This window comes from Triticum urartu, chromosome 4A, assembly GCF_056163025.1.
Source record: "Triticum urartu cultivar PI428250 chromosome 4A, HENAU_Tu73, whole genome shotgun sequence".
Taxonomy (NCBI): Eukaryota; Viridiplantae; Streptophyta; class Magnoliopsida; order Poales; family Poaceae; genus Triticum; species Triticum urartu.
The window spans coordinates 27,619,723-27,691,811 of NC_141876.1; the positions used below are offsets into that span (position 1 = coordinate 27,619,723).

The 72,089-nt window shown below is 44.3% G+C and overlaps 1 protein-coding gene and 1 pseudogene across 1 annotated transcript; one reads left to right on the forward strand and one right to left on the reverse strand.

Annotated features, from left to right (window-relative positions):
• Positions 1-43,915: 43,915 nt before the first annotated feature.
• On the reverse strand, positions 43,916-45,592 carry LOC147974586 (uncharacterized). Its single transcript, XM_087520088.1, has one exon. It carries the CDS (start codon positions 45,590-45,592, stop codon positions 43,916-43,918), a length of 1,677 nt encoding a protein of 558 aa, XP_087376214.1.
• A 13-nt stretch (positions 45,593-45,605) lies between these two features.
• Positions 45,606-47,800, forward strand: LOC147974587 (uncharacterized; annotated as a pseudogene).
• Positions 47,801-72,089: the final 24,289 nt, after the last annotated feature.

Sequence of the window (72,089 nt, forward strand, 5' to 3'; positions counted from 1 at the left end):
TTATGCCACTCGGAGTATAGTTTCGGTCCGTAAGATAAAGTCGAATGAATATAACCGAAACATCAAAGTGGTTCCACTCGGCGATGTGAATCTTTTCATGCTGAAAACCCATTCACTCAATACCATCTTCATTGCAATCTGTATCTTGCCAAAATCAGGTGTCAACACATGCCCCCTTGTTTTTCGGCAAAGCTTGCACGCTGAAAAATAATATGCATAGTGTTTGTTCTAAGGACGATATCAACACTCCATCGGCCATTTATTTTCTCAGGGCGATAATTATGTATCGGCCATGTTTGTGCTAAGGGCGATAATCATATATCGGCCATTGCCTACTTAGGCTTCCTGCCACACACTCGGGTGGTACTTCTTCAAATATTTGCAATTGAGAGCTCGAGGTAACAATGCCCCTTGTATTGATTCCACCAAATATGAATTTCCGGGAACAACTCTTGTAATTCTAAAAGGACCTTCCCAACTTGGAGACCACTTCCCGAATTTTCTATCTCTTGAACCAATCGGCAGAATCACTTTCCAGACGAGATCACCAACTTGAAAATTCTTCAACTTAACTTTCTTATTGTAAGCTCTTGCAACCCTCAACTTGTCTCTCTCTATGAACTTCAAAGCAACCAAACGTTTATTGGCAACCTCATCAATATTGTCCATCATCAAGTTATAAAAATCTACTGCCGATAAATCATTTTGTTTGGCTATTCTCAAAGCATTCAAATTTACTTCCACTGGTAAAACGGCCTCTTGACCATATACTAGCTCATATGGGGTCACCTTCGTAGCACCATGCCTTGAAATTCTATGTGCCCATAAAGCTTCAGACAACAACTCATGCCATCTCCTTGGATTATCTTCAATCTTTTTCTTGATGAGTTTGATTAAAATTTTATTGCTAGACTCAGCTTGTCCATTAGCTTGGGCATAATATGGAGAGGAATTGAGCAACTTTATGTTATAAGATCCGGCAAACTCTCTGACTTGGTGTGACATGAAAGATGAACCTTGATCTGTTGTTAACGTTTGAGGAATACCGAATCTATGAATAATGTGCTCGGTTATGAATTGAATTACCTCTGTATGCGTCATGTTCTTGAGAGGTACTGCTTCAGACCATTTAGTGAAATAATCAGTTGCCACCAATATGAACCGATGCCCCTTTGAGGAAGATGGATGAATTTTCCCAATAAAGTCTAAACCCCATCCTCTGAAAGGCCACGACTTGATAACATGATGCAACATAGCAGCAGGAGCCAATTGAATATCACCAAAATTTTGACAAGCTTCGCACCCTTTATAATATCTGAAGCAATCATTAATCATAGTCGGCCAATAAAACCCAGCACGTCGCAATAACCATTTCATCTTGGGAGCCGACTGGTGAGTGCCACAAATGCCTTCATGTACCTCTCCCATAACAACTCTTGCCTGGTCCTCATCCAAACACTTTAGAAGAACATCATTGACTGTTCGGCGATAAAGACCATCATCTCTCATTGTATACTTGAAAGCCATACGCCGACCAGCCCTGTCCACCCTTTCACTTGGTTTGCACAAGTAATCAACAATGGGCTTCCTCCAGTCGGGACTGTCACCTGCACTAGATTTTTTGTTAATGATCGAATCAGTGGGTTCTGGTTTGGCCTCTTCTATACTGGTAAGACAAGACATCGGACTTTGAGAAATATGAAACATGCCATGATCAACATGGTATCCAGATGCTTGCTGTGCCAACTCATTTGCTCTCCAGTTGTCATGTCTAGATATATGTGCAATGCTAAAACAATCCAAAGTAGAGATTATATCTAGACATTTATCAATATAAACATTAAGTGATTCGCCCAAACACTGAAAGACTTTGGATATTTTCTGCACCACTAGTAACGAATCACCATAAGCCTCAATATGTGTAACACCTATAGCAAGTAACATCTCTAGGCCGAATAACAATGCTTCATATTCAGCTTGATTGTTTGTGCAAAAATATTCTAAGCGGCATGAGGCTTCAAAAACAGCACCATGAGGAGATATATAAACAATACCAACACCTTGGCCATTGCTACAAACTGAACCATCAAAGTATAATCTCCATGGTACTAATGAAACAAGGTTCATATCAACATCATGCTTGTTTTTAACCCGATGTTCAACAATGAAATTAGCAACAATTTGGCCTTACATGGATTTTAGAGATTCATAAGCCAAATCATATTCAATCAAAGCATAAGCCCACTTGCCAATTCTACCACTAAGAATTGGCCTATGCAACATGTATTTAATGACATCGGTTTGACAAGCTACTACACAAACACTCGGCACTAAATAATGTCTCAGTTTTGTGCAAGCATAATATAAGCATAGACATAATTTCTCAATAAATGTATACCTTGTCTCTGCGTCCAATAAGCGGCGGCTCAAATAAGTGATGGCATGCTCTTTTCCTTCGGTCTCTTGAGTTAGAACAGCACCAATAACTCCTTCCTCTGCTGCAATGTAAAGTCTGAAGGGTTCCCTATGCTTGGGTGCTCTCATCACCGGAGGAGTGCACAAATAATTCTTGATCATATCAAATGCTTCTTGCTGTTTTGCCCCCCAAGTGAAATCAGCATCATTCTTTAACCAAAGGACAGGAGTAAATGCATCAACTTTCCCTGATAGATTAGCTATGAACCTTCTCAAATAATTGACCTTGCCAAGGAACTTTTGCATATCTCTCTTGCATGTTGGAGCCTCCACTTTCTGTATAGCCTCTATCTTTTTGGGATCAATCTCTATACCATCTTCATGAATAACGAAACCCAAAAACTTTCCAGCTAACACGCCGAAAGCACACTTCAAAGGATTCATTTTCAGTCCATACTTTTTCATTCTTTCAAAAGCTAAACGCAAATCGGCCAAGTGAGATTCAAAAGCATCCGATTTGACAACAATATCATCAATATAAACTTCAAGTATGACAGCGAGTAAATCATGAAAAATCAAATTCATAGCCCTTTGATATGTGGCGCCAGCATTTTTTAATCCAAATGTCATCACTGTCCACTTGAATAAACCAAGGAAACCAGGGCATCGAAAAGCTATCTTGTACATGTCCTCTTCGGCCATAAAAATTTGGTTGTATCCGGCATTACCATCTAGAAAGCTAATAACCTTATGTCCAGAAGCATCATTAATAAGCATATCGGCTATTGGCATAGGATAATCATCTTTGGGTGTAGCCCTATTCAAATCTCTGAAGTCAATGCACACCCTCAACTTACCAGACCCTTTCTTCTCCACCGGGACAATGTTAGAAATCCACTCGGCATACCTGCAAGGTCGAATGAAATTAGCTTCAAGCAGTCGACCGATCTCTTCCTTGATCCGGTCATATGTTTTTGGATTAAATTTTCTGGCCGATTGTTTATATGGTCTAAAACCGGCCTTTATAGGCAACCGATGCTCCACTAGCTCTCGGCTTAACCCTGGCATCTCATGATATTCCCATGCAAAGCAACAAACATATTCTTTCAATAGCTCGATTAACGTAGCCTTACAATCGGCTTTCAATTTTTTTTATAAATGTCGGTCGAGTGACTGAACCATCTCCAATATCTACCTCTTCTAACGGATCGGCTGATGTAAAACCTTGTCCAAGTTTATCCATGTCATCCAACTCCTCTATAGACTCATACATATCGTTCTCACTGGACCGATACTTTACAAGACGTTTTTGTAACCACTCGGAATTAGGATCCATTTAAACATATCATACCTTGGAGCCGATTGCATTCAGTTGGTTTTAAAGAGACAGGCACAAAACCATTCTTGGTCGCGCTGAGAAAATCAAATTCTGATAAGTCACGTCCCGTCAAGCAAGTAGCATTGGGATGTTGCCAATCCACCGATGCATCGGCCAAAGCAACACAAGCCGAGTTATCCGCATGAATGACTTCCACTTCATCATCAACCCACTGAATCAAAAACTGGTGCATAGTGGATGGCACGCACTGGTTTGCATGAACCCAATCACGGCCTAGTATAACGTTGTAGTTACCTTGCACCTCAGCGACAAAGAATGCAGTAGCCAAAGTTTTGCTTCCGACTGTAAGCTCCACATACATTACACCTTTGGCTTCAGTTTTCTCTTTGCCTTCAAACCCGTTGAGCACCATATTGGTCTTGATCAATTCTTCATCAGGCAAACCCAATTTCTTGAAGACCGAATAGGGCATAAGATTTACCACAGCACCACCATCAACAAGCATCCGAGTGAGCGGCGGCCCATTGATATTACCTCTGAGATATAATGGTTTCAGATGCGTTACTGGTTCTTTTGGCTTCTCGAATATCGCGTTTTTAGGGCCAAAATCCAGCTGAGCCACCTCCCCTTCCTCATCTACAGCACGAAACTCAGCAGGTAAGTAATACACCATATTGATATCCATACCTTCATGAACCGGTGTAGACTCATAGTCCAACATATCAGCCTCCTCCTCAAGTGCATCCACCGATTCAGAAACTTGTCTGAGTGAAGAGGAAGCAATAGGTAACGTAGACGATGCAATGATTGTGTCGTCCTCTTTTGGTAGTGTAGGTGCTGATGTGATAGGTGTAGAAGCCACAACATCTTGTATTTGTTTGGGCCTCCACACTTGTTTTGTAGGTACCATAGGCCGAGTGTCATTGAACAACTTATCCCTTTGCTTCTCGGCCTCTTGTTCTGCCATCTCTTGACTCCTTAACCTTCGTAGTTTCCTCTTTTGTGTCTTTGTTAGCCCTGGAGGACACCACTTTGGCTGAGTGTATTTAGGATCTCTCGTTTTTACTCGGCTGGTGCTTGCTTCATGGTCATTAGCCGAGTGCTTTGGCGTGATAGAAAGTATCGGCTCAGTCGGATTGCTATGCACAATCGGCTGCTGTATGGCGAATGTTTCGGTGCCCAAGATAAGTGAGTCGGCATCCATTTTCTCCTTTCCTTTTCCCGACTCAACTGCTGCAACACTTGGTGATTTAACACGCCATTCCTTTCGACTTTCCAGATGCATGAAATTTCCACTCGGGCGCACCTTTTTACTCTGATGGAATCCACTCGAATGGATGTCACTCGGATGGAATTCAGTCGGATGGAATCTACTTGACCACATTTTTTCACTCGGATAACTTCCACCTGGGTGCATTCTTACACTCGAATAATTTCCATCCGGTCGCATGTTTTGACCAGCCGACTGATAGCCACCAATGTTCAGTCGGACTCTATATGAATAGCCAAGTCGATCCCAAATAGATTGCGTATGCTCTTCTGGAAACGGCACCCTTGGTCCACTCGGTTTCATATACTGACTGAACATATCAGCTGATGGTGACCTTGGTCGCTTCAGATGAGTTGGCCGATTAAAGCTAGAACCGGCCGACTGGTTGGTGTACTTGGACAGCAACATATCAAAAGTTGGCTTGATCCGCTTGCGCTGTACTTTAACTTCATTCCTTTTCCACTTGCCAATTTCTGGACTCTTGGGCTTGACAAATCTCACACGAGCATTTTCTTGCACTTGCAGTTGCCCCCCGAGTGTAGGATTCTTGATGGTGATTTTGATCACTTCCTTGCCATCGGGTTGCTTACCAAGCACAACCTGTCTCCCCAAGACCTTGTTGTCCTCCTTGTCTTTCCTGGGCTCACCAACAATGACATTAGCTTTATTAGCAGATTCGGCTACCTCCGGCCGAATGAGTAGCTTCTTCCCCTCCAAATCCATGGTATTCATTGGAAAGGACTATTTATCAACTTGCATCTCAGAAAAGTTCAATCGTCCGTCATTAATGGCCGATTGTATCTGTCATCGAAAAACATTGCAATCGTTAGTAGCATGAGAAAAAGAATTATGATACTTGCAATAAGCACGCCGTTTTAGCTCTTCAAACAGCGGTAAAGTATGAGATATTCTAATAATCTTAGCCTGCAGCAAAGCATCAAATATTCTATCACACTTAGCAATGTTAAAGGTAAACTTCATCTCTTCATCACGATTCTTATGAATCGGTTTCAGATCATTGCAAGTAAAGGGTTTGGCCTTAGATGGCCAAACAAATTCAGTCGCAAAAACATCACCCTCATCATCCGAGTGATCACTATCATATTCCACCATATTCATCTTTGGACGATCGGCTTTGTATCTATGCACTTCTTTGAGATCTTTGCTTCGGCTTTCCTGAGCCAAAGCCCTTTGTAAGACTTGGTTGATATTTAAGAACTCATAACCTTCTAGCTTTTCTCTAATGGGAGTTCTCAAACCACTCAGCACTAGGTCTGCCAAGTCTCTCTCGGTTATCACCAAACTAAAACACCGTTTTTTTGTTTCTCGGAATCTCTTGACGTAATCGGAGATCGATTAATCATGCTTCTGTTTAACCGATGTTAGATGTGATAACTTGAGTTCATTGTCACCGCTATAAAAGTGATCATGAAATTTCTGCTCTAGCTGCGACCAAACCCGAATGGAACCATGTGGTAAAGAAGAAAACCATGAAAATGCAGTACCAGTTAAAGATAAAGGAAACAAACACACTTTCAACCCATTTAGTGAGCCTGCTTCACCTAGTTGTGCTAAGTATTGACTAACATGCTCCCATGTGGTTTTTATGCCCTCTCCATTGAACTTAACAAAATCTGGAATCTTATATCCCGGAGGGCACTGGTTGGCATCAAAGTACTCGGGGTACGGCTTTTGGTAAATCCGATTCCGAGGTAACTCAACTCCAAAATTTTCTCGAAGCATCTTAGCCATCTCCTCTCTAAGATTAGCTAGACCATCATCCATAGTGGACGATGCAGCTTGTGGCAGTGGCATAGAAGGAGTAGGGTTGCTAGTTGTGGGTAGGAATTGTGGCATGTATGTCGACCCATAATTTGGTAGTGGTCGAGTGGTTGTAGCTGTAGGTAGAGTTTGGTTCGGCGTTGCCACCGAACCTGTCATGCTCATAATAGGATTAATGGGTGTAGCCACAATATGATTTGTTTGGGTAGGATAATAAGTCATCGGCACGGGAGGCGCCGATGCAATAGGTAAAGCCAGATTAGGGTTTTGCACACTAGCAGCTACACCATTATTACCACTAGACGATTGAGATATATTCTTCTGAGCATTAGTATTTTCTATAAAAGTTTGATAGACTAGATTGTTACCATCAGCAATATGACTTTCAATCTCAGCCCACTGCTCAGGAGAAAGGCAGTACTTACAGAGGGTTTAACATGTTCAGTTTGAAGAGAAGGGAACTTGATTTCTTCAATCGGAGTGATGTTGCCTTGGCGATCTTTCTTGAATTTTGCAAGGAACTCCTGCAGGTCCTTCTCCTCGCGCGCCTTCTTGTACTTCTCATAGACTTGGCGATGATCGGCCGATATCTCATCAAGACTGGGCTTAATGATGTTATCGGCGTCTACCTCAGATGGCTTGGGAAGATCGGACATGGTGGATGATGATGATTGATCTTCGATCCCCAGCGGAGTCACCAAAAAGTGTGTTGACACACGAACACGTCACATGTACACTCAACGCCGGGAGTGATGCACCGCAGCTCACGTCGAAGGAGACCCGACCGACAGCGCGATACGCAAGACAGTCGACGGGCGCTTTTGCAGACCCAAAAACCCCACACCCCCTGGAGGGACCCCGTCAGGGAGTGCGGCGGCTATGGGCTGCCCTAGGTCGATTCGCTCACCCCTAGAGCCTCGGAATTCGCAGCTCTCAAACACGAAGAACAGCGAAGAACGAGAGAGAAAAACGGTGGAGAGATAAAACGTAGATGAAAAAGTAGTATATTGATTTGTTCGATTGTGTGTTGTTCAATCGGCCGTCACCCCCAACATATATAAGAGGCGGCTGGACTTCCCGTACAAGTAAAGGATTCATCTAGGCTTTCCTTACAAGAAAAATTACATCAATTCACGTCCTAGAGTCCTAATTCTATTCCAACTCGGATTCAGTCTGAATCTGGCCCAAACTCTGTCTTCCTTCTTGCGCGGGCCGCCGGGCTTGCATATGATCTCCGATCGAGACGGCCCAAATATCAAACTTGTGCGCCTCAACGATACGAACAACTCTCATGTTGATCACTTTTTCAAATAAGGCCATCTTGAATACTTTTCGAGGTCATCTTTATCTTCCAGTCAGACTCGGTCTTGCAGTAGACTGGATTATCCGAGTCTCGTAGTGAATTTGTAGGCTATATATTATCTCTCATGATGATGACTCCAAAATCAAAGTTTACCGTCTTGATGATACGCACAACTTCTGTATTGAACACTTCTTCATCCAAGGTCATTTTGATAAACTTTCGAGCACATGTTCAATTTCACTCGGACTTGAGCTCATCCACTCGGATATTAGATACTTTCACTCGGATCGTCCGATTGGACTTTTTCACTCGGAAGACAATCTTCCACTCGGATGACTATATTTCCACTCGGATGACTATATTTCCACTCGGAAGGCACTATCTTATTCAATCGGCAAGTTTTCGTCCCGATGGTAATCTTTTCACTCGGAATATTTTCACCTGGACGACAATTTCACTCGGATGATCATATTTCCACTCGGATGACTATATTTATTCTTGGATAATTATAAGTTCATCCGGTCAGCAAACTTTCACTTGACCGGTAAATTTTCACTCGACCGTAAACTTTCACTCGGATGGTAAACTTTTCACTCGGATTTCCGACTGAAAACATAGCCCGATCTTGATTTGTCTCTCCAGGCCTCATACGACCTCGGATTAAGACGAGTTATATATGAAAATCGATCGGCTCGACGAGACGAAACTTTTCCGTGTTGAAGGTTTTTCGATTCAAGGCCGTCTTGATGGCCGAATTACTCGCGCAACCTATCAGACAAGTGTCTGGCACCTCGCGCTATATTTCCGTTGGGGTTCGGTCTGCAGTGTATTGCCTCTAACTTTTGCATATGAACTCGGATTGAGATGATTTATATATCAAAATCGATTGCCTCGACGATACGAAGACAATTACTTAAGAGTGCTCCTTCATCCGAGGTCATCTCGAAGACGTGATTGGCCAAAAACCACTCGGAACATTGAATTATGCCACTCGGAGTATAGTTTCGGTCCGTAAGATAAAGTCGAATGAATATAACCGAAACATCAAAGTGGTTCCACTCGGCGATGTGAATCTTTTCATGCTGAAAACCCGTTCACTCGAGACCATCTTCATTGCAATCTGTATCTTGCCAAAATCAGGTGTCAACAGCAAGCTTATTAACTTTCTCTTGTTTGACGCTTAAATCCTCCAGCACTTGTTGTTGCACCAGAAAGTATGCATCTGAATTCTGCAGGGACTTCCTCAGTCCTTCGGCTTCTTGTCGCATAACATCTGATCGATGTCTTTCAACTTAAAGTTGAGACTCAAGAAGCCGAACTGATTCAGGCAGCGAGTTCGAAGAGCTGGTGCCAGCAGTAGTAGCCAGTAACTCGAACACTACATCAAGACATGACTTTGGGGTTGTCTCAGTGTCTTCAATATAGTTTTTATCAGCTTTCTTGGAGACCAACAGGGATGTCTCACTATCTTGAACCGTATATGCATTAATTCCTTTACCATTGCATAACGGGGTTCTCTTCTCCAATATTTTATCCGCGTTCTAAAAGAGAAACAAACAAAGACATCACAGGTTTAAAATGTAGTATATGAAACTCATTTTGGTAAACCAGTTGAGTAGTAAGGTGGACAGGATAACAACATGAAACAAACATATATCTATGTAGTATGGTCACTATATGGTCTATATCATTCTAGTTTATGTTGCCAAATCAAGATATATACAATTCGAATCATATCTATTTAAAACAAAGCAGCATAGACAGAATATAAGTGTGGGAAACTACACAGCAATAACGACACTTGTAATATGCATGACATGAGAACATAACTGTTTATTCAATTGAAACTGAAATCAACATAGAGCAAGTTACAACAGCAAACACGTTAAAGAAACAAGTTTAAACATACCTGTTGTGCCATTGGAGTTTCAATTGCATCCTTCAAATTTAAAATTAGTTGGTATGAGTAAATACAGTGATGCAAGAGCAAAGTAGTATGAACCATAGCTACGGAACCTGACCTGAGAACAATTCTTCTTCTACTTTAAGCGTTGACTTGGGGTTCAAAGTGGTGGTCCTAGTGCTTTGGGCACTGCATTTGCCTTACTAACTGCTTGTGTTTGGGTGCTCTATGGTGGAGACGGTGCTGTGTCAACGGGAATTGGGTTACTATCTGCTGGGGTTGGGGTTAGAAGGGGTGTAGCTGGTTCGCTGTCCAACCGGGTAGGGGTACAATCTGCGTGAGTCTGGGTTATGTGTGGTGGGGCTGGTTCTTGGGCAAGTACAACCGTGGTTCTATTTCCATCGACAGGATCTTTTCTGAAGACCGTGTTTTTACTCCCACAGATACTGCCATCACCCCCTCCAATTGAAATGGCTGATAAACAAGAAAAGTAATTGAATGTACAGACATTGTAAGATAGACAGGTGCAATGGATAGTAGGGAAGAAAACAGGGCATGAAATAATTCACATTTGTGTGGTCTAACCAAACATAATAGCATGACATAATTTCACATATATGATGTCTAATTAAACATGATAGCATGACACAATTCACATGTATGATGGCTAACTAAAAAGGACAGAATGACATACTTCAAAATATGATGACTATGTAAACAAGATATCTGCTTCAGCAGGTAGCATTGTCTGCTTTGAAGACCTTGTTTTCACTCCAGATTTCTCCATCACCAATTCAAATGGCTGATGCATAGGAAGAACAGTTGAATATATAAACATTGTCGACAAAAGCAATGAGAAATACAAAAAAGGACGGCATGATATAATTCACATATATGACACTTGGCTAAACAGCATGGCATTGTATAATTCACATATATAATGCCTTACAACAAGATAGCATTGCATAATTCACATATATAATGTCTTGCAACAAGATGGCATTGCATAATTCACATATATGGTAATTAGACACTAAACAGGTGGCATTCACACAAAGCATGTCTAAACTAAGCAAATGACATAGCAATGCAAGATACCATATGCACGATATGAGCAACATAACCCGGCCAAGTTAGAGCATGCACCTCGGGGGGGGGGGGGATAGGACTGGTCACCTGTCTCTGAATCCTCCTTTGAGGAGCTATCTGTAACCAGCAAGACATGCGCTTCGTCAGATAGCATTGTCTTCTCTGAAGACCTTGTTTCCACTCCAGGTTTTTCCATGACCGTGCCGAATGGCTGATGCACAGGAAGAGTAATTGAATGTACTAAAATTGTTGACAAATTTAACACGTAATAAAAAAATGATGTCATGATATAATTCACATATAAGATGACTGGCTAACCAGGGTGGCATTGCAAAATTCAAATATATGATGCCTGGCTAAACAAGATGGCATTGCATGATTCACATATATGATAAAGAAACTAAACAGATGGCATTGACACAAAGCATGTCTAAACTAAGCAGATGACATCTTTGATGTATAAAGTAAGCAATGCAAGGCACCATATGCATGATATTACCAACATCAGCATGCCAAGTTAGAGCGAAGACCTCATGGGGTAAATAGGAGTGGTCTTCTACTTCTGAATCCCCCTCAGAACAGTTATCTTCCTCTTGATTATGATCCGAAATGGTTGGAGGGGGGCTGCCTTTGCGCCCACCATGGAGTGACGTCCGCATGAAATTTTATTGCCACGCAAGGCTCGTCTCTTTTGCTCTACATGTTCAGCTCCATTGTGTACAATAACTGACATGCATAGGAATAAAACATAGTGAGATTATGTAAGGAGTGCATGCACAAATCCAGAGTGATGGTAGCAAACTGTGGATAGACCCAAAACCAATGATAGCAGGTAGATAATAGCTTTAGTTAAAAAATACAGATAATGGCTCATTTAATGTTTGTTTGCACCCAACATGAAACTCATAGTAAACACCCGAGATTTACTAGATAGTAGACAAATAGTACTGATTGCTGCCCCAATATGTACCCCACAACCATTTAAAAACTCAAGTTTCAGCATAAGTTTGGACCTGACCCAGAGTCTAATAGGTGAACACGACGATAAAGTAGCATGTCATCATATTAAGCGATGCATAACGTAAGCAGACATGGAAGAGTGCGACCTCTCTTGCGGACCCGTGTAGTCCTCAAGGTCATCTGCTCAGTTGATGATGGTAATGAAGTTGTCGTGGCTGCCGGTGGAGGGGAAGAAGATCTGAGGCGGCGAAAGACAGTCTGGAGAGTGGATCCCTGCTGTGGTGAACCCTTCCGTCGTTGGAGTAGCTGATCTGGGGTGGAACATAGCACTGCAGGAGCATGACAAACCACAAGGTTTTCTTTGACACATATCCGTAACAGAAGTAATTGTGTATGGGTGTGTTTGAATTTGAGGATTCTAACAATGCAGGGAAAGGAAATAGACAGGAATAGGATAGGAATGCACGTGCAAAACAGAGAATTTAAAAACACAGAATTTCTGCCAATCTGGGTGTTTGGTTCACAAGAATTGGAAGAATACATGATGCAAAGAAGCATGGTGATATTAAGTCAAACCACAAGAAAATGTACGGTTATAATGCTATTATGCTACTATCTCTTAGACTTGTGCTTCATGAATAGGAATTTGAAAAGGAGGACAAGTGGAAATTAGAATTCATACGGTTTTTCTTTCAAGGAGACACTAAAGGAACAAATCCTACAGTTTTCCTTTGCTCCATTCCTTTGCACCAAATTCATGAAAAGTAGTACCATAGGAAAATTTCCAATTCCTATGTTTTTCATTCACTTTTCTTTTCAAGCACCGGCGATTCTAGTAGGCGGGCTTGAGCAAGGAAAAGTCTACACTAAAAATGTTTTTGTGCTACTTCTATTACTTTGGACCCAGGCCACTGCCCTACTAGCTCAGCTCCCAGGGCCATCGACAAATGCACAACTCAAACGCGCAGAGATAAATAATGATGGCATTCAAGAGAGTCCATCACGGATAACTAAGTTGCCTGGTACCTCACTGCTTGTCATATAGTAGGATAAAATAATCATATTTCCCGTTACTCCGTGTGCTCAGTGGACAATATATATAACATGTAGAGTAAAAACGAGATGCAACAAGTGTACAACCTCTTTGGCGAAGCCATGTCGATCTCAGCGTGATTGGGTTGGCCGGTGAGGATGCTCCGGCTGACTTGGCTGTCAGGAGAGGGGAAGAAGATCTTAGGCGTCTGGAGATGGAGCTTGAGGTACTGCTCCGCTGTGATGGAGGGTTTCGTCGTTGAAGCAGCTCCGGTGAGTTGTACGACGCCGAGGCTGAAGCAGGACAAGAGAGACAATGTTAACCTGAGTTGAATTCTAATAGCATCTCCATTGTATTGGGTGTGTTGGGGACACAAGAGACTCTTTGTTATTTGGTTGCAGGGTTGCTTGAGAGAGACCATCTTCATCCTACACCTCCTACGGATTGATAAACCTTAGGTCATCCACTTGAGGGAAATTTGCTACTGTCCTACAAACTTGTGCACTTACAGGCCCAACAACATCTACAAGAAGAAGGTTGTGTAGTTGGCATCAAGCTCTTTTCTGGCGCCGTTGCTGGGGAGGTTAGCGCTTGAAGGTATATCTTTAGATCTTGCAATCGAGTCTTTTAGTTTCTTGTTTTATCACTAGTTTAGTTTATAAAAGAAAACTACAAAAATATGGAATTGAGTTTGTCTCATACGCTTCATCTTTTTAATATCTTTCGTGAGTATGATGGAACGGATAATTGTGCTCAAGTGCTACGAGAAGAAATATATAAAATGTTTGGCACTAAATATTTGAATGATGATCATGATTGCAATGTTGTTAGTATGAATTCCTTGAATATCCATGATGCTAATGATATGCAAAGCCACAAGCTTGGGGAAGCTATGTTTGATGAAGATGATATTTTTTGTCCCCCGAGCTTTGATGAGCAAATTTACTATGATGAAAGCATGCCTCCTATCTATGATGATTATTGTGATGACACGTATGCTTTAAAGAATAATGATAACCATGAAACTTGTCATCTTGATCTTAATTTTCAATCACATGATAGTTACTTTGTTGAGTTTGCTCCCACTATTATTCATGAGAAGAATTTTGCTTGTGTGGAGAATAATAAAATTTCTATGCTTGCAGATCATGAAAAGAATGCTTTAGGTGTTGGTCATATTGTTGAATTCATTCATGATGCTACTGAAAATTATTATGAGGGAGGAACATATGCTTGTAGGAATTGCAGTAATACCAAGTTTCCTCTCTATGTGCTTAAAGTTTTGAAGTTATGCTTGTTTTACCATCCTATGCAAGTTGATTCTTGTTCCCACAAGTTGTTTTCTCACAAAATACCTATGCATAGGAAGTGGGTTAGACTTAAATGTGCTAGTCATATTCTTCATGATGCTCTCTTTATGTTACAATTCTTATCTTTTATGTGAGCATCGTTGAAATCATCATGCCTAACTAGGGGCATTAAACGATAGCGCTTGCTGGGAGGGAACCCAACTTTATTTTTGTTCCTTGTTTTTTGTTCCTGTTTAGTAATAAATAATTCATCTAGCCTCTATTTAGACGTGGTTTTATGTGTTTAATTAGTGTTTGTGCCAAGTAGAACCTTTGGGAAGACTTGGGGAAAGTCTTGTTGATCATGCTGTAAAAAACAGAAACTTTAGCGCTCATGAGAATTGCTGCCATTTTTATTTGGAGAGTTATATGTAGTTAATTCTTTTTGTAGATGATTAATAGATAAATTCCTCAGGTCCAGAAATTTATTTTAGAATTTTATGAGTTCCAGAAGTATACGTTTGATCCAGATTACTACAGACTGTTCTGTTTTTGACAGATTCTGTTTTTCATGTGTTGTTTGCTTATTTTGATGAATCTATGGCTAGTAAAATAGTTTATAAACCATAGAGAAGTTGGAATACAGTAGGTTTAACACCAATATAAATAAATAATGAGTTCATTACGGTACCTTGAAGTGGTGATTTATTTTCTTATACTAACGGAGCTTACGAGTTTTCTGTTAAGTTTTGTGTTGTGAAGTTTTCAAGTTTTGGGTAAGGATTCGATGGAATATGGAATAAGGAGTGGAAAGAGCCTAAGCTTGGGGATGCCCAAGGCACCCCAAGGTAATATTTAAGGACAACCAAAAGCCTAAGCTTGGGGATGCCCCGGAAGGCATCCCCTCTTTCGTCTTCGTTCATCGGTAACTTTACTTGGAGCTATATTTTTATTCACCATATGATATGTGTTTTGCTTGGAGCGTCAATTTATTTTGTTAGGATTTGCTTGCTGCTATTTACAACAATGTTTTGCATCTTTTATTTCAATAAAAGTGGCATTGATAGCATATACTATGCCTATGTTACAAGTATACATGTTGCTGTTTGAAAACAGAAAGTTTACCGCTGTTGCAATAATTCCCTAGAAAAGTCAGAATGTGATAAAATGTTGAAACCTTTTGCATATTAAGCTCTGATAAATTTACTACAGTGGGAATTTTCTTTCATAATATTTGTATCTAGGGAAGTATGGATGTTGCTACATTCTTTACAGACTATCCTGTTTAGGCAGATTGCTGTTATGTTTGCATTGTTTGCATATGTTTGCTTCTTTAATGATTCTATTTGAGGATAGTGTCGTGGAATTGTTACGGCAGATGTCCTCATGAAAGGACTTAGTCGCGAGGCCAACGCATCTATGTGGTAGCTTGAAGGGGTTGAGCGGAATTGAGAGACGCAACACACAAGACGAGGATTTAGACAGCTTCGGGCCCCAGGAAACATCATCCGGTAATAACCCTACATGCTGTTTGTGGCTAGGTCTCATTATGATCACGAGAGAGTCGCCGGTAAGCCGGCTCTTTGTGTCTAGCCCTAAATCTTGTTTCTTGTTTTCTGTCCCTCTCTGGGGAGCCCTGCCCCTCCTTATATAAGTTAGAGGGGCGGGTTACATGTGGAGTCCAAATAGGATTAGGACTAGCCTATCTTCTACTACAAGTCGGATACAAGTCCGGTTCTTGATTCCTTGTAAGGGAGATATTCCTCACGCCTTTCCTCTTAAGCCGGCCTACCATAACGTAAGCCGACCTTCTGGGCCTTGAGCCTCCTGGGCCCCCGGGTCTTGTCGCTCCTCTGATCCGCTTGCCAGGTCACCCATAAGTCGCCAGGATCGGGCGGGTCACTTAGTGTGTCGTCCAGTCAGGGTGGGTCATTAGTGAGTCGCCAAGTCCGGCTGGGTTATACATCCAGCCGGGTCATACCGCGGGGTATATCCCCGACATTAGCCCCCAAGTTTAATTTGGATTTATCCATGTTAAACTGATCTGCAACATAAACACAAGAACAAACTGACAGGTTGTACTCCGGGTTAAATATTCTTGTGAGCCGGCACCTGATCATTTTTAAATCCTTGTCATTTCCTTCTTGATACATGCCCATGTACTCATAGCAAATCTCCTTTAGTAGATATGTTCAAACTTTGTGAATGCAAAAAATCCAGATACTTCTTTTGAGAAATCCGAGTAAATAGGCCAGCTTCAGAGTCAATTTGCTGGCATTGGTCTCTTGTAGAGAAATATTGTAAGAAATAATCCACTTGAATTGGCTTCCAAAGCGCCGGCTTAAAACATATTGGTCTTGAAATACTCATCTGACTTTCAGCCGGCTTGAAGAGGTAAAATTTGCCGATTTATCATAACCAAAATTGCCGGCTTGTAAATATTGATAGCACCGGGTCATAACTGTAGCCGACGCCGGGTCATAATTATTGGTGACACCGGATCATGATTGTTGCAAACACTGGGTCAATCCGATCTGCTCAAAACTGAGAATTTGAACATATTTCTCCCTTATATCCATATTACCTGTAGCCCCCAAGGGCCGGTTTAATCAGCATGAATAAGTCGGGACTTATCATCATGACTTTAAATAAAATCCAGCTGTGTAGCCCCCATGAGTCGGCTATGGTCCTAGTAGTGTAGCCGGGTCATCCTAGAATTGTCTTCAGCAAAGAGCAATATGCATTAGCCCCCAAGTGTCGGGTCATTATGTAATAATGAGCAGGGACTTCGTAAATATGATGATGTAAATTTGAGCAGTAACGTGTAGCCCCCAAGGGCCAGCTTAGTAAGATAATACTGAGCTGGGACTTTTCATTGAAAATAATATCATATGATGTTACCCCCATCCTGGGGCTTGAACCCACGTCCACAAGTGTTAAGAGCTTTGTGCTTTACCAACTGAGCAGTGGATCCTTCAATATATAATGGAATAAGGCTTGTGTATCTTGAATTTTAACCGGAGCAATTGGTAGCCCCCAAGGGCCGGCTCATTACAATGGGATGAGTCGGGTCTTCAATAAGGCTAATAAAAATGACTTTGCATTAGCCCCCAAGTGTCATGGTGCATGCTTGCAGCGACATGAGACTTGCATATTTGATGTAACCTCAACTTGAATAATGTAGCCCCCAAGTGCCGGGTCGTAAGCCTGCAGCGACTCGGGACTATTTCCTCCATTGTAAAATAAATCATGCCCATTGATAAAGATAATAGCTGTTGCACTAAAGCGACTTTGAAAACCTCAATCATAATACTGGTTATTGATAATCATAATAGAAATCGAGCCAAGTTTGGCTATTTAAAGATTTGAAATACCTTATCTGTTGACAAGTAAATCTGGAGTTTAAATACCCGACGGCTCTTGGCCTATGGCGATTCAATACGCCTTCATTGTAAACCGGAATTTTCATGACCCGACGGCTTATAGCCTTTTGAGAAAAAACCCAGAACGGATAACCATTTTGAAGCATCAACTTTGGTAATGAGCTTGAACTTAATCATTTACATGTCATATTTCTGCAAATCCTGCAGAAAGTTTAAACAACATATTCCCTGGCGACTTAGCGTCAAAACCAGGGCGGGTCATAATATCTCACATATAACTACTATGATATTGAATTTGTACTGCCGGCTTACATAACCTGTGCAGTAAGGGTGATAACCCAATCCTTAGAAGCCAATGCTTCCACATAGATGATGATTGTCATAAACTGGCGACTTATAGTCAAAAGTCAAGCCGGGTTAAGCATAAAACACTTATATATATTTGAGATATAATCAAAAAGGTCTCAAGTTAAGTAATTGTGGCTGCAATAAACTTTACCAGAGACTGAATAAAACTTTTTGAGGCTTCTGATTCGGATACGATCAGTAAACCGTTCCAAAGGGGTTAAGCTAAGATTCGAATACGATCATATAGCCCCCAGTGGCTTTGGCAATGCCGATCAAGAGGGTATCGACAGCTATGTTCTCTTTGGTTCGAATACGACCTATGTTTGAACAGGAAGCCCCCAAATGACCTTGAGAGTTGTTTAACGACGCTGATTCGAATACGATCCATGTCGATTCCCAAAGGGATTGAGCTATGATTCGGATACGATTAAGAAGCCCCCAAGTAGGTTCGGTAGTTTGCCAATCAAAAGGGTATCAACAGCTATGTTCTCTTTGGTTCGAATACGACCTATGTTTGAACAGGAAGCCTCCAAGTGACCATATAAATTTTGGCATTGCGCCGATCAAGAGCGTATTGATAGCTATGCTCGATGAGTAGGAAGCCCCCAAGTGATCATAATAAGATAAGCCGTAAGGCAGGATATCCAAGTTTGAACCGCGCATCATGGCAGCAAGTTCTTTTGGCAACCTTTAATTTTTCTGAGAACTCGAACTTGCGAGAGATTTAAATCTTTTTGAATCGGAACTTTAAACCGGATTTGAGAGCTTCAAGCTTTGTGGGAAACAGGTTTACCTTGAACCGAATTTTGAACCGGAATCCTTCCTTTTAAGCCGGAAATTTCCTGACGGCCTTTAAATATTCGTCAAAAATACAGTAGCCTCTGGGGCCGGGCTATATTTTTTTCCAATGGCCCGGAGTTCTTGAATTTGCCTTTAAACTGGCAATCATTATATGAGTCCTGTCATCATAGCCCCCGAGTCTCGAGGCGACTCGAGGAGTTGTCTTGAGATTCTCCATATTTGACCGTGATGTAACCCGGTATGAGTCATTCAACAACTCAGTGATATAACTTGCCCTGCATTGAAGAACTTGCAAGCCAGAGCAATTGCTCTTTTTAAGAAAAAGCAATATATAATATAAAAATATACTGGATGGATTTCACCTGATGCGTCAGGTCAGCAATTATGACCGCAGAGTTGATGATCACCATGGTGAAACTGGAATCAATCACGGCCGAGTCGGCAGCGGGTGCTGACATTTAAACCGGTGTGGACGGGAGAGTTGATCGCGGCGTTGTAAACCGGTGCGGTTGCGAGAAACGGCCACGATGTTGTAAGCTGGTGCGGCCATGAGAGACGGCCACGACGTTGTAAGCCGGTGCGGCCGTGAGAGACGGCCATGACGTTGTAAGCCGGTGCGGGAGTCCGTTGAGTAACGACGACCACCTGTGCCAAAAGATGTTGGCGTGCCTCCATCTCCGCGGTATAATATCACTTTTGTCATAAATAATTGTCCTGTATAAATAATATTGCAGACCAAGGAAAAGATAAACTTGTTCTTTGACAAAAACAACATGCGCTAATAAATCTAACTTGGATGGATAACACCTGATTTGTTTGGACGACAGATGATCCGTTTATCGCGACAGAGGTGGCTCAGGCAGACCAGCGACTCATTATAGTTCCGGCGGCTCAAGCAGACCGGTCAACTTAATATAACCTCAGCGGCTCAAAGCGGCAAGGGCGGCTCAAGGCGGCTCCGACGAGTTGATGTAGATTACGCTGCACGGACGGCGACTTGCGCACACCTGTTCCATCAGTAAGCGGGCGCAGACGCCGGTGCGTGATGATGCTGACGTACACTTCATAGGCACAACATGGCACCACATTTGTTAGAGGGATGTAACCGGCCCCGCGCGGACAACAGATGAGTCGGTCGCGGTATTGTAAGCCGATACGGACGGAAAAAATCAGCGCGGAGTTGTAAGCCGGCACGGATGAAAGAGTCGGCCGCAGCGTTGGAAACGGCAAGGACGCGGGCGACGAGTCCGTTGCGTGTGTTGATATAGCGGGGGTGGCAACTTGCGCAGGACGAGCGCTAGTGCCAAAATAATATTTGCTCATACCCCTTTATGACACCTTTTTGTAAGAAATAATGGTCCTGCGAAAAAATACCACAGACCAGAGTAATTGTTCTGAAATAAAATTCGTATTGATAAAATACTTAGAAAAATAGCACCTGATGTTTGTCGGATGAACGCAGACTTTGATAATGTGCAGCATGGACAAATAATAGACGAAATTCAGTGTACTTTGCTTCTGGTCTTGGGATTTAATCCAGCATTTTGACCGCCATCAACCTGTTGTGAACATAATAGTAGTATTTGCCCACTGGGAGTCCTGCTCCATTATTATCGGCAGATTAGTCTTTGAATCATCATGCATGTATGCACTGCTCCACCCCCAACTTTGTTTTGGAATGGGCTACTGGCGAGTCAAGACCACACCAGCCGGGGCGCCTTGGCAACGCGGAGACGAGTCTTGGCAGAAAAAACAGCAGGAGCGGCCGCGCAGGGCATCTCAAGGTGGAAACCGGATCCGGCTCAGCGTGCTATAGCAGAGGACGGCCTGGGCGGCGGCGACTTGAATCTCGGGCAAGGCAAAAACGAATCCCTGGCGGCTCAAGGCAAGAAGTATGCGACGGCAACGGTGACTTGGCAGCGCGGCAGTGCGGCGATTCACCTGCTGCAGTTAAAACGAGCGGCGGTTCAGCACTGCTGTGGTTGCCGCAGCAGGGGAAGCCGGCCATGGCTACACGCGAAGGCAGACAGCGGCTCACGGCGGCGGAGTGACCCAGAGGCGCGCCAGCCACAGCGGCTCGATGCAACGGGGAAGACCGTGGTGATGGTGAGGCGGCGATGGCCGGTGAGGCCGCGCGCGCCTAAGCAGGCGACGGGGCGAGACGGGCGAGATCAAGTCCGTGTCTTCCCTCTGCGGGCGGAGTTTCTCGCGGTGGCTACGAGGCGAGGTCGAATCCGAGATGGCGACTAAGGCGAGGTGAGGCGACTAGGAGGCGAGGTCAACCCCGAGCCCGACTCGAAGAGGCGCTGGTAGAGGCGGGGCGCAGCGCAAACAGCCGGGCGACTCGAAGCAGAGGCCGGCCCCGCGCGGCTGTGTTGACGCAGGCGGCAGCGGTTCAAGGCGCAGCGACAGAGGATGCAGGAGCCGGCCGGCGCACCGGAGACGGCGAACGCGCGGGAGGCAACCGGTGGTGACGGAGGCGGCCCGATGCCCCGGATGCTGGTCGGAGGCGAACTTGCTCGACGGCGATTCAAAAGGCGAGGCTGCTCAGGGGCGACTCAGCGCGACCTTGGCGACGACTCAAAGCAGAGACAGGTGAGGCAGGGCGGCAAAGTGCATCTGAGCCGGCGGCGGGTTGGAGAACGTTGGCGCAGTAGGAGCCGGCCGGCCATGCAATATCGGAGACGCGCCCAGCCATAGTGGCTCAAAAACGAAAAGTCAATGGCCGAATCCAAATCCGTGGGCTCATCCACTTCCGTCGTCGGCCGTTCAGAGATCAAAATTGAATCCGTATTGACCAAGGCCTGTAAAACGTGTGGTCATAGCTTGCCTCTGATGGATCCTCCTTGTCCTCACCTGCGAGATGTGAACTTATGTAGCAGTTTTTTTCTTCTAGAATTCTTGAATTAACCTTCCCGCAGCTTTCTTTTTGATTGGATGCAAGACCTCCGCTGTTGCTTCTGTTTTTCACGCTGACGAGTAACAGCAACAGTACCGGTTGATGACCACGGGACTGTACGCAGAGGCAACAACTCGGCGATCCTGGTTTCAATGCATCACTAGGCCACGCGTGATGGCGTACACGACGCAACCCTAAATTTTCATGATCTTAAATCCTTAACTTCGCGCCGACTCTTATTTATCCGGCAATCGCGAGCTTCTCGATTCCTGAAGAACATCCCTTCAAGAACTCAACACCACCGTGCGCAAGCCCCACGGTGGGCGCCAACTGTCGTGGAATTGTCATGGCAGATGTCCTCATGAAAAGATTTAGTCGCGAAGCCAACGCATCTATGTGGTAGCTTGAAGGGGTTGAGCGGAATTGAGAGACGCAACACACAAGACGAGGATTTAGACAGCTTCGGGCCCCGGAAAATATCATCCGGTAATAACCCTACATACTGTTTGTGGCTAGGTCTCATTATGATCACGAGAGAGTCGCCGGTAAGCCGGCTCTTTGTGTCTAGCCCTAAATCTTGTTTCTTGTATTCTGCCCCTCTCTGGGGAGCCCTGCCCCTCCTTATATAAGTTAGAGGGGCGGGTTACATGTGAAGTCCAAATAGGATTAGGACTAGCCTATCTTCTACTACAAGTCGGATACAAGTCCGGTTCTTAATTCCTTGTAAGGGAGATATTCCTCATGCCTTTCCTCTTAAGCCGGCCTACCATAACGTAAGCCGACCTTCTGGGCCTTGAGCCTCTTGGGCCCCCGGGTCTTGTCGCTCCTCTGATCCGCTTGCCAGGTCACCCATAAGTCGCCAGGATCGGGCGGGTCACTTAGTGTGTCGTCCAGTCAGGGCGGGTCATTAGTGAGTCGCCAAGTCCGGCTGGGTTATACATCCAGCCGGGTCATATCGCGGGGTATATCCCCGACAGATAGGACTATTAAATATGCAGAGGCATTTAGTATGCAATGTTGAATAATAATTTTAGTGATTTGCTACAGTAGAGTATGATAAGGTTTTTGCAATGGTTTATACTAACTTATCTAAGTCCTTATTGAGTTTTGTGTGGATGAAGCTTTTGAGATTTAGGGAGACCGTGATATGAGAGGAATTAAGGAGACACAAAAGCTCAAGCTTGGGGATGCCCAAGGCACCACAAGATAATATTTCAAGAAGTCTCAAGCATCTAAGCTTGGGGATGCCCCGGTTGGCATCCCACCCTTCTTCTTCAATAATTATCGGTCAGTATCGGTTGATCCTAAGTTTTTGCTTCTTCACATGATGTTTGCTATTCTTAGATGTCATTTTATTTTGCTTGCTGTTTGAATAGAATACCAAGATCTAAAATTATTAAATGTTAGAGAGTCTTCACATAGTTGCATAATTATTCGACTACTCATTGATCTTCACTTATATCTTTCGGAGTAGTTTGTCATTTACTCTAGTGCTTCACTTATATCTTTTAGAGCACGGTGGAGGTTTTATTTTATAGAAATAGATGAACTCTCATGCTTCACTTATATTATTTTGATAGTCTTAAATAGCATGGTAATTTGCTTAAAATCCTAATATGCTAGGTATTCAAGAATAATAAAATTCTCTTATGAGTGTGTTGAATACTATGAGAAGTTTGATACTTGATAATTGTTTTGAGATATGGAGATGGTGATATTAGAGTCATGCTAGTTGAGTAGTTGTGAATTTGGGAAATACTTGTGTTGAAGTTTGTGATTCCCGTAGCATGCACGTATGGTGAACCGTTATGTGATGAAGTCGGAGCATGATTTATTTATTGATTGCCTTCCTTATGAGTGGCGGTCGGGGATGAGCGATGGTCTTTTCCTATCAATCTATCCCCCTAGGAGCATGCACGTAGTACTTTGTTTCGATAACTTCTAGATTTTTGCAATAAGTATATGAGTTCTTTATGACTAATGTTGAGTCCATGAATTATACGCACTCTCACCCTTCCACCATTGCTAGCCTCTCTAGTACCCCGCAACTTTCGCCGGTACCATAAACCCACCATATACCTTCCTCAAAACAGCCACCATACCTACCTATTATGGCATTTCCATAGCCATTCCGAGATATATTGCCATGCAACTTTCCACCGTTCCGTTATTATGACACGCTCCATCATTGTCATATTGCTTTGCATGATCATGTAGTTGACATCGTATTTGTGGCAAAGCCACCGTTCATAATTCTTTCATACATGTCACTCATGCATCATTGCACATCCCGGTACACTGCCGGAGGCATTCATATAGAGTCATACCTTGTTCTAGTATCGAGTTGTAATCATTGAGTTATAAATAAATAGAAGTGTGATGATCATCATTCAATAGAGCATTGTCCCAAATAAAAAAAAGAAAGGCCAAATAAAAAAAAAGAAAGGCCAAAAAAAAGAAAGGCCCCCCAAAAAAAGAAAATAAATAAAAAGGGGCAATGCTACTATCCTTTTTTCCACACTTGTGCTTCAAAGTAGCACCATGATATAGCGAGTCTCATATATTGTGATTCAAAGTAGCACCATGTTCTTCATATAGAGAGTCTCATATGTTGTCACTTTCATATACTAGTGGGAATTTTACGTTATAGAACTTGGCTTGTATATTCCAATGATGGGCTTCCTCAAATTGCCCTAGGTCTTCGTGAGCAAGCAAGTTGGATGCACACCCATTAGTTTCTTTTGTTGAGCTTTCATACATTTATAGCTCTAGTGCATCTGTTGCATGGCAATCCCTACTCACTCACATTGATATCTATTGATGGGCATCTCCATAGCCCGTTGATACGCCTAGTTGATGTGAGACTATCTTCTCCTTTTTGTCTTCTCCACAACCACCATTCTATTCCACCTATAGTGTTATGTCCATGGCTCACGCTCATGTATTGCGTGAAGATTGAAAAAGTTTGAGAACATCAAAAGTATGAAACAATTGCTTGGCTGGTCATCAGGGTTGTGCATGATTTAAATATGTTGTGTGGTGAAGATGGAGCATAGCCAGACTATATGATTTTGTAGGGATAGCTTTCTTTGGCCATGTTATTTTGAGAAGACATGATTGCTTTGTTAGTATGCTTGAAGTATTATTTTTTTTATGTCAATATGAACTTTTGTCTTGAATCTTTCGGATCTGAATATTCATACCACAATTAAGAAGAATTACATTAAAATTATGCCAAGTAGCACTCCGCATCAAAAATTCTGTTTTTATCATTTACCTACTCGAGGACGAGCAGGAATTAAGCTTGGGGATGCTTGATACGTCTCCAACGTATCTTTAATTTTTGATTGCTCCATGCTATATTATCTACTGTTTTGGGCAATATTGGGCTTTATTATCCACTTTTATATTACTTTTGGGACTAACCTATTAACCGGAGGCTCAGCCCAGATTTGCTGTTTTATGCCTATTTCAGTGTTTCGAAGAAAAGGAATATCAGACGAAGTCGAAACGGAACGAAATCAACTGGAGAAATTATTTTTGGAAGGAAACACACCTGATGAACTTGGACCCCATGTCAGGGGAGACACGAGGTCTCACGAGGGTGGGGGGCGCGCCCCCCTGTCTCGTGGGACCCCCGTGGCTCCTCCGACATCCTCCCTGCACCCATATATACCCACGTGACCTAAAACTTCCAGAACGAAGATTAGATCGGGAGTTCCGCCGCCAGAAGCCTCCGTAGCCACCGAAAACCAATCTAGACTCGTTCCGGCACCCTGCCGGAGGGGGCAATCCTTCTCCGGTGGCCATCTTCATCATCCTGGCGCTCTCCATGACGAGGAGGGAGTAGTTCTCCCTCGGGGCTGAGGGTATGTACCAGTAGCTATGTGTTTGATCTCTCTCTCTCTCGTGTTCTTGAGATGATACGATCTTGATGTATCGCGAGCTTTGCTATTATATTTGGATCCTATGATGTTTCTTCCCCCGTCTTCTCTCTTGTAATGAATCGAGTTTTCCCCTTGAAGTAATCTTATCGGATTGAGTCTTTAAAGACTTGAGAACACTTGATGTATGTCTTGCCGTGGATATCTGTGGTGACAATGGGATACCACGTGCCACTTGATGTATGTTTTGGTGACCAACTTGCGGGTTTCGTGACATTGGGAACCTATGCATAGGGGTTGGCACACGTTTTCGTCGTGATTCTCCGGTAGAAACTTTGGGGCACTCTTTGAGGTCCTTTGTGTTGGTTGAATAGATGAATCTGAGATTGTGTGATGCATATCGTATAATCATACCCATGGATACTTGAGGTGACATTTGAGTATCTAGGTGACATTAGGGTTTTGGTTGATTTGTGTCTTAAGGTGTTATTCTAGTACGAACTCTAGGGCTGTTTGTGACACTTATAGGAATAGCCCAACGGATTGATTGGAAAGAATAACTTTGAGGTGGTTTCGTATCCTACCATAATCTCTTCGTTCGTTCTCCGCTATTAGTGACTTGGGAGTGACTCTTTGTTGCATGTTGAGGGATAGTTATGTGATCCAATTATGTTAGTATTGTTGAGGGAACTTACACTAGCGAAAGTATGAACCCTAGGCCTTGTTTCCTATCATTGCAATACTGTTTACGCTCACTTTTATCACTTGCTACCTTGCTGTTTCTATTATTTCAGATTACAAAATGTATTATCTACTATCCATATTGCACTTGTATCACCATCTCTTCGCCGAACTAGTGCACCTATACAATTTACCATTGTATTGGGTGTGTTGGGGACACAAGAGACTCTTTGTTATTTGGTTGCAGGGTTGCTTGAGAGAGACCATCTTCATCCTACGCCTCCTACGGATTGATAAACGTTAGGTCATCCGCTTGAGGGAAATTTGCTACTGTCCTACAAACCTGTGCACTTGCAGGCCCAACAACGTCTACAAGAAGAAGGTTGTGTAGTAGGCATCAACGACGCTGTTTCTCCGTTCCGACCCAACCATGTACACGAGCCCTGGCCGTACGTATGCGCGAGTAGACATTCGAGACCCTGCCCGTATGTACACATACGTGGCCGTATTTTCTTTCTTGCACCCTGGCCGTTGTACGTACGTGTACATGCTACGTGCGCGCCTCTACTACGACATGTGCGTGCCTCTACTACGACACGTGCGTGCCTCTACATCGACCAGTATGTACGTACACGTTCACGAGCATAATGACAATGCTACGTACGCTTCGACCAGGTGGGTCCCGACTGTCACGCACTTCCTTGCCTGCGAAGATGTAGCTGGTGGGTCCCAGCAGTCAGGGGGGCGAATCATTTTTTTGCCCGAATGCACTTCCTTGCGTGCGAAGGTGTAGCTGCTGGGTCCCAGCAGTCAGGGGGGCGAATCGTTTTTTTTGCCCGGACGCACTTCCTTGCGTGCGAAGGTGTAGCTGGTGGGTCCCACTAGTCGGGGGGTGTCAGTGTCAAAACCGGCGGATCTTGGGTAGGGGGTCCCGAACTGTGCGTCTAAGGCGGATGGTAACAGGAGGCAGGGGACACAATGTTTACCCAGGTTTGGGCCCTCTTGATGGAGGTAATACCCTATGTCCTGCTTGATTGTTCTTGATAATATGAGTAATACAAGAGTTGATCTACCACGAGATCAGAGAGGCTAAACCCTAGAAGCTAGCCTATGGTATGGTTGTCTGTTGTTGGTCCTACAGACTAAACCCTCCGGTTTATATAGACACTGGAGGGGGCTAGGGTTACACAGAGTCGGTTACAAAGAAGGAGATCTACATATCCGTATTGCCAAGCTTGCCTTCCATGCTAAGGAGAGTCCCATCCGGACATGGGACGAAGTCTTCAATCTTGTATCTTCATAGTCCAACAGTCCGGCCAAAGGATATAGTCCGGCTGTCCGGATAACCCCTAATCTAGGACTCCCTCAGTAGCCCCTGAACTAGGCTTCAATGATGATGAGTCCGGTGCACAGATTGTCTTCGTCATTGCAAGGCGGGTTCCTCCTCTGAATACTTCATAGAAGATTTTGAACACGAGGATCGTGTCCGGCTCTGCAAAACAAGTTCCACATACCACCGTAGAGAGAATAATATTTCCATAAATCTAATCTGCTGACGTACCCCGTAGTGTGACATCACACCACAGCCAGGTCTTTATTTGAATCGTCTTTCATAACCAATCTCAGCGTGTTTCGTGAGGTGGTTTCCTTGGCACGTCTTGCCGAAGCAGAGATCGTGTCCCCTTTATTACGGGATTCTCATCAATACGGACGTGGGTAACCCAACCATGCCTGTTGGTAGGACTCCTAGATCTTAGGCAAGTCCCAAACGGCCACGAGGAGGACGCTTGATATCCACCCTCTTTATAAAGGGGACAAGGCTTTTTCTTTTTTCCCTCTCGTGCCGAATCAAATCCTTCCCCCGCCTCGAGTTCTAACACGCAAAACTCAAGTCAGGTGCTTCGGACCTTCAACTATGTCCAGATCCAACCTTCAAGGTCGGTGGATGCCTTCCTCCGTCACGGAGGAGGATATCAAGAGCTTGAGAGAGGCCAGATATCTGACCGCCGAAATTTCGCATCGGCTGCCCGCCCGAGGGCAGGTCGTCCCTACTCCCGAACCCAATGAGAGCATCGTGTTCGTCTTCCACTTCCTCCGAGGACTAGGCCTCGCTCTGGATCCCTTTGTTAGGGGTCTTATGTTCTATTATGGGCTAGATTTTCACGATCTGGCCCCGGATTCCCTTCTTCACATCTCGACATTTATTATCGTATGTGAGGCCTTCCTTCGCATTACCCCTCACTTCGGCCTGTGGCTCAAGACCTTCGATGTGAAGCCGAAGATGATCGAGGGGCAGCACACAGCGTGCGGAGGCGCTTTAATAAGCAAAATCACTGACGCTCCATGGCCTGAGGGTTGCTTCCCAGAGGTGTCTGGATTGTGGCAGCAGGAGTGGTTCGACATCACAGCTCCCCAAAGTGCCAAGTGGGTAGCTGCCCCCACCTTTCGCTCAGGCTCCCCACCACAACTGATGTCATGGATCATCAGGGGGCTGAGCTGGGGTGCAACTAAGGACGTGCCAATACTGCAAAGCCGTATCTGAGATCTCTTTGAGAGAGATTTCAGTCTGGTTATGGTAGTGCAAGTTATGCTAGTTCGTCAAGTCCAGCCTTGCAAACGCCGGCCCCTTCGCATGTGGGAATTCAACCCGGAAGGACCGCGAGCTATTCAACATTTCCTCGGCATGACGCACGAAGAGATGTACAAATTGTTCTTTGGACCACAAATAATGTGTCCGGACATCACTGAGGATGCAGGTCTGAGCTGCAATCGCCCGGATACCCAAGTAAGTAGCCCCGCATCCGAACACACTGTCCGTTTATTTATCGCAACATTGCCCTAAAAAAGCCGCTCTTTGACCAGGATTGGATAGCGAAGGCAAAGTTGATCAGGTGTCCGGCCCCCCTCCCTAAGACCTCACCAAATCCCGTGCTAACCATGATGCTGGGGATCGCGCCATATCAAGCGCCCTCAGGAGAAGATAAAGAGGGGAACAAGGAGGCTAGCACCTCCGCGAAGGAGGTTAGCTGGGGAGGAGGAACCGAAACTTCCTCTCCCCAGGGAAGGAAGAGAACGGCCTCTGAGGACCCGGAGACAATGGTCTCAAAACAGGGGAAGAAATCTCCGCCGGAGGGTCCTGCCCTGGGGGATACCCTGGTCACACTATGCCCTCAAGGGGATCAGCCCTCCACCGAGCTGTAAGTAAAAGGGTACTTAATAATGAAAATATCTCGCTTTACTTCTGAGGAAAATAATTGAAGCATTTATCTTGCAGTTCGGATCTTAGCCCTTCTCAGCAGAGCTCGTCTTCAGGGGATCTTCTTCCAGAGATGATGGAGAGCGAAACGCCTCCCCCTGCCACACCGCCTCATGAGGCGGGCGACCCCGAGGTGTCATCGCTGAGGGTTTCTCCTGATCCGGCAAGGACGGAAGGTAATCCTATGGCCACCCGAATTCCTCAGTATCCAGCTCTTGAAGAGAGCAATCAAAAGAGTCCGACACCGTCTGGTGTGCGGTCGGACGTACTGAGGGATCTGCTAGAGCAAGCGGCTATCTCAGAAGAGCACCGCACGTTGATGGGTACGGTGATTGAAGGGATTTCATCCGCCGAAAGCGGGTTGCATGAAGCCTTTATGAGTCTACTGACGGGTTTTGAGGTACACGAAATGATGTACATTGTTGATAGTACCTCACATTTTTAGATGTGCCCTGTGTAGATAGTAGCCCCTGAGACTCTGGTTGTCGTTGAAAATGGCGGCAAATAGAGGATCATAGTCCCAGGTAATAACCAGACCGCCTTTATGTGCAGGTGGTTGAAGCTCCGATGGCTAGCCGGACTGATGGGTTTACCGAACTAAGGCGGCAACTGGATGCGGCAGATGCCGACATCGTGCTTGTTAACAAGCGGCTTGACGAAGCACAGGGTAGGTGATTTTTCTGGTGATTGTCACGTAATAAGAGCAGCATGATGCCAGTATCTTTAATATGTTGTGACTGCAGATGGAGCTGCCACCGTGGAGACCCTTCGGGCGGAACTTGCCCGGGCCAAGGAGCAAGCAAGGAGTAGCAATGCGGCCGCTTTAAAGGCGGCCGAAGAGTTAAGGGCCGAACAGGCTGCGCATTGCGAGAGCAAAGAAAAAATAGCCAATATGGCTGTAGAGTTAAAAGATGCTGCTGACCGTTACCAGCTTCTTGAAGAAGAAAACCGGGCGAAGGCGACGGACCTGGAAAAGGCCCGGGTTGCTACCAAGGAAGCCCGCTCCAAAATTAGAGCAACGAAGGAGGAGCTGCATCAAGCTGCGGATATTGTATCTGGGAAGCCCTTCTTGTTGTGGACTAAGTTCGGGGATCCGAAGTATGCACCTCTGGACCGGCTATGGAGTTCTGCGAACGCCTACGTGGATTTGGCTGCAAGTGCTGCTGATGCGGCCGAGTACTTCAAGGATCGGAAAGATCACGAAGTGGAAAAACTGTTTTGGTCACAGTTTCATGCTCCAGCCCGTCCGCTGTTGTTGAATGAGCAAATGGCCAAGTGGGCTGAGCTCCATAGATTATCTGAACTTGCCATGAGGTCCGTTGTGGATCATCTGTGGCCGAGAGGGCCAAGGTCGAATAGCTACTTTAGCTTAGTGCAACAATTCCTTGGTGCTGTGCCTCACATCGATGCTGTAAAGAGGTCGACGTGCATAGAAGGTTCGCGGATGGCCCTTGCCCGTGTCAAAACATACTGGGCAGAGATGGATGCCACCACTGTTGCGGCACAGGGTTCGGCCATAGGCCGAGTGGCTGCCGAGCACTACTTTGAAGAGGTTCTTGAAGGCGCTCGTTCGATAGAGGCTCAGTGCTCGAAGAATATTATGTTTGAGTGACATGTATTCCCATTGTAAAAACAATGTTTTGTTGAGTTTATCAAGGCTGTATTTATACTTTTGCCCGAAAGTACTATGATGCCTCCTGTGCGGCCGTTTATGTATATATGTATATAACCTGAAAGATGGCAGTCGTCGGCTTCAGCCCCCACACATATAATGCGGGGGTGCTTGCAGAAGACGCATGTTCACACTTGATCCAACGCCTTGGTCCATCAAGGAGGTGATAGCGTAGCGAACTAGGCAATCGGACTATAATGCTTTAACACTTTCACTTAGCCAGAGGAGTTTGTCAGTGGGGCTACTATATAGCCCCTGGTGGCTCCGCGCTCATCCGAACTCGGGGCGCGTACATGCCTGGCCGGGAAATGACCCTTCGTTAAGGCAGAGGAATCCCTAAGATTCCGCTAGGTCATCGAGTGGTTGACCAGTCTCACGCTATATCATGACAGTCAGTTTTCGGCTTTCTCTATGTCACGACCCTACGGGCGGCCGGGGTTGGCGGCGACGAACAGAGAGAGATAGTAGGAGAAGGACAGAGCTTAGAGATGAGCGGTGGGTAGGAGAAAGATATAAGATAGGATAGATTCAGAATATTCTCATTTCAAACTTGTCTTTACCCAACGCACACGTCCGCTTATATAATGCGAACTCGTTACAAGGCGCACGGCCCAACTCACTCGCCCACCCTTTCACAGCCCAACACACAGATGTTTAACTCTGCTTTCTCCCGCCCGAAGATTTGGTCCTCACGATCGCCTGCTCTGTACTGCTTACAGTCCCCTCCCCTGAAGAACCAGCTTGTCCCCAAACTGGTGCACTTGGAAACTTCAACTTGAGGATGTGGTAATCCTCCCAGGTTGCTGATGCAGCAGGCAGCGTCGCCCATTTCACCAAGATTTGTAAATGGGCTGCGTTCTTCTTCTTGACCAGCCACAGATCAAGAATTTCCTCCGGCACCACACCTGGTACTGATAGATCCACAGGTACTGGTAAAGAGGTGAACACTGGGGTGTGATCTGGAACATGTCCCTTTAGCTGTGAAACATGGAAGACCGGGTGTACTTGGCTCCCTCTTGGTAACTCCAAACGATATGCTGCATTGCCCACTTTGTCCAGAATTTTGTACGGGCCAAAGTACTTGAGCGCTAGCTTGTGACATGGATGATTTACCACAGTAGATTAAGCATATGGCTATAATCTTAAGTAGACCATTTCGCCCACCGCAAACTCTCTGTCAGACCGTTTTCGATCTGCAAACTGTTTGTACTTGCATTGAGCTCTTGACAGATGTTCCTTCAGAGCAGCGTTGTGCTCAGTGTGAGAGGCCAGCCATGTTTGCACGTCTGAGTTTTGAGATGTAGCCTGTCCCCACAATTGGCCCATATTGGGGGCATGTCCGTAGAGTGCTTGGTACGGTGTACAACCCAAGGAGGAGTGATATGAGGTGTTGTACCAAAACTCTGCTTGTGGCAACCACGCTACCCACTTCTTTGGAGAATCATGTACTGCACAACGAAGATACATTTCCAAACACTGGTGCACGCGCTCCGTTTGACCATCTGTTTGTGGGTGATACGCTGTGCTCATCTGTAACTCAGTTCCCCATACACGAAACAGCTCCTTCCAGAACGAGCTAGTAAAGATCTTGTCTCTGTCGGGGACGATAGCCAGTGGCAAACCATGCAGTCTGACGATGTTGTTCAGGAAAACCTTGGCCATAGAAGCAGCTGTGAATGGATGCTTTGGAGGCAGGAAATGACTTACTTTAGTGAAGCGATCAACCACTACTAATATGGCACTGTACCCTTCTGACTTGGGCAAACCTTCAATGAAATCCATGCTGATTTCTTGCCATGGGCTGTCAGGTATAGGGAGAGGCTGCAGTAAGCCAGGTTTCTTGCATAATTCATGTTTTGCTTGTTGACAAGTGGCACATTGTTTAAAAAAGTTCTCTATAGCTTCCTTCAATCCCTGCCAACAGAATAGTTGCTTCACTCTGTGATATGTTGACAGGATGCCAGAGTGTCCCCCTACAGGGCTGGAGTGAAATGCTTGTATCAATTTAGTTTGGAGACTTGTGTTAGCTCCCACCCAAATCCTGTGATCTTGTTTAATCAAGCCCTCTTGCAACTGAAATCCAGGGCAAGCCTTTGGGTCTACTGCCAACTTTTGCAACATTGCAGAAGTTACAGGATCCACTGAATAGGAATTCAATATTTCTTGCACCCATACTGGTTTATTGGTGGACATATGTTGTACTTGAAACAGATGGGCCACTCTATACAGAGGATCAGCAGCTGAATTTTCAACCCCTTTCTTGTACTGGATAGTAAACTGCAATCCCACTAACTTGGTCATTGCTTTTCTTTGCAAATCTGAATTCAAATTTTGATCTCCCAAGTGGCACAAACTCTGGTGGTCAGTTTTGATCACAAAAGGGGCTCTAGATAAGTAAGATCTCCACCTGTCAATTGCCATCATAATTGCCAGGAATTCCTTTTCATATATGGACTTCTTTTGATTGTTGACTCCCAGTGCTTTGCTGTAAAAGGCCACTGGATGATCCTCTTGTGACAGCACTGCCCCCACTCCTGTGTTGCAAGCATCTGTTTCCACAGTGAAGGTCTTGTTGAAATCAGGCAGAGCTAATACTGGTGTGTTGACCATAGCTTGTTTGAGCAACTGGAAAGCTTGCTGAGCTACCTCAGTCCATACAAATGATTGTTTCTTGAGCAAAGTAATGAGAGGTCTGGCCAGCAGGCCATAATTTCTTACAAACTTCCTGTAATATCCTGTCAGGCCCAAAAATCCTCTCAATTCAGTAACATTTGTTGGCACAGGCCACTGCATCATTGCCTCAGTTTTTGCAGGATCTGTTGCTACACCGTGGTCAGAAATGATATGCCCCAAATACTCCAGGGAATTCTGAGCAAACACATATTTAGACTCCTTGACACACAACTGATTTTCTTTGAGTATATCAAATACAGACTGTAGGTGTTCCAAGTGTTCTTCCAATGTGAAACTAAATATCAAAATATCATCCATGAATACCAGCACAAACTTCCTGTTAGGTCCAGCAAACAGGAAATTCATCACACATTGGAATGTGCCTGGTGCAATAGCTAGAACAAAGGGCATCACTCTGAATTGAAATTGTCCATGGTGTGTCTTGAAATCTGTTTTGAACTCATCCTCTTCTTTCATTCTTATCTGATGGTAGCCAGCTTTTAGATCCAATTTGGAAAACCATTTTCTTCCTCCTAATTCATCCAGTATTTCATCAATAACTGGCATAGGACACTTGTTCTTAACAGTTACATCATTGAGTTTTTTGTAGTCTACACAGAACCTCCATGTACCATCTTTCTTTTTGACCAACAACATAGGAGCAGCAAAAGGGCTCATACTAGGTGTGATCAAACCAGCATCCAACATTTCATTTACCTGTTTCTCTATTTCATCCTTCTGTAGAGGTGAGTATCTGTAAGGTCTACAGTTAACCGGCACTGTATCAGGCAGTAAATTGATAGAGTGATCAAAAACTCTGTGGGGAGGTAAAGTTTTTGGATCTCCGAACACTTCCTTGTTCCTGTCTAACACCTGCTGCACAGCTGGTGGTGTTTCCAACACAGGTGTCATTACAATCCTGTTGGGCAGAGCAGTTGCCCACACCTCATTACCTTTTTCCCACTTGGCCAGTTGATCTGCCGAAACTTCCTCAATGTGATCTTGTTTTACTGGTAACACACCTTGCAACTTAACTTCTTGACCTTGGTATTGAAACTGAATCCACTTGTCAGCCCAATGACACTTCATCACTCCCCATTGCTCTAAACAATCCATTCCCAATATGATATCATGGCCTCCCAGGGGTAACACTTGCATAGAACTGCAGAAGTTGTGTCCCTGAATCCACCAGGTCAGTTTAGGTACTTTTTCCACACAATTTATTATATGGCCATTTGCTACTTTCACAGGCATTGGTCTCTCTAATTTTTTTGCAGTGAAAACAATTTTGCTCAATAAGTACTGATCAACAAATGTGTGTGTGCTGCCTGAGTCTACAAGAATCAGGACCACTTTGTTTCCCACTAGAGCTCTTAGTTGAATTGTCCTAGGATGAGCAGCTCCAGACAGAGCTGTAGCTGACACAGTAGCACATTCCTCAGTTTCTCCTGTAATTAGTGCATCCAGCACTGCATCAGAGATTATCTCATGAGGATCTACAACTTCAGCAACTTTCAACTGGGCTCTCTGCTACTGGCTGATGACACACATGCCCGGGCACAAACTTGTCCCCACACTTATAACATAGACCATTTGCACGTCTATATTCTTTCAACTGCTTTGCTTTCCACAGCTCCCCTGTTGCCAATCCGGACCTGTTGTTAGTCTTAGTATAAGCAGGCTTGGGGAAACTTGGCTTGTTGCTCTTCTGTTGCAGCACTAAACCTTCTTGTACAGCAGCATATTGAGATGCCACTTGCACTGAGTAAGGAATTTGAAACTCCACTGCAGAGCGTAACTCATCCTTTAGGCCCATAATAAACCTTGTCACTAGAAATGTCTCACTGAGTGTTGGCTCATAGAGCCTTACTGTATAGACCAATTGGAGAAACTGCTACTTATACTCATCCACTGTGCCCAACCGCTTTAGCATCATCAGCTCTTTCATCTTGAGTCTGTATACATCCACATCGAACTCCAACAACACCGCAGCACAAAACTGTTCCCATGTGTGAACTGCACTTGTCTGTTTGAACGCCTGGTACCAATGGGCTGTGTTGTTTGACAGATACAGAGAAGCAGAAGTAACTTTGAAGCTGTCCGGAATGTTATACAATCTGAAAAATGCCTCACACTTGTCCAACCAGATCTGGACCTCGGTACCATCAAATCACGGAAAATCCATTTTCGGCATCCATTGCCGCTTGTTGGTGCTCTCGTCACAGATCAGAGCCCCCGGTTGTTGCAACCCAGGCGTGGTGTCAGGTACCTGAATAGGACGAGGTGGTGGACGCCCAGGTAACTTCGGCCCTACCCCCAAAATGCCGTCGGAGACCTCTGATGCGGTTGGAGACGACGTCTCCGTAGTATCCTGCTGCTTTTGCATCTGGACGGCATGACTCTGGTTTTGCTGCACCTGCCCCAACGTATCACAGGAGAGATTGACCTTGACTTGTACCTGGTCCAGCCACGCTGTTTGCTCCGATAGCTTGGCGTCGAGAGCCTCTAGTTGAGCGCGGATCCCATCGACCGCGTCCAGCTTGTTCTGCGCTGCTCGCAGCGCCGCGAACTCCTGCAGCATCCGCTCCTGGAACGCTTCCATCTCGTCCGCCAAAAAGCGCGACTGCGGGTTGGGCTTGAATGTCGTCATGGTCGCCGGTTTTCCTCCGAATCAACCCACCTCAGGTCGGGAATTACGCAGATCGAACCCTAGGGTGATCCGCTACCATTGCCTCGGATTTGCCAGGTACGACTGAGGGAAATTTTTTTGCAGCGCGGCGGCGTGGCGAGACGCTGCCCCCTACAGGCCCGCCGGAGCGATGGCTCTGATACCAACTGTCACGACCCTACGGGCGGCCAGGGTTGATGGCGACGAACAAAGAGAGAGATAGCAGGAGAAGGACAGAGCTTAGAGACGAGCGGTGGGTAGGAGAAAGAGATAAGATAGAATAGATTCAGAATATTCTCATTTCAAACTTGTCTTTGCCCAACACACACGTCCGCTTATATAATGCGAACTCGTTACAAGGCCCACGGCCCAACTCACTCGCCCACCCTTTCATAGCCCAACACATAGCTGTTTAACTCTGCTTTCTCCCGCCCGAAGACTTGGTCCTCACGATCGCCTGTTCTGTACTGCTTACACTCTACTGAGGTGCTCGTCCGGATGAACCAGGGCACAATCACAATAGTTCTCCTGGTGCCGCCTTAGCCGATAGAGCGGAACATAAGGCAGCAAAACACAGGAGCCGGGCAAACCCAACATTTGACCAAAGACATGATTCGGAGCTGATGCATATAAGGCCAAACTCGCGACGTCGAACACTCCCTAAGGTATTTGGTCTTTATGATGTAAACCGGGCTAAACGGTGCCGTTTGTAATAAGCCCCTGGTGTCCAGGTACGTGCAATATTCTGACGTGGCCACATGCCAATACATCAGCATCCTTCTCAATTGTACTGAGAATCCGGGGGATGTGTATCAACAAGAGACTGTAAAAAAGGTTTATGCAGGGTCTTAATCTAAAAAGAATCCTTGGAACGGGTCCCTGCTGCACGTCTGCGCCTGTGTCTCTGTTGTGCCGTATCCTGGACGGGTGTAGCACGATGGTCATCTGAAAAAGAGAAGAACTTAGTTGAAAAGTTGTCGTGCAATAGTTAGGTTTTGCTAAATAAACCATGTACAGTTCAAGATGAGTAAAGTTGAGCCTAATTGCCACTTATTTACACGCGTTGAGTCCCTTGTATTGTTATAGGGGTATAGCCATCAAACCTGTATCAATTATATATAGCTACACCGGACTCGTCTAACCGGGTCCGTGGTCTTAACGACCTGTCAGATGCTCTAGTTGGTGAGGCCGTTTAGTATGCGGCTGCCAAGGCAGCCGCACGGTCTTCCGCGCGCAAGGAGCGCTCAATATTTCCATTTACTGTAATGATGCCACATGGACCGGGCATCTTAAGCATGAGGGAAGCGTAATGCGGTATTGCGTTAAAGCGAGCGAAAGCTTCGCGTCCGGGTAGTGCTTGATAGCCACTTTGGAACGGAGCGATGTGGAAGGTTAACTTTTCGCTGCGGAAGTTATCGGGAAAGCCGAATATAACCTCTAGTAGCAGGGAGCCTGTGCAATGGGCTTCTGGGCCTGGCGTTACCCCTTTAAAGGTAGTATTGCTATGGCTGATTTTTGTTGGGTCTATCCCCATTTTGCGGACTGTGTCCTGATATATCAGGTTTAAACTACTACCGCCGTCCATCAGGACTCGTGTGAAGTGGTATCCGTCAATTATCGGGTCTAACACCAAGGCAGCCCATCCTGCATGCCGGATACTTGCCGAGTAATCCCGATGGTCAAAGGTGATCGGTTTGGATGACCAGTGGCAGAACTCCACGGTGATAGGCCCTGGGGCATGTGTCTCTAGGAGTGCCGCTTTGTTTCTCCCCTTCATCACGTGTAACACATTTACTGTTTTGACTTCTGGTGGGAATTTCTTCTGTTCCCCAGTGCTTTGCTTGCGAGGCTCGTCCTCGTCTTCGCTTGGTGTATCCTACCCCTTGTGTTCGGCGTTGAGTTTTCCGGACTGCTTGAGGACCCAACATTCTCTATGGGTATGATTTGCAGGTTTATCGGGGGTGCTGTGGATCTGACATAGTTTGTCCAGAATCTTGTTCAGGCTGGACAGTTCGCCTCTGTTGCCTTTGGAGGGCAGCTTTTGCTGACCTGGCCGAGAGCTTCTGAATCCGGCGTTTACCGCCGTGCTCTTCGGGTTGTCTTCTTTATTCTGGCGCTTGTTTTTGCTGCGTCGTGGCTTCCCGTTTCCGTCCTTGACTTCGGATGTACTTGGGTCGCTGGTGCTGCATCGGGCTAACCAGTTGTCCTCGCCCGCGCAAAAGCGGGTCATGAGGCTTGTTAATGCTGCCATTGTTCTCGGCTTTTCTTGGCCGAGGTGTCTGGCAAGCCATTCATCTCGAACGCTGTGCTTGAAAGCTGCTAAGGCTTCGACGTCCGGACAGTCGACTATTTGGTTCTTTTTAGTGAGAAACCTGTTCCAAAGCTTTCAGGCTGTCTCTCCGGGCTGTTGAGTTATATGACTTAAATCGTCTGCATCCGGTGGTCGGACATAGGTCCCTTGAAAATTTGCCTGAAAAGCGTCTTCGAGCTCTTCCCAGCTGCCAATGGAGTTTTCAGGGAGGCTTTTAAGCCAGTGCCGAGCTGGCCCTTTGAGCTTGAGGGGTAAGTACTTGATGGCGTGGAGATCGTCTCCTCGAGCCATGTGGATATGGAGGATGTAGTCCTCAATCCAGACCCCAGGGTCTGTCGTTCCATCGTACGCCTCTATGTTTACGGGTTTGAATCCCTCTGGAAATTCATGGTCCAGCACCTCATCGGTGAAACATAGGGGGTGTGCGGCACCCCTGTATTTGGGTGTACTGTGGTGTTCGGATTTTTGTTGTGTTGCATTGCGTGCTGGAGTGCGCTTGCTTGGCCCGTAGATGGATCTGGTTGCGCCATCCTTTTGATGTGAGCCCTCACATGGATCGCGTACTGGCTTGTGTGCAGCGTCGTTTGCCGCTCTGTGTTGGCCACGAGGTCGTCTATCCGACCGGATGGCTATTTTGTTTTTTGATAGCGGGGGATCTGAGGCCTCCTCATCGAATTCAGGTAGCAGCTTTCGCTTCGGGTAGCTCTTTGTGTGGCGACTACCGCCGTACTTTGCTCCAGTGTTGAGTACTTTACTCCATCTAATTCTGAGTGTGTCTTGTGCAGCCCTGAGCCTTTGCTTCTGCTTTTTTAGACTCCTCGCAGTGGGAACAAGCCTTTGATGGGTATTCTGTTGCTCCGGGTGCCTGTGTGGTGTGATGTCATCAGGACTGTCATCTTCGCCACAGTCGGGTTGTTCGGTTTGATTCTCCGTGTTGCCGTGGTCGGACGGTGGTTCACTGCCTTGTTTGTCGTCCGCTGGCTCACCCTGCTCTATCGCTGGGTCTATATGATCGTTGTTTCTGCCGAGGCGGGATTTGGAGCGGCGCTTACGCCGCCGCTTTGACTGCTTCTGAGGGAACGTTCCTTCGCTGCGTCCTTTCGTTCCTCGTCGTCGTTTTCTTTGGGTGTGTCCACCATGTATACATCATATGATGAAGTGGGCGTTCAGTGCCCTGTGGGCAGTGGCTCCTGTTCGTCTCCTACATTGTCGTCCATACCGTCGATGTATTCGGAGTCGAAGGCGAGCATGTCGGTCAAATCGTCGACAGTGGCTACTAAGTGGGTGGTGGGTGGGCGGCGAATTTCTTCGTCGTCCGCATCCCGATCTGGCTGGCCATAGTTCGGCCAGGACTCTCCTGACAAGGAGAGAGACCTTAATGAGTTCAGTATGTCGCCAAAGGGCGAGTGCTGAAGGATATCCGCAGAGGTGAACTCCATGATCGGCGGCTGATACGTCTCCAACGTATCTATAATTTTTGATTGCTCCATGCTATATTATCTACTTTTTTGGACTATATTGGGCTTATTTTCCACTTTTATATTATTTTTGGGACTAACCTATTAACCGGAGGCCCAGCCCAGAATTGCTGTTTTTTTGCCTATTTCAGTGTTTCGAAGAAACGGAATATCAAACGGAGTCCAAATGGAATAAAATCTTCGGGAACGTGATTTTCTCACCGAACATCGTCCAGGAGACTTGGACCCTGCTCCAAGGAACAAAAGAGGCAGTCACGAGGGTGGGGGGCGCCCCCTGCCTCGTGGGCCCCTCGTTGCTCCTCCGGTGTACTTCTTCCTCCTATATATACACACGTACCCCCAAACGATCAGAACAGGAGCCAAAAACCTAATTCCACCGTCGCAACTTTCTGTACCCACGAGATCCCATCTTTGTTGGGGAACGTAGTAATTTCAAAAATTTCCCTACGCACACGCAAGATCATGGTGATGCACAGCAACGAGGGGGAGAGTATGATCTACGTACCCTGGTAGATCGCAACGGAAGCATTGACACAACGTAGAGGAAGTAGTCGTACGTCTTCTTCCTGATCCGACCGATCCAAGCACCATTACTCCGGCACCTCTGAGTTCTTAGCACATGTACAGCTCGATGTCGATCCCTGGGCTCCGATCCAGCAAAGCTTCGGGGAGGAGTTCCGTCAGCACGACGGCGTGGTGACGATCTTGATGTTCTACCGACGCAGGGCTTCGCCTAAGCACTACAACGATATGATCGAGGTGGAATATGGTGGCAGGGGGCACCGCACACGGCTAAGGAACGATCTCAATGATCAACTTGTGTCTTGGGGTGCCCCCTGCCCCCGTATATAAAGGAGCAAGGGGGAGGCCGGCCGGCCCTATGGGGTGCGCCAAGGGGAGGAGGAGTCCTCTCCCTAGTGGGAGTAGGACTCCCCTTTCCTAATCCAATTAGGAAGCCCTAAGGGGGAAGGAAAGAGAGGGAGAGGGAGAGGGAAAGAGGGTCTGCGCCCCCCTCCCTAGTCCAATTCGGACTGCCCATGTGGGGGGGGGGGGGCGCCACCTCCTAGGATGCAGCCCTCTCTCTCCCCTAAAGCCCAATAAGGCCCATTACTTCCCCGGGGGGTTCCGGTAACCCTTCCGGCACTCCGGTTTTATCCGATACTCTTCTGGAACCCTTCCGGTGTCCGAATATAGCCGTCCAATATATCAATCTTTATGTCTCAACCATTTCGAGACTCCTCGTCATGTCCGTGATCACATCCAGGACTCCGAACTAACTACGGTACATCAAAATGCATAAACTCATAATAACTGTCATCGTAACGTTAAGCGTGCGGACCCTACGGTTCGAGAACAATGCAGACATGACTGAGACACATCTCCGGTCAATAACCAATAGCGGGACCTGGATGCCCATATTGGCTCCTACATATTCTACGAAGATCTTTATCGGTCAGACCGCATAACAACATATGTTGTTCCCTTTGTCATCGGTATGTTACTTGCCCGAGATTCGATCGTCGGTATCCAATACCTAGTTCAATCTCGTTACTGGCAAGTCTCTTTACTCGTTTTGTAATACATCATCCCGCAACTAACTCATTAGTTGCAATGCTTGCAAGGCTTATGTGATGTGCATTACCGAGAGGGCCCAGAGATACCTCTCCGAGAATCGGAGTGACAAATCCTAATCTCGAAATACGCCAACCCAACATCTACCTTTGGAGACACCTGTAGAGCACCTTTATAATCACCCATTTATGTTGTGACGTTTGGTAGCACACAAAGTGTTCCTCCGGCAAACGGGAGTTGCATAATCTCATAGTCATAGGAACATGTATAAGTCATGAAGAAAGCAATAGCAACATACTAAATGATCGGGTGCTAAGCTAATGGAATGGGTCATGTCAATCAGATCATTCATCTAATGATGTGATCCCGTTAATCAAATAACAACTCTTTGTCCATGGTTAGGAAACATAACCATCTTTGATTAACGAGCTAGTCAAGTAGAGGCATACTAGTGACACTCTGTTTGTCTATGTATTCACACATGTATCATGTTTCCGGTTAATACAATTCTAGCATGAATAATAAACATTTATCATGAAATAAGGAAATATATAATAACTTTATTATTGCCTCTAGGGCATATTTCCTTCACCACCATGGTTCTGTCTCTGTTCTTTGTCCTGTAAGTGCTGGTGTTGCTTCTTCAGATAAGTGGCATGGAAGTGCTGGTGTTGCTTCTCCGATCTGCTGTAGCCCAAGGAGTAGGAGGTCCTGGTGCTGGAGGATGCACATGACAAGACCAATCTCAAGGGCCTCTCCAAGGTTTACTCTGCTATAACAAATCAGCCTCTTTTCAAATTACACAGAGAATTGCAGAAAAGTTATGTTTGTTGTGTGTATCACAAATTCAGTTTTAGTTCGAGTGAAGTTTCTTGTCCTTTAGGTTTATTCTTATCAAAAACAAATTCAACTAACCAGCCTCTAGAGCATGTAGTTTCCCAATAATCTTATCTGGCACTTCTTTGGATCTGTTAATAAGTAGACACCTCAATTTTGTAAGCTTAACAATACTGGATGGTAGCTCTTTTACACCAGCTTCCCTCAAATCCAGCATCTGCAGACGGCGTAGTTCAATTGAGTATCTTGCAGTTGTTCAGACATTCTGAAAAATAATGAAATGTAAAGACTTAGTTCTGCTGGCCTGAGGATTATAATCAAAGACTAGCTTAACAATTGATGGAACATGTCAATTACACAACAGTTTATAGTCAGGAAAAATATGACATGGTCTTACTTTCACTAGTTCATTCAGGAGAGGCAAATGGGGTCTTCCAAAGATTGGATGACATAACTAGATAAGCATACAGATTAGCAAAGGCCTTGCTTGCCAAGAGATAATCAATCTCGGTAGGAATGCAACAAGCAAGTGATATCAAGTGATATCAACAAGCAAGTGATCTGACCAAGCCAGCAATGAATAGTGTACATTGGTAGAGTTTTGCTTGATGTTATACTGCTGTCCCAGTTTGAAACTGAAAATTTGCAAGAGTTTTGCTTCATTTTTTTTCTATTCACAGTACAAGTCCAAACCTGTATTGACAGTACATGTTCAATTTTTGTATTGTTGATCAGATCCATATTTGGATTATAAGTTAGCCCAAATTCAGTTTTAATCCAAATTATTCAAATAAATCCAAATATTTTAAATTAATTCAAATAACTAAAATCAATTCAAATAAATCCAAATAACCCAAATTAATTCAAATAATCCAAATTAATCCAGTTAATCTAAATAACCCAGATAATTCAATTAATCCAAATAACCCAAATTCCAATAAATTCCAATGAGGAGTTGATATACAAGGATTGGACAAGGCATACACAAGGACATGACATAATGGCCTCTTTGTCCCCTTTTGACACAAGATTACACAAGACATACACAAGGAGCACTTGGTATCAACAACTACCTGACTACATGACATAAGGGCCTCTTTGTCCCCTCTTGGCTACATTCTTTTCCTTTCTCTGGCCATTTCTTCACTTCACTTCCCTTCCCATTAATTTTCTTTCTTTTCCCTTCTCTAGCCAATTCTTTCCTTTCATTTTCTTTTCCTATTGCAATTTCCATTTCTTCTATAATGGCCCTAGTATCAACAACTACCTGACTGTCGCAATATACACCGGTTATTTCCATTCCAGCATTCTGAAACCGATCCTTGTGCAAGTGGGGCAACTTATATTGATTTCCTCCTTTGTCTTTCGTAACTTCAAACATAACTGCTTCTAATGTGATAAAGCTTCTGTGCAACTTGTCGGGATCGTAGTTCTCGAATTCCTCTTCCACACCCTGTACCAGTTCCTGGATGTTTGTACGTGATTTGCAGTCGGTTAGAGACTGGAGAGAGCTATGGAAGCAGAGGTCCAAACAATTTAACTCAGGGCTATTTGGGGGTTGTTGTAGCAATCGGATGTCAAGATCAGTTTGTTCCACAGCTTCTCGAAAAGCTACATCATTGGGAAGGACATGAGGCTTTGCGTTATCCTGTTGGATGAATATTGTTGCTCCCTCATCATCGTCAGGCCACTTATCCTGAATTGCTGGGATAACCTTACTGATTAGATAATCTCTGCACACAAGCCTGGTTACTTTCACTGATGTCAACACTTTTGTTCCCTTTGTTCTGTTTTGACTTGTCCGCTTCGCCTCAGTCTCTTCGACAAATGCCCAAATGCCGATCTTCCCATCGAATGTTAGCTCCCCCTCATTGTTATATCGAGGCTTGGCAACAGCTGTTAGGAACATCACCTTCCCAATGCTGTGAGTGTTTGACATGGTGCACTTCGGCTCGGGTTCTCCTGGAAGTACATAGTAACTATTCTTCACTCTCGTCATGTCAAACCACTTCTCATCGATGTGAACCATATTCGTCATTGGTTTTAACATAGCCCGAGAAGTTGAGATCGAATTGTCATCGACCATGGACATACAAAATTTCAATCTCGCAAGCTTGTTCTCTAGCTTGAGGTGAGGCTTCACGGTGTTTGTGATGCGGTTGAGCTCATTCAACTGGAACCTCTTATGTAGGGTCGATCGGGCCACACCTAGAGACCGTGCCAGAGATCGAATTGTTCTTCTTTTATTCAGTGGGATTGTTGAGGTCCTCTCTAGATCCAGCTCCTTTCTCTTTCGGCCAGACCTTCCTGGCTTCTTGCTTGAGACATCTACTTCTTTGCCATCAGTAATTTGCTTTTTAGCCTGTTCCCAGATTCTTTCAACAGATCGTACACTTATGTCCAACAGGTTTGAGACTAGCAGCTTGTCATCTGGTTGAATAGACCCATCTTTGAGCTCGATTACCAGCAAGGCAAAGTAAACACCATGCCTCTCCTTATCTGACAATTCTCTTCTCTTCTCTTGAAGTATCCAATTCATAACTTCATCCTCTTCTTCTTGAGCTTCATCCTCTTTCCCTTCATCTTCTTGAGGCATCCAGTTCATATCTTCATCGTCTTCCTCTTGAGGCATCAAGTTCAAATCCATAACTACATTCTCTGCCACTTGAGGTTCCTCCTCTTGAGGCATCAAATTCAAATTAATACCTTCATCGTCTTCCTCTTGAGGCATCATGTTCAAATCCATACTCCTGCTATCAATGACAAAAGATGAGTACATCATGGTACCATAACAAGGATATACACACAAAAAATGAGTAGAATGACAGGAGCATTGCAAGCATTACAAAAATGTGAACTACTGACTAAGAAATGTTATGACTAAGAAATGAAGCTGCTCCTTTGTAACACCATTTCATTTCTTATGAAACTTCCAATTCCTGTCATTTCAGAAAGAACTCCAATCCATCATGACCAATTTTGAAGTTTATGTCATTAGTTTATCAACTTCATTTTTTATGACTAATTTTGCTTAACTTTATGTAATGCTGTTAAGTGATCTGCTGCTGTTTGTGGTACAAGTCCTATTAATTTCAGAACATTGTGACCTTATTGCCATTGTGAACAGGGCAAGACCCATCTCAAGGGCCTCTCCAAGGTACACTAATGTCAATAATAGTCTTACTCTGCTCTAACAAATGAGCCTCTTTTCAAATTACACAGAGGATTGCAGAAAATTTATACTCCTCTAACAATTCAGTTTTAGTTAAAGTGAAGTTCCTTGTTCTTTAGGTTTATTCTTATCAGAAACAAATTCAACTAACCAAATTAGTGGTTTTCTATCATTTTGGTATTGCCTAGGTGACTGGGTATATATAGTGGAAATAAACTGAAAAAGAAGAAAAACAACAATCAGTAAGATCTCAATAATACTCACGCAACAACAATCAGTAAGATTGAGATCTTCTTGCAATCTTTGTTTACAGCAGCACAAAGAGATTACTGGTGAACTTTTACACACAAGCATGAATTTGTGTACTGTGACTATCTACCTAGCTACTGTTCTGAATCTCCTTTGTACTGCTTCTTCCTTCTCCAAGATTATGACATGACAAGTTCTTAACAGATTTGGAAATACTTTGGCATGGTTGAACCGATGCTTTTTTTTTTCTCTCTGCAGGAGCAGATTTCAGTTCAGTTAGATTTCAGTTCAGAAGCAGATTTTGTGTTTCAATCATCACACTTAGGAGTAGTTTGTCATTTTAAATGGTCATTTAGTTTCAGTTCAGTTAACACTTCCTTGCTTCAGTAATTAGTTCCTTATATTGTCCAACATATTTGAATTAGTTCCTGACATTGACATTAATTTTTCATGTAGGCTCAATGCTCCTGATATTAGAGCAAATTTTCATCTCTGAAACTTTTAGCCTCAAATTGCAGACCTCCTGGTGCATCCCTTGAATAACAAAACATGCAAAAGGCTGGGAGGTCTGAACTCTAGCCTATACCTTTTTGACAAATTTAGTAATCAACTGTTATTGCATTTTTGTAGAGGGCCATCTTGAAGCATCTTTACTATAGGAGTACTCTATTTAGAACATGGAGCAAATTCAGTAGACATTTTTACAAGAATTCAGTAGATTTCTTCATTTGGATAGGAGTATTTTTCTGCTCCATTTGTCACACACAGTTTTACATCACCATCATAAGCAGAAGTACCAATTGAAGTTTTACATCACCATCACACAGTTTTACTATACCTTCTTCAGGGTGCAGAGTAGCAGCAACAGCAGCACGGGCAGGGTCAAGGAGCAGCAACACGGGCAGCTCAGTGGAGCAGTAGCAGCACGGGCAGGGTCAGTGGAGCAGCGGCAGCATGGGCAGGGTCAGTGGAGCAGCAACAGCACGGGCAGAGACCACCGGCGACAGGGGAGAAGCAGCCGCACGGGTGCGTCGGCAGGGGAGAAGGAGCAGCACGGGTGCGCGAGCATGGGAGGTCGACGAGGTCGCGCTGGAGATCGAGGATCACGTGCGCGACCTCCTGGTCCACCGGGTCATGGAGGCAGGCTCCAACGACACCGGTAGGGGATCACGACGGCGCACACGCCGGAGCTCGAAGAGGATGCGCGGGAGGACGAGGAGGATGTGCGCGGGCTTCAGGAGGATGCGGGGGAGCTCGAGGAGGGATGCGCACGGCCTCGAGGAAGACGTAGCGGGAGATTCCGGTGACGCCCGCAGGTAATTGCAGCGGGAGGGGACCGCGGCGGTGCAGGTCTGGGCAGCGGCGGTGGAGGAGGTAACTGCCGATGGCGGCGAGAGCATGTACTTGGCGACGGCGGAGGAGCTCAGCTGGGCTCGCCGGCCCCTGGCGAATCACGCAGCTGGGCGGCGCCGGCCCCTGGCGACGCGCAGGCGACGGGCGGAGGAAGAAGACGGGGTGGAGGGACTTGTTTGAAATGCTTTTGAAACCACGAGGTTTTTTTTGCAAAATTACCAGTGAACTACGCCCGCGACATGTTTTTCGGGACGGAGGGAGTATTTATTTTCCGATAAAATGTGGAGGATAGGAAGAATTCCTCCACAGGAATAGGATTCCATTCCTACAAACCAAATGGCTCTAAAGGAATTTTTCCTATAGAAATCCTATCCTATAAAATTCCTATAAGATTCCTCTAAACCAAAGGAGGCCTTAGTGTTGTTGTTTAATATATGATTGCTTAACCTTTGATATTCCGAGCGGCTTGTCTAATACTTTCTTCTTTTAATTAATATATTTTTAATTATGGGAATTTGGTTTTTTATTACATTTCTAAGTACTTTCTTTCCCCCTAATAGTTATATATACACACCTAATTTTCTAATTAATATATATACACACCTAATTTTCTATACTCCCGGGAGTATGTACTCCCATCTTCAATATAACCTGTAGACGCATTAATTATACCTCTTTATCATTCTCAATATACTTCATTAAATATTCTAGGATACCCCAATACGAGTTTTGTGGAAAAAAATATCATTTTTGACGTACTTTTTGCAATATACCTTTTTCACATACAAACAAATCAGTATATATGTAAACCTTTAAAAATATGTAGACTCACATAATTTTTTTCATGAAAATCATTTTAAGGTATCTAGTAGTTAATAATGCAGTATATTAAAAATAATAAAGAGGTATAATAGATTCATCTATATGGTATATGAGGAGCGGGAGTACGTACTCTCAGAAGTATACAACCATTTTCCTATATATATATATATGGACTGTGATATTTGGCACATGTGTGCCATATAAGCAAAACTGCCACACCTCTACTTCTTTCATTTTAAAGTATCACACGATCCCTCGTCCTTTGACCTCGCCTTCTCCCAAACGACCCCGCAGACTCGCCCGAGAAATCTGCTTCTCCTGCACATCTCGGGTGCCCACCCCCGAGAAAACTGCCACTTCTTCACGTCTACCACATGATTTCTCCTCAGGACAAAGTTACCATGGTATTCATATGCAAGTTATCAGGCCTATGTTGCATAACTTACCGTGCTATTTACATAGAACGTACCAGGTACTATGCTTCAACAACTACACCCCTTCAGAGTTACCAATGTGTTTTGTACACAAGTTATAAGGTCTTCGATGTGTAAAATACAGTGGTACTTACACATAACTTATCAGGGTATATGTACATCAACCTCGCCCCGGTCAAAGTTACCATGGGGATTATACATGAGTTACCGGGTCTACAGTTCGTATATTATCATGATACTTGCACCTGAAAACCTGGGTGTGTTTCGGTAGCTTTTTCCATAGGTCAAAAATTACCATGATGTTTTTGCGTAACTTATCACGCCTATAGCACGTGTGTCCCACATGACATTAAACATTATGTGACTTTCCCGTGGCACGCCATGTGTTGTGTTTATCCAAGAGACCCACGCGCGAGGTGAGTGTATGTTTTTAACAACTTAAAGTTACCATTATGTTTATATTGCAAGTTATCGGTTATGTGGTGCTTATATTATCATGTTATTTACACAAAAATTATTGGGGATGTTTTGAACAACTTTTTCCCGGAACAAAAAGTTATCATGGTGATTCTAGGTAACCTATCAAGCCCGTAGTGATTAAAATATCATGCTATTTACACAAAATTTATCAAGGGTATGTTTCATCAACAAATTCCCCCCCTCCCCCACTGGTCAAAAACTTATCATGGTGTTTAGTTATCACGATGCATATGTTTTCATGCTATATACACATAAAAATGCCAGGGGAGGGAGGTATACTACCATGCTATTTACACAGAAGATACTGGAGTATCTTTTCAAAAAAAAATCCCTACGGTCAAAGTTACCATGATGTTTCTACCTCAGTTATCAGATGTGCGCTGCGTATATTACCATCTATTTACACATAAATTATCGGATATCTTTTCACATTTGTCTTCCCAAATGGTTAAAGTTACCACGATGTTTGTATCTAAATTATTAGGTCAATGGCGTGAATGTTATCGTGCTATTTACAGAAATTACCGGGGGGCGGGTTCAACAAATTTATTCCCAATGATCAAAGTTACCACGATGCTTGAAATAAAAAGTTTTTCAGTGCTAACATATTAAAGGCAAAAACATGTCAAAAACAGTATTTCCCTTAGCTTGTTCAACAATGAGTGTCATAGGTGAGGTGGTAAGCTCCCTTTGTTGATTACCTGCAAACCAGAGATCAAATCCTAGTCCAAGCATTATTTTTGCCAAAAATCAGGAAGGCGCGTGGGGCCATAATTTGACAATTACGAAAATTAGGAAGGAAATCAGGGGAGGTCGGTGGGGAAGGACGTGCGGGAAAGGAAGGAGATCGGGAGTCATGCGGGAAAGGAAAGAAATCGGGAGGTCGTGCGGGAAAGGAAGGAGATCGAGAAGGAACTGACAGCGCTGGATGCGTGTGGCAGTTTCACAATCTGCCACATGGTTGCCATATACATATTTCGTTTATATATATGACAGGGCTATTCTGTTACCAGTAACAAAATAATATTCTATTACCCTTCGGCCCTATATAGGAGCGACGGCGACCGAACCCACCACCTCCCTCCCGATCCCCAACTCCTCCTCCAGCGCGCCGCCCCCTCCCACCCCGCCGGCGCTCCGCCCCTCCCTTCCCTACCGCGCACCGCCCCCTCCCTCCCCGCCGGTGCGCCGCCCCTCCCTCCCCCGCCGTGCGCCTTCCCCGCCGGTGTGCCGCACCCTCCCTCCCCCGCTTTGCGCCGCCTCCTCCCTCCCCCGCCGTGCACTGCCCCCTCCCCGCCGGCGCGCCACCTCCTCCCTCCCCGCCGCGCGACGCCCCCGCCCGATGCACCCCGATGCCGCCGGACCAGACCCATGCCGCGGCGACCCCAACTTACCCCGCCTTTCTTCTTCCTCCAGCGCGCAGCCCCGCCACCCCTTCCCCCCAGCGCGCAGCTCCGTAGTCCCTCCCTCCAGCGTGCCGCCCTGCACCCCCTCCCTCGAGCGTGCCGCCCCGCCATGGTCCTCCCTCCAGCGTGCCGCTAGACCACGCTCTACGCAGCGCTTCCACATGATCCTCTGTACGCAGCCGGCGTCTCACCTCACGCCGCCGCACAACATCTTCCTTGCGTCGCGACAACCACCCCAGTTCGGGCGTAGTAAGTACCTCAGTACGAGTTTAAAATGGTGGTCCGTTCGGGATAAAAGAAATGGCAGAAATTCAAATTGTAAAGTTCAAGCAAAAAAGAAACCCCATGAAAATCCTGCTTAGTAAGTACCTCAGTACAAGTCGTAAAATGAGAGAAGTTCAGAACAATGTTGTCAAAAAAATGTTGAGTTAAAAAAGGAAACAAAACAAACACATTTTATTTTTGAATAAAATATCATTCAGTTCGATGATACAAAACATACAAGTACAGGGGCGACGATACAGTAAACCGTTGAAAACTTACAAGAAAAATATTACCAAAAAAATAGAGCAAAGTCTAGTTAGTGAAAACACGCTTAGTACAAACCCATGCAAGCATCAGTACAAGCACCCTTTTTCGGAACCATTCAAAATTACTCTACAAAAAATAGCTCAGTACAAACATACATATATATCAGTATGACTACTCTGTTTTTCACACGAGAAAACAGTAGGATCCGTCATGCCGTATTCAAAATTACTCTTAAACGGTTGCGAAGTAGAGAAAACGTTCAACATGACTAAGTTTCGCATTTTCGATAGCTATCCAACGGTATATTATTTTCCATATTTCGACAAACTTTTTAAAAAATCGCGTTCAAAATCAAATTTGACCGTATTCGAATTCGTTTTTAAACCGTAAGGAATTAGAAAAATATTTCTATACGAAAAAGTTGCGCATTTTACATAGATTTCCAACACCGTATCATTTGCGTCAATCCGACAAACCGTTTGCAAAAAATCGCGAAAATACGTTTCACCCAGAATTTCACCGTTTTTCAAATTACTTTTAAATCATATAGAATTAGAAAAAATAATACATATATGGAAGGTGCGGATTTTGACCAGCTTTCCAACGCCGTCTTATTTGCTCAATTTCGACAAACCGTTTGAAAATTGAGTCCAAAATACGATTCACATTTTCGGTTTCAAAAAAATGGTTTTTTCAAAACTGCTCTTAAACCATAATGATTTTGCAAAAACGTTCAATATACTTGAAATATGGTTGTCAAGAGCTTTCCAACGATATATTACATGCCATGTTCCGACAAAAAAATTACAAAAAGTTTTTGAACTAAAGAAAATGATGTGTTAAACACAACTGAAAGCGTCAGTTCAACCCGCTTCGAAAACATCAGTTCAACCACCTGAAACCGTCAGTTAAAAAGGGTAACAGAATAATATTCTGTTACTAGTAACAGAATAGCCCAGATGTATATATATATATAACATGAGAATTCAAGGAGGTGCTCAATTATTATATTTCGACAATCATGAGAATTTTGGACAACTAATACCGTGGATGGCATCGAGGATCCTTGTCTGATATGTTTTTACTGTGTCTTAGCATTATTCTTTTATACTATGTATTAGATGGCCAACTGCAGCCTGGAAGTGAAGTGAACTATTAAGATTTTTTTCCTCAACTGTTTGCAAATGATTATGTTCATACTATGTTTTTATTTGTCTTGACAATGATCATTGTCCATGATTTTTCTTCGGCGATTTGTTTTTGATGACACGAAGCTTTGTTGGTGATGATATTTTTTTCCAACTGTCAGCAACTGCGTAAAGACCAACTACAGCCAGAAGTTTTTTTGAACATACTACAATCAAAAGTTAAGCAAGCTATGATGATACGTTTAACAGACACTCCTTTAATAAATCATCCTAAAAGGGTGATTGAGAAGGTGAATTAACCTTTCATGCTCCAGCCGGGTTAATAGAAAACCCAAATGCATATCCCACGGCAAATGTCATGAAACATTCGAAACAAGAACCCCACCAGGGAACACATGAGCAGAAGGAAACCAAACAAACCGACAAGACGATCGACGATCAAGCAAAGAGTGCGACCATCGAGCACATAAAGCATACACGTCTTTCAACCAGGCAGCAGGGGTAAAAGGCCGGGAGAGATGATAGAACACACCATCGGGCCAGTCACTGTGGTCCAACACCGGACAGCACAACACGTTATCTATTCAGCTGCAAGGGTCTCAAGGTCCGGACAGGGATAAAAAACGCACCCAGATCCCAAAACACACCGTTCGGTCAAGGGGACGCAGCGGCGAGAAGCCATGACACAGTCTGACAAGACACCTAACGGAGCACACATAAAAGAAGCCCAACCTTCACATTTTGTTTCTACCAATGACCATTCGAAGGAGGCAAGGAGCGCAAAGTCAAACTGCAACTAAACAGGTAAGGAAGATATATGAAACAGTACCCAACGAATGCATTCAAACATAATCCATCCATACACAAAGGGTGTCGTGGACTTAACACGGCAGATGCCCTAGCGAAAGGACTTAGGTGTGGAGCCATCGCAGCTAGGTTAGCTTAAAGGGGTTAATCGGGACAAAGGACACAAAGGGTTTATACTGGTTCGGCCCCTCGCAATGAGGTAAAGGCCTACTCCAGTTTGGGGTTGTATTGCTTGGGGTTCGATTACCAGGGAGCGAATACGCTTGACCTAGTTCTCGATCTCTTGTTTCTTGCCTTAACCCGCCGCCGGATCACCCCTTTATGTACACAGGTTGATGCCCGACGGCTTACAGAGTCCCGGCCGGCTCATACACAACGTGTCCGGCTTGGTGACTAACTAAGCTTGCCTTACAATACAAGTACACAATATGGCGGTTCATACCCATGGGCCTCAAGTCACCTCTGAGTCTTGGGCTTTTAATAAGCTTGTTCTATGGACCGCCATACTCATCATCATCCTGGGCCTTCTCTTCTTAAGCCGCCAGTGGCATGACCCGACCCCTCCTGGGTGGGTCATACCCAATATTTATATCCCCAACATTAGGCCCGAGGTTGATTTGAAGTTGCTCACATCAATCTTCAATACTTGACTTAGCAGAATCTTGCTTCGTCAACTTTTATGAAGTTGCTATAACCCGCCATGACGTCAGCTCACAGAATCATACTAACCCGCCATGATGTCATCCTGCATTAACTTCGCACAAAGCTCAGAACATCTTAACAGATCTTCATCTTTAATGGACTTTCCGAAATTCGAGGCGCCCGTGCAGTCACATAATTAGTTTTTGGCCTCCTCGATCCCCGCGCATGCCAGTTATCCATCTGCTTATAAATTGGGATGATAAGTCTCCAACATATCTACTTTTCCTAACGCTTTTCCTCTTGTTTTGGACTCTAATTTGCATGATTTGAATGAAACTAACCCCGGACTGACGCTGTTTTCAGCAGAACTACCATGGTGTTGTTTTTGTGTAGAAATAAAAGTTCTCGGAATGAAACGAAACTTTGCGAGGAATTTTTATATAATATATAAGAATTTCTGGAGCCAAGACCTACCGGAGAGGGGCCCCTGGGTGGGCACAACCCACCAGGGTGTGCCCCCCTCTCCTGGCGCGCCCAGGTGGGTTGTCCCCACCTGGTGGCCCCGCAGACCCTGAAACCGACGCTATAAAATCATTTTTTCAGAGCAAAAAAAATCAAGGAGAAAGAATTATCGCGATCCACGAGACGGAGCCGCCGCCAAGCCCTGTTCTTCCTCGAGAGGGCAGATCTGGAGTCCATTTGGGGCTCCGGAGAGGGGGATCTTCGTTCTTCATCATCACCAACCCTTCTCCATCGCCAATTCCATGATGCTCCCCACCAGGAGTGAGTAATTCCTTCGTAGGCTCGCTGGTCGGTGAGGAGTTGGATGAGATTCATCATGTAATCGAGTTAGTTTTGTTAGGGCTTGATCCCTAGTATCCACTATATTCTTAGATTGATGTTGCTATGACTTTGCCATGCTTAATGCTTGTCACTTTGGGCCCGGGTGCCATGATTTCAGATCTGAACCGTTTGTGTTATCACCATTATATTCATGTTCTAGATCCAATCTTGCAAGTTATAGTCACCTACTACGTGTTATGATCCGGTAACCTCGGAGTGACAATAACTGGGACTTCTTTCGGTGATTACCGTAGTTTGAGGAGTTCATGTATTCACTATGTGTTAATGCTTTGTTTTGGTTCTCTATTAAAAGGAGGCCTTAATATCCCTTAGTTTCCAATATGGACCCCGCTGCCACGGGAGGGTAGGACAAAAGATGTCATGCAAGTCCTTTTAATAAAGCACGTATGACTATTTACGGAATACATGCCTACACTATATCGATGAATTGGAGCTAGTGCCATATCGCCTTAGGTTATAACTGTCTCATGATGAATATCATCCAACAAGTCACCAATCCAATGCCTACGAATTTTTCCATATTGTTTCTGCTAAGTTACTACTGCTATCATCACGGTTACACTTGCTACAAAATTACTACTATCACTATTACTGTTACTATTGCTGTTGCTACTACTATCAAAACTATCAAACTACTTTGCTACTATAATTAATCTCCAGGTGTGGTTGAATTGACAACTCAGCTGCTAATACCTTCAAATATTCTTTGGCTCCCCTTGTGTCGAATTTATAAATTTGGGTTGAATACTCTACCCTCGAAAACTATTGCGATCCCCTATACTTGTGGGTTATCAAGACCCTTTTCTGGCGCCGTTGCCGGGGAGCATAGCTATATTTGTTGAGTCACTTGGGATTATTATCAGTTTATCACTATGAAGAATCTGAAGGATGCTAATACTAAGATTTTTCCCTCAAGACGAGGGGAGGTAAGGAACTGCCATCCAGTTCTGCTTTAGATTCACCTTCTGTTAAGTAAACTTGCAAGACCACCACATGCTATTAATTCTGATATGTTGCAAGTTATTGATGATGCTACTTCTGCTATGGATAATGCTTATGATGATGCTAGTACCTTGCTTTATAATGATAATGTGCCACTTGGTGAATTTCTTGATGAACAAATTGCTAGAGTAATACAACATGACGTTGTTGAATCTGATGATGAGCTTGAAATTAAAACTCCTGAAACACCTGCTAGAACTAGTCTTCCTAGATATGAATTGCCTAAGGTACTGGAAGGTTATGTTATGAGTGAATAAACAACTAGAGATATTCTTGCTTGCAGAGATAGAGATGATCTAGAGAAATTATTATGCGAGTATAAAGAAAAATCTCTGAATGCTAGAATGAAATATGATCCTAAGTTTTCTACTTCACATATCTTTATTGATGATAAGGAATATGAATTCTCTGTCGACCCAGAGTTAATTACTTTGGTTGAATCTGATCCTTTCCATGGTTATGAAACTGAAATTGTTGTGGCACATCTTACTAAGTTGAATGACATAGCCACCCTTTTTACTCATGATGAGAAAACTCGCTATTACTTTATTCTCAAATTATTTCCTTTCTCATTAAAGGGTGATGCTAAAGCTTTGTACAATACTCTTGCTCCTGGTTGTGTGCGTAGTCCTCAAGATATGATTTATTACTTCTCTGAAAATTATTTCCCTGCTCATAAGAAACAAGCTGCTTTATAGGAAATATTTAACTTTGTGCGAACTAAAGAAGAGAGTCTCCCACAAGCTTGGGGAAGGCTTTGCCAGTTACTTAATGCTTTGCCTGATCATCCTTTTAAGAAAATGAAATACTTGATATCTTCTATAATGGACTAACCGATGCTTCTGGGGACTTCCTAGATAGTTGTGCTGGTTGTGTTTTCAGGGAACGAACTGTTGGACAAGCTGAAGAATTATTGAATAACATATTGAAAAATTATGATGATTGGACTATTCCTGAACCACTACCTAAACCCACTCCGAAGAAGAGGGGTATATTATATCTCAGTCCCAAAGATATGCAAGAGGCAAAGAAATATATTAAGGAAGAAGGTATTAAAGCCGAGGATGTTAAAAATTTACCTCCTATTGAAGAAATACATGGGCTTAATACACCACCACTGCCTAAGGTGGTAGAGGTAAATTCTCTTATGAAGTTCAATGATAATGACAATCCTCACAATATGCATCCTAGTCAATGCCTTTATGAGTTTGAAAACTATACTAAAAAACAAGATCACTTCAATGCAGATGTTACGAAACAATTGAAATACAGTTCTGATATGATTGATCGCTTGAGTGACTTGTTATTTAGAATATCAAATGATGTTAGAGGTGTTAGAAAGCATGCTTCTATCTTTCAAACTCAGTTAGAACAAGTTGCTAAATCTCAAAGAGAGTTGCTTGATGAAATGAATAATAATATGCATGACTTTGCTGTTAGAGTTGCAACTAGAGGAGGTAAAATGACTCAGGAACCACTTTATCCCGAGGGACACCCAAAGAGAATTGAACAAGACTCACAAAGAAATAACACTAGTGCACCTGCTCCTTCTAGAAAGAAAAAGAAAAGGAAAAATGATAGGACTTTGCATACTTCTAGTGAAACTGAAATAGAGAAACCTCCTGATAATGATAATGAAGCTTCTATCTCTGATGCTGAAACTCAGTCTGGTAATGAACACTCACCTACTGATAATGAAAAAGATAATGCTGGTGTTCATGAAAATACTCAGCCAAATAATAAAGGACCAGACAATGATGTTGAGATAGAACCACCTATTGATCTTGATAACCCACAAGCTAAGAATAAAAGGTATGATAAAAGAGACTTTGTTGCTAGAAAACACGGTAAAGAAAGAGAACCATGGGTTAAAAAATTGATTCCTTTTCCACCTAAGCCAACTAAAAATAATGACGATGAAGAATTTGAACGCTTTGCTGAAATGCCGAGGCCAGTCTTTTTGCGTACTCGCTTGACTGATATCTTGAAAATGCCTCCTTATGCAAAGTATATGAAAGACATCATCACAAATAAGAGAAAAATACCGGAAGGTGAAATCTCTACTATGCTTGCTAATTACACTTTTAAAGATGGAGTACCTAAAAAACTTGGGGATCCGGGAATACCAACTATACCTTGCTCTATCAAAAAGAATTATGTGAAAACTGCTTTGTGTGACTTAGGAGCTCGTGTTAGTGTTATGCCTTTCTCTTTATACAAAAGACTTGACTTGAATAAACTCACACCTACTGAAATATCTTTACAAATGGCTGACAAATCAATTGCCATACCAATTGGTATCTATGAGGATGTGCCCGTTGTTGCTGCTAATGTTACTATTTTGACTAACTTTGTTATACTTGAGATGCCCGAGGACGACAACATGTCGATTATCCTTGGTAGACCCTTCTTGAATACTGTAGGGGCTGTTATTGATTGCAATAAAAGCAAGGTCACTTTTTCATATTAATGGTAATGAGCATACGGTGCACTTTCCGAAGAAACAATTCCAAGTGAATGGTATTAATGTTATTGAAAAATCTCCGACAATCACTATTGGAAGTTTTCAAATACCTCTACCTATTGTCAAAAAGAAATATGAAATGCTTATTGTTAGGGAAATGCATATCCCCATTGAGGTAACTTAGTGATTTACAAAAGTTCCTTTGTTTCATGCTAATCGAAAGTGGTTGTTAATAAGACCTGATCAACCTTATTAATGGATCATTTTTGAACGGTATGAAGTTGATGAATTTAGTAAGCACTACTTTCTGTCCCCACTTTTCATTTTATGTTTTATTAGTTAAATAAAATAAAATGCCATGTTTTGTCTATTTTCTGATTTTCCTATGCGTAAAAATTGACCCAAAAATAAAAGTTCTCAGAATGCCCTGAAAATTTTATACGATATTTTCTGAATATTTAAGAATTTTTGGTGCAAATAATGTCAGAGGGAGGTGCACCAGGTGGGTACAACCCACCTGGGCACGCCAGCACCCCCAGGCGCGCCTTGGTGGGTTGTGGTCCCTCTCACTTATCTCTTTATACCACATCATCACCTACCTCCAGAAAAAATCTCCATTGCTCTCTCTCCCGTGTTCTTGAGCTCAAACCCATGAATTTCGATCTCTTTGCTCGAAGCTCCGTTTCCGAAACTGTTTCGAGGGATTGTTGCCTGGTATGTGACTCCACCGTTTGTCCAATTAGTTTTTGCTTTAGAGGTTTATATTTTGAATAATTAGCTACTCTTGGTGCTGTTGTAGATGTGCTTGCATGTTAAATTCTTAGTGTTCTAAGTAGTTTGAATGCTTGCTATGGCCCCTATGCATCCCTATGAGTAGTTGGTATCAATTTTGTGAAGTTTTGTTGAGAAATTTTTGTGGGCTAATAAATTTCAGAATTTTGTTCATAGGAAAACCATGAATATCTTTAGGAAGTTTGGCTCCAAGAACTCCAAGGGTGTTATTGGGGAATCATCTGACAATGATCTCCACCCTCGGAGATTGGTGGAGGTACGGCCATGCGAATGGCCGCACACCCCGTTTTTGGAAGAGGCTGGAAACCTTCAGGAGTTCACACAATATGTTGCAAATGCCGGCCTCACCAACTTCATTGCAGATGAGTGTGACCAGCACCAAATCCTCACAAATATCTTTGTTCAAAGTTTTACATTCCTGCCTAGGAATAATCCTCCTGAAGTGAGCTTTGATTTATATGCTGAAAACCATCAGATACCACTTACTAAATTTTGTGACATATGCATGATCCCTTTTGATGGGAGCTTAGCCAAGCCTAGGCCGGCTGGGTTTGAGGACTTTTATCACACTTTGACAGTGGGAGATGAGAGAGGGGTGTCAGCCGCCACGACTGCTAGCATACACTTTCCGGGGATATATTATTTTGCTTTATTTGTTGCTAAGTGATTGCTTGCTAGAAAGAAAGTAGGTGCGCTCAGCACACCAGACTTTGTTGTTTTGTGCCGAGCACTACAGGGTGACAACCCTCATAGCTTGGGAGCTATTGTAGCTCGTCGCCTCCATCTTAATAAATCCCAGGGTGAAATACACGGTGGGAATTTTGCTACTCGTTTGACGGCTCACTTCAAGGTTGAGATACGCCCTCATGATTACCCTCTGACCAAGGTTTACCTAGACCGGGTAGCCATGGAACACCATCATTTTCTTGCACGAGATTATCCTAACATCCCCATTCCTTATAACCTGGTCTTTAGCCTTAAAACTCGTGATATTATTCCCTTGCCTACACCTGCTTTGTTTGATTCTGCTGCCAGGGGTGGATATAGGATTATGTCTGAGGATATCATCGCCTATCGGTACGCTCAGGCTTCTGCGGAAGCGGCACATGAGGAGCCTCAGCAGTGGGACGAGTGGATGCCCGGTCCTCAGCACCCTAACTACCCTCCAGGTTACTGATCGACTACCAAGTTAGGCCAAAAGGCTAAGCTTGGGGGAGTATGTGTTTCTCACCGACATTACATTCATGTTCACTTATTCATCTTGTCGGTGCTCACACTTTTTCATTGTATAATCCATGTTTAGATTTATTTTTCTTGCTTTCTTCTTGTGTGTTTGAAAAAACTTTAGAAAAACAAAAAAAATTAGTTCTAGTTAGCTTACTTTCTCTGCATGCTTAGTTGTAATATTAATATTAAAAAGAAAACCCAAAAATATTTCCTTGTTCTTCTTTTGCTTGTTGGGAGCTTTCCCGTGTAAATAGTTTTTCTCATTTTTGCTTTTTTATTTTATTTTCTTGTCAAGAAAACCCAAAACTCCAAAAATATTTCAGTGTGTTTCTCTGAATTTCTTTTCTTTTTATTCAAGTTGTACCAAGGAGAAGACCAAGATGAAAATGTTGAGTGGCTCTCATATGAATAATTGTTGAACTAATAAAGAGCACATTTTACCTTGTCTTCTCCTGTTGAACAAAATGTTTTGTAGATTCCAGCTTAGTCCATGGCACTCTTGCACTATTATTATTTTCACATCATTCGGTCGTGCAAGTGAAAGGCAATAATGACGATATTTGATGAACTGGCCATGGCAGAGAGAAACTGGTATGAACTCGACTTGTTCTTTTTGTGTAAATATGTTTAACCTAGTACCCATGATTCAGCCCATTATGATTAAACATGTTTGCAATGACAATTAGAGATTATAGTTTCTCATGCCATGCATAAGTAGCTGGGAGTTGATAATGATTTATCTTGGGTATCAGCATTGCGTTAAAATGATTGTGATGTAGTATGATGATATGCTATCCTCCTCTGAATGTTCAAGTGGCTTGACGTGGTACATGGTCATGCATGTAGTTGAATGAAAACCAACATAGCCTCTATGATATTTATGTTCATGGTGATCATATCCTACTCATGCTAGTGTCCAATGTTACTTATGCATAATGCATGATCATGATCGTTGTTGCTCTCTAGCTGGCCACTTCTCAATCTAATTGGTAGCCTTCGCCTATACTAAGTGGGGATTCTGCTTGTACATCAAAAACCTTGAACCCAAGTTATTTCAGATGAGTCCACCATATCTACCTATATGCGGTATTACCCTGCCGTCCTAAGTAAATTTGCATGTGCCACCTCTAAAAACTTCTAAAAAATTATCCATTTTGTGTGCCTGCATCATTCATAGGAGGTGGTCGGTATCTTCCATGCTAAGCGGGTTATTCTCAGGTCAAGTGTTTATTCACTTGCCATTGCACGAGAAAAGGGCGGTAATAGGGATGCCCAGTCCCAAACTGCAAAATACAAAAAGAGTTAATAGCTCGAATAATCAAACAAAAACTCCCAATGGAGTCAAAACCTTTACTTTTAATGCTTGGGAACCACCACTAGCCTGTTTAGCATGGGAGATATTGATAACTGATGGTCGTGAAGTAAATGAGAAGGGTGCATGTCTCAAAATATCATTTATCTCTGTTTTAAAAACTTGAGCTCTGGCACCTCTCCAAATCACGGCTTCCCTCTGTGAAGGGACTTTCTATTTACTTTTATGTTGTATCATCACCTTCTAAAACAAGCGCTAGAAACTGAGAAGAGCACAACTGTCATGACTTATGCATTGTTTGTAGCTAATGTTGGGTGCATCATGACTGGATCCTTTCTACAATGAATTACAATGTTTAGTCGCTGCTTGGACTTTGGAGGTGCTCTACATTTATGTTTTGCGGTCTCAAAAAGGGCTAGCCAGATACCACTATTGTCATATTATATCATGGTTGTTTTGACAACGTGTTGCCGTTTGAGATATCTTATTATTGCTCGCTAGCTGATTATGTCATTGATATGAGTCATTATAATCATTAAGAGTTATTATCGGCATGGTTAGTTATAATGTTGGCTAAAAACCTGGGTGCTGTTTAAGCTTATTTATGCAAACAAGAGCAAAAGAGTTCGTAAAAGTTTTTTCTTTTTCACTTTCAGTTTATCAACTGAATTGCTTGAGGACAAGCAAATGTTTAAGCTTGGGGGAGTCGATACATCTCCAACGTATCTACTTTTCCTAATGCTTTTCCTCTTGTTTTGGACTCTAATTTGCATGATTTGAATGAAACTAACCCCAGACTGACGTTCTTTTCAGCAAAACTACCATGGTGTTGATTTTGTGCAGAAATAAAAGTTCTCGGAATGGAATGAAACTTTACGAGGAATTTTTATATAATATATAAGAATTTCTGGAGCCAAGACCTATCGGAGAGGGGCCCCTGGGTGGGCACAACCCACCAGGGCGCGGCCCCCTCTCCTAACAGGCCCAGGTGGGTTGTCCCCACCTGGTGGCCCCGCAGACCCTCAAACCGACGCTATAAAATCCTATTTTCGGAGAAAAAATCAAGGAGAAAGAATCATCATGATCCACGAGAAGGAGTCTCCACCAAGCCCTGTTCTTCCTCGGGAGGGCATATCTGGAGTCTGTTTGGGGCTTCGGAGAGGGGGATCTTTGTTCTTCGTCATCACCAACCCTTCTCCATCGCCAATTCCATGATGCTCCCCACTGGGAGTGAGTAATTCCTTCGTAGGATGACTGGTCGGTGAGGGGTTGGATGCGATTCATCATGTAATCGAGTTAGTTTTGTTAGGGCTTGATCCCTAGTATCCACTATGTTCTTAGATTGTTGTTGCTATGACTTTGCCATGCTTAGTGCTTGTCACTTTGGGCCTGGGTGCCATGATTTCAGATCTGAACCATTTATGTTATCACCATTATATTCATGTTCTAGATCTGATATCGCAAGTTATAGTCACCTACTACGTGTTATGATCCGGTAACCCCGGAGTGACAATAAGAGAGACTTCTTACGGTGATTACCGTAGTTTGAGGAGTTCATGAATTCACTATGTGTCAATGCTTTGTTCTGGTTCTCTATTAAAAGGAGGCCTCAATATCCCTTAGTTTCCAATATGGATCCCGCTGCCACGGGAGGGTAGGACAAAAGTGAAGGAAATATGCCCTAGAGGAAATAATAAAGTTGTTATTTATATTTCCCTATATCATGATAAATTTTTATTATTCATGCTAGAATTGTATTAACCGAAAACTTAGTACATGTGTGAATACATAGACAAACTGAGTGTCACTAGTATGCCTCTACTTGAGTAGCTCGTTAATCAAAGATGGTTAAGTTTCCTAACCATAGACATGAGTTGTCATTTGATTAATGGGATCACATCATTAGATAATGATGTGATTGACTTGACCCATTTGTTAGTTTAGCACGATGATCGTTTAGTTTTTTGCTATTGCTTTCTTCATAACTTATACATGTTCCTATGACTATGAGAATATGCAACTCCCGAATACCGGAGGAACACTTAGTGTGCTATCAAACGTCACAACATAACTGGGTGACTATAAAGATGCTCTATAGGTGTCTCCGATGGTGTTTGTTGAGTTGGCATAGATCGAGATTAGGATTTGTCACTCCGTGTATCGGAGAGGTATCTCTGGGCCATCTCTGTAATGCACATCACTATAAGCCTTGCAACCAATGTGACTAATGAATTAGTTGCGGTATGATGCATTACATAACGGGTAAAGAGACTTGCCGGTAACGAGATTGAACTAGGTATTGAGATACCGACGATCGAATCTCGGGCAAGTAACATACCGATGACAAAGGGAACAACGTATGTTGTTATGCAGTTTGACCGATAAAGATCTTCGTAGAATATGTAGGAGCCAATATGAGCATCCAGGTTCCGCTATTGGTTATTGACCGGAGATGAGTCTCGGTCATGTCTACATAGTTCTCGAACCCGTAGGGTCTGCACGCTTAACGTTCGATGACGATCGGTATTATGAGTTTATGTGTTTTTATGTATCGTAGGTAGTTCGGAGTCCCGGATGTGATCACGAACATGATGAGGAGTCTTGAAATGGTCGAGACATAAAGATCGATATATTGGAAGGCTATGTTTGGACATCGGAATGGTTCCGGATGAGTTCGGGCATTTACCGGAGTACCGGGGGGTTACCGGAACCTCCCGGGGAGTCAATGGGCCTCATTGGGCCTTAGTGGGAGAGAGGAGGAGGCAGCCAAGGTGGGGGCGCGCCCCACAAGCCCAATCCAAATTGGGAGGGGGGCTGGCCCCCTTTCCTTCTCTCCCTCTCCCTCTTTCTTCTTTTCCTCCTATAACTAGGGAAGGGGGAAACCTAGTCCTACTGGGAGTAGGACTCCCCCCATGGGCGCGCCATGAGAGGGCCGGCCCTCCCCTCCTCTAGTACTTTATATACGGAGGAGGGGGGCACCCCATAGACACACAAGTTGATTTCTTAGCCGTGTGCGGTGCCCCCCTCCATAGATTTCCACCTCCGTCATATCGTTGTAGTGCTTAGGCGAAGCCGTGCCTCGGTAACTTCATCATCACCGTCATCATGCCGTCATGTTGACGAAACTCTCCCTCGGCCTCAACTCGATCAAGAGTACGAGGGACGTCACTGAGCTGAACATGTGCAGATCACGAAGGTGCCGTGCATTTGGTACTTGATCGGTTGGACCATGAAGACGTTCGACTACATCAACTACGTTTCATAACGCTTCCACTTTCGGTCTACGAGGGGACGTAGACATACCCTTCCCTTCTCGTTTCTATGCATCTCCTAGATAGATCTTGCGTGATTGTAGGAATTTTTTTGAAATACTGCGTTCCCCAACAGTGGCATCCGAGCCAGGTTTATGTGTAGATGTTATATGCACGAGTAGAACACAAAGGAGTTGTGGACGTGGGTATATACATATTGCTTGCCGTCACTAGTTGATTCTTGATTCATCGGTATTGTTGGATGAAGCGGCTCAGACCAACATTACGCGTACGCTTATGCAAAACTGGTTCTACCGACGTGCTTTGCACACAGGTGGCTAGTGGGTGTCAGTTTCTCCAACTTTAGTTGAATCGGATTCAATGAACATGGTTCTTTCTAAAGATCAAAAAGAAATCACTATACCACGCTGTGGTTTTTGATGCGTAGGTAAGAACAGTTCTTGCTAAACCCGTAGCAGCCACGTAAAACTTGCAACAACAAAGTAGAGGACGTCTAACTTGTTTTTGCAGGGCATGTCGTGATGTGATATGGTCAAGACATGATTATATAAAATTTTGTATGAGATGACCATGTTTTGTAACACAGTTATCGGCAACTGGCAGGAGCCCTATGGTTGTCACTTTATTGTATGAAATTCAATCGCCATGTAATTTCTTTACTTTATCACTAAGCGGTAGCGATAGTCGTAGAAGCAATAGTTGGCGAGACGACAACGATGCTATGATGGAGATCAAGGTGTCAAGCCGGTTGAAGGAGTCCTGGACTAAGGGGTCCTCGGGCGTCCGACCTATTGGACATGGGCCGGACTGATGGGCTGTAAAGATACAAAGATCGAAGACTCAACCCGTGTTCGGATGGGACTATCCTTGGCATGGAAGGCAAGCTTGGCGATCAAATATGAAGATTCCTTTCTCTGTAGCCTACCTTATGTAACCTTAGATCCCTCCGGTGTCTATATAAACCAGAGGGCTAGGTCCGTAGATATATCCTCATAATCATAGTCAGACAGGCTAGACTTTTAGGGTTTAGCCATTACGATCTCGTGGTAGATCAACTCTTGTAATAATCATATTCATCAAGATCAATCAAGCAGGAAGTTGGGTATTACCTCCATAGAGAGGGCCCAAACCTGGGTAAACGTCGTGTCCCCGTCTCCTATTACCATTGACCTTAGACGCACAGTTCGGGACCCCTGCCCGAGATCCGCCGGTTTTGACACCGACATTGGTGCTTTCATTGAGAGTTCCACTATGCCGTCGTCAAGAGGATTGATGGCTCCTTCTACCATCCTCAACGACGCTGTCCAAGGGGAAGTCTTTCTCCCAAGACAGATATTCGTATTCGGCGGCTTTGCACTGCGGGCCAACTCGCTTGGCCATCTGGAGCAGATCGAAAGCTACGCCCCTGGCCATTAGGTCAGATTTCGAGGCTTGAACTATGTCGTGGATATCCGTGGAGACTTGATCTTTGATGGATTCGATACCACGGCAGCCGCTCCCTGCCACCATGATGAACATGACGTAAATCTATCATCGGAACATACCCAGGAGATAGTACCTGTAGCTGCTCCGGCTTTAGATCTGGAGCAGATCGTGCCATCCGAGGATGGGAAGCTCAACCCCGCCGCGGAAGCCGCAGACTCAGCAGCGTTGGAGCCGCGCACAGACTTAACTTCAAGTGACACCTGTGTCACCGGAACCATGGACTCGCCTCCGGCTACAGGTTCCGAACCTTGCGCGTCCACATACGTTGAGCTTGATCGGTCATCGATCGTCGAATTCAGCTCTGTGGATATCTTCCGGCACTCGCCTTTGGGCGGCATGTTAAACTCGTTAAGAGCTCTATCCTTAGCAGGGGCTCACAGCCGAATTGTATCTGGTTCAAACTAGAGGCTGACGACGGAGAATTTTGCCTCCCACCCACCACCCACCGCCCACTTCATACACACTGTCGAAGACTTAACCGACACGCTCGATTACGGCTCCAAAGACATCGATGGTATGAACGACGATGTCGATGAGGAGCCGGGCCAAGACCCGCCGCTTACCGGATGCTGGACGGCCACCTCTTCTTACGAAGTGTACATGGTGGATACACCGAAAAGAACTAACGACGATGCCAAAGAAGAACTAGTCGAGGACGAACCTCCTGTGATACAACCAAAACGCCGGCGTCAGCGGTGCCGCTCTAAGTCGTGTCATGGAAAAGACAATGATACTGGCATAGGGGAAAATAATATTCCAGACGATGCCAAAGATAACGAAGACCCCGTTGAGATAACCTCTGAACAGGAGGAACGGGAAAATGGGCAAGTTGGCCCTGAGGAACAGGTCATAAATGAGGACTCGGAGGACAATAATTATCTTCCACTCTCCGAGGATGAGGTGAGCCCCGGCAGCGAGGATTTTATCGTGCCTGAGGAACCTCAGGAGCAGGAGCGCTTTAAGCGTCGGCTAATAGCCACTGCAAGGAGCCTGAAAAACAAGCAACAGCTTCAAGCTGACCAAGATCTGCTCAACGACAGATGGACTGATGTCCTAGCAGCCGAAGAACACGGCCTCAAGCGCCCAGCCAAAAGCTACCCGAGGCGCAAATTGCTACCTCAGTTCGATGATGAGGTGCTGGAGCACATACCATCATCGCGCAATGCGGCTGACCGACCACCACGTGGTCGGGATAAAGCGGCAACTCAAGCCGAACACCAGCTTGCCCTGCCTCATCATAAAAACAGAGGTAAAACAGCTCGCGGTCATACATATGACCTTTGGCAGGACTTGGACAATAGAGCAGGACATACCAGATCGATATACGGATCGCGAGGACGTGCCCCGACACGTGACGACGACTATCTATTCGGACGTGACAAGCCTAGTCACACCTGTGCCGAAAAGCGTAGACTGACTCCATCGGAGCTACATCGCAATGTGGCCCAACGTAGAGGCGCTGCACACCCTCTTTGCTTCACAGACAAAGTAATGGAGCACGAATTCCCAGAAGGGTTTAAACTTGTAAATATCGAATCATATGATGGAACAACTGATCCCGTGGTATGGATCGAGGATTTCCTTCACCATATCCACATGGCCTGCGGAGATGACCTTCATGCCATCAAATACCTCCCGTTAAAATTCAAAGGTCCAGCTTGGCACTGGCTAAAAAGTCAGCCCGAAAACTCTATTGGCAGCTGGGAGGATTTGGAAGACGCCTTCCGTGACAACTTCCAAGGTACATATGTCCGGCCACCAGACACTGATGACTTAAGCCATATAGTTCAACAGCCCGGAGAATCAGCCAGGAAGCTCTGGACTAGGTTCTTAGTTAAAAAGAACCAAATCGTTGACTGCCCGGACGCGGAAGCCCTAGCGGCCTTCAAACACAGTGTACGGGACGAGTGGCTCGCCCACCACATCGGTCAAGAAAAACCAAAATCCATGTTAGCCCTTACCGCTCTAATGACCCGCTTTTGCACGGGAGAAGACAACTGTCTCGCTCGTAGAAGCAACAGTGCCAATGATCCAGGCACTTCCGAAGTCCGAAACGGCAGTGGCAAACCTCGACGCAGCAAACACACATGTCGCAATGATAATGAAAGAACGTGCGACACAGCGGTCAACGCCGGATTCAGCCGTCCCAAACCCGGTCAATGGAAAAAGCCATTCAAGGCAAACAGAGACGAACCATCCAATTTAGACAAGATATTGGATCGGCCCTGCCAGATTCATGGCAACCCCGATAAACCAGCTAATCACACCAATAGAAGCTGTTGGGTCTTCAAGCAGGCCGGCAAGCTCAACGCCGAACACAAGGGGAAAAGGCCGCCCAGTGATAGCGATGACGAAGAGACTCACCAACCAAATACCGGGGGTCAGAAGCAATTTCCCCCTAAGGTAAAAACAGTGAACATGGTATACGTGACACACTCCCCTATAGAGGAGCATGAGCACTCCATCCGGACTGAGGATCATACTACGTTCCCTCCAGCCAGAGTACAAATCGGTCTTATTAAACCGCATACCTTGTCGGCCATTAAGCCGCCGGTCTCCATTCAGCAGGACCGACCAATTATGGAGCTGGACTAGTAGTTCGGCTTCCGCCGTCCGGCTCATACACCCGCGAAATCTATACCGCGGATACATAACTATGCACTTAAAATACCATGGGCATCGGTGGAGGCACAATACGGACGGGCCTACAAGTACTCCCATAACCTCCTTCTTTTCTTTTCTAACCACTCCTCCTTTTCCTTTACCACAGGTGACTCGCAGGCTGGTTATCTCACCGACTCTATCGGAGTTTCGGTTTGTACATTCGTCCAAAAGCTACTCCCTTTAAGGAGCCCCTTCATTGAGGAAAGGCGGCGCAGACATGCGACAAGAGGTCCAAAACAACTCTTTGTTGTTGGGTTTCGTAGTAATTTCAAAAAATTTCCTACGCACACGCAAGATCATGGTGATGCATAGCAACGAGAGGGGAGAGTGTTGTCTATGTACCCTCGTAGACCGTTCGCGGAAGCGTTATATCAACGCGGTTGATGTAGTCGTACGTCTTCACGTCCGACCGATCCAAGTACCGAAAGCACGGCACCTCCGAGTTCTGCACACGTTCGGCTCGGTGACGTCCTCGCCTTCTCGATCCAGCAAGAGGGGCGAAGTAGTAGATGAGTTCCGGCAGCACGACGGCGTGGTGACAGTGTTGGTGAAGAACAATCTCCGCAGGGCTTCGCCTAAGCACTACGAAAACTATGACAGAGGATAAACTAGAGGAGACAGGGTTGCCGGCACACGGCTTGGTGTTTCTTGATGTGTCTTTGGTGCTAGCCCTGCCCCTCTATTTATATGTTGAGCCCTGGGGTCAAAACTTGGAGTAAAAGCCTCCACAAAGTCGGTTTCACCCGAAAGGCAAGAGTCGTTCTCGGACTCCAGGGCCAGACGCCAGGGTTCCCGGCGTCTGGACCCAGATGCCAGGGACCCTGGCGTCTGGCCCCTGGACTCCGCAAAACATCCTTTTGTGCTTTCCAAAAACCTTGTGGGCTTTACCATTTGGCCCAAATAAAGTGTTCTCGTACCCAAACATTTCGGGAAACATCCGGAACCCCTTCCGGTGATTTCGGGAACCCTTCTGGTGACCAAACACCATTATCCCATATATATCAAACTTTGTCTCTGGACAATTCCGGAGTTCCTCGTCATGTCCGTGATTTCATTCCGGACTCTGAACAACATTCGGTCACCAACATACATAACTCACATAGTACTATATCGTCAACGAACGTTAAGCGGGCGGACCCTACGGGTTCAAGAACTATGTAGACATGACCGAGACACCTCTCTGGTCAATAACCAATAGCGGGACCTAGATGCCCATATTGGCTCCTACATATTCTACGAAGATCTTTATCGGTCAGACCGCATAACAACATACGTTGTTCCCTTTGTCATCGGTATGTTACTTGCCTGAGATTCGATCGTCGGTATCCAATACCTAGTTCAATCTCGTTACCGACAAGTCTCTTTACTCGTTCCGTAATACATCATCTCACAACTAACATATTAGTTGCAATGCTTGCAAGGCTTATGTGATGTGCATTACCGAGAGGGCCCAGAGATACCTCTCCGACAATCAGAGTGACAAATCCTAATCTCGAAATACGCCAACCCAACATCTACCTTTGGAGACACCTGTAGAGCACCTTTATAATCACCCATTTACATTGTGACGTTTGGTTGCACACAAAGTGTTCCTCCGGCAAACGGGAGTTGCATAATCTCATAGTCATAGGAACATGTATAAGTCATGAAGAAAGCAATAGCAACATACTAAACGATCGGGTGCTAAGCTAATGGAATGGGTCATGTCAATCAGATCATTCATCTAATGATGTGATCCCGTTAATCAAATAACAACTCTTTGTCCATGGTTAGGAAACATAACCATCTTTGATTAACGAGCTAGTCAAGTAGAGCATACTAGTGACACTCTGTTTGTCTATGTATTCACACATGTATCATGTTTCCGGTTAATACAATTCTAGCATGAATAATAAACATTTATCATGATATAAGGAAATAAATAATAACTTTATTATTGCCTCTAGGGCATATTTCCTTCAGTCTCCCACTTGCACTAGAGTCAATAATCTAGTTCAGATCGTCATGTGATTTAACAGCAATGGTTCACATCACCATGTGATTAACACCCATAGTTCACATCGATATGTGATCAACACCCAACGGGTTTACTAGAGTCAGTAATCTAGTTCACATCATTATGTGATTAACACCCAGAGAGTACTAAGGTGTGATCATGTTTTGCTTGTGAGATAATTTTAGTCAACGGGTCTGTCATATTCAGATCCGTAAGTATTCTGCAAATTTCTATGTCAACAATGCTCTGCACAGAGCCACTCTAGCTAATTGCTCCCACTTTCAATATGTATCTAGATCGAGACTTAGAGTCATCCAGATCAGTGTCAAAAACTTGCATCGACGTAACCCTTTACGACAAACCTTTTTGTCACGTCCATAATCGAGAAACATATCCTTATTTCACTAAGGATAATTCTGACCGCTGTCCAGTGATCTAATCCTAGATCACTATTGTACTCCCTTGCCAAATCAGTGCAAGGTATACAATAGATCTGGTACACAGCATGACATACTTTATAGAACCTATGGCTAAGGCATAGGGAATGACTTTCATTCTCTTTCTATCTTCTGCCGTGGTCGGGCTTTGAGTCTTACTCAAATTCACACCTTGTAACACAGGCAAGAAACCTTTTCTTTGACTGTTCCATTTTGAACTACTTCAAAATCTTGTCAAGGTATGTATTCATTGAAAACTTATCAAGCGTCTTGATCTATCTCTATAGATCTTGATACTCAGTATGTAAGCAGCTTCACCGAGGTCTTTCTTTGAAAAACTCCTTTCAAACAATCCTTTATGCTTTACAGAATAATTCTACATTATTTCCAATCAATAATATGTCATTCACATATACTTATCAGAAATGCTGTAGTGCTCCCACTCACTTTCTTGTAAATACAGGCTTCACCGCAAGTCTGTATAAAACTATATGCTTTGATTAACTCATCAAAGCGTATATTCCAACTCCGAGATGCTTGCACCAGTCCACAGATGGATCGCTGGAGCTTGCACATTTTGTTAGCACCTTTTGGATTGACAAAACCTTCTGGTTGCATCATATACAACTCTTCTTTAATAAATCCATTAAGGAATGCAGTTTTGTTTATCCATTTGCCAGATTT

Coding starts and splice junctions, on each gene's coding strand:
- LOC147974586 (XM_087520088.1), bottom strand. CDS start 45,592: ATGGATTTGAACATGATGCCTCAAGAGGAAGACGATGAAGGTATTAAT.